Below are 60,948 nucleotides of genomic sequence, written 5' to 3'. Positions count from 1 at the left end.
TGCACGTGGACAGTCTAGTCTTTGTAATGAGGTGTGTGTGTGTGTGTGTGTGTGTGTGTGTACCAAGATTTATTAGCCTGCACATGTGGAATAAAAGTTGTGTGTCTCTTTGCAATTAAACTTTTTGTCCATACTTACATCTGCACATAGAGATTTGCAGATGCATGCACAGCTTTAGATGAGTAATTAGATTCATGTGCCCAATACAATATCTGTGTCTTGCTAATGACAGTCGTGTGCGTTACAAATGTGCGTGTGTGTGTGTGTTGCTTGCTACAAGGACCTGTAAACGTCTCCATCTTCACCTCAGGCATTCCTCAGTTTGATTTATTGATTTTTACTGTCCTGCAGCAACACAAATCTATGGCACACTCGGGTTATTCTGCCCTCAGTGCGACTGGCAGGCTCAGACTCATCAGGCCTTCTGGTTTGTATGTCTCTCTTCAGCTGTACAGCCAGTATATTACTAAATAGTACTGTGATAATGCTTATGGATTACACACACAATATTACAGTCACTGCCAATCCGCCTGAGGTGACAGACATTTACAGGTAGATTTAAGCATGCATGGACCAAACTCGCACACAAATTGTATTATGGACACACACATTTTGTTGGACACGTCTAAACTTGTGCTTATATGTTGAAGCCTTGCTTTAGACACACAAACCTGTGTGCACACAGAAATCTGAACCACCAAATCCTGACTAAATGTGGTTAAACAACTCTCCACATCATGCTCACAGTGGTACATTAGAACAATTTGAAACCAAAACAGCACTGAAGAACAAGATGTGTTGATGCTGGGCTGAGAGTTATTAAATACCAGAAGATGCAACATGTTGGCCGTCGTCGACTTCAAACTGCTGTTTAGGTGTGAAGTGAGTTGGTTTCACACTCGCTTGTGGTGCCTTGCACCGTGGTTCTCCTCCCACATCACAACACGCTTCTCTTTACTCTGGAAACCAGCCGACTGGCAGCACTGGTACACCTTCCTAAACTAATAGCTGAAGTCATTTCTTTTAACAAAAGGTTCTATTCTAAATCCAAGCCAGTTGTTTATGATGCTGTCCACTTCTTGTTAGTATTTTACCTTCATGTAGCAGAAATACTAAGATAATAGTATTTTTTAAGATCAAAGTCTTTATATTTGGTTCAGGGGGGTTTTGTTGAAAAAAAGTCTTTGGCTATTTGAGTTTAGGAGGGTGGTTGTGTTGATGGTGCAGTCCTCATGAGAGAAAGTGGCTGAAAGCTTTCATTGGTCTGTTCTGGTCCAGCTGAAGCTGTTTGAAGCTGAAAGGCAGAAAACTCAAAGACGCAGCAGAATTGTGGCTGAACGCATCAAATATAGACATTGATGAACCACCTCAGCAGCTGTCTTCCCCTCCGCGCCAAGTGTGCGGTGTTCTTTAGTGATGGTGACGGTGATTCAACCTTCTTCACCCGACTGAAGAGGGTCCGGATCCTCTGTGCACCAGCGGAGTATGGGAGGGGCATAGTGTGGGAGGAGCATGGTGTGGGAGGGGCATGGCATGGGAGGGGCATGGCGTGTGAGGGGCATGGCGTGTGAGGGGCATGGCGTGTGAGGGGCATGGTGTGGGAGGGGCATGGTGTGGGAGGGGCATGGTGTGGGAGGAGCATGGTGTGGGAGGAGCATGGTGTGGGAGGGGCATGGTGTGGGAGGAGCATGGTGTGGGAGGGGTATGGCGTGGGAGGGGTATGGCGTGGGAGGGGCATGGCGTGGGAGGGGCATGGCGTGGGAGGGGCATGGCGTGGGAGGGACATGGCTTGGGAGGGGCATGGCGTGGGAGGAGCATAGTGTGGGAGGAGCATGGTGTGGGAGGAGCATAGTGTGGGAGGAGCATAGTGTGGGAGGAGCATAGTGTGGGAACGACAGTTGGTAAATTGCTCACCCCCATAAAGTAGATAATGACTGCTCCTTACATAGTGGGCTTATATTGACCTGTGACGTTTTATGGAGACTGGCGAAGCTTGGAGTCAGCCAATCAGAAGAGGAGGAAGAAAACAGGAGAGGAAACCCTGCACCACCTCAGCCTCCCGCACAGCAGCTGACTTCCGACTCCATACACGGCAGACCGCTGTGACCTACACACCTCCATCAGTTCAACCTCAAGTCCAGCTTGATAGGCACCAACACGCAGACACACGCAGACACACGCAGACACACGCAGACACACGCAGACACACGCAGACAGACAGACAGACAGACAGACAGACAGACAGACAGACAGACAGACAGACAGACAGACAGACGGTGAAATATCAGCGATGTATTTTTATCTCCAGTTTGCCGTCAGAGGAGTCTCACAGCAGAGGCTGCTGGTAATACGCCGCCTGCTGCTGGTGCTGCTGGGGGGCCTGGTGAGGGGCCGCAGCCACCGGGTAGGACACCGGAGCCATGCCGGAGCCGTGATAGGCCGGCATATCCATGGCTACGCCCGTCTGGTGGGGGTAAGAAGTTCCCGTGCCATGGTTCATGTACTGAGCGTTCATGCCACTGCTGTGAAGGAAACACAGGGGGCATTTCGAGAGCCGGGTGGGAATGAAGCAGAGCCATTAACAGACTTTGTCTACAGTAATAAAGATCCGCTTAGTTTAGACATTTTTAAAATGCAGTCAGTGTCTCCTGACAGCCTCACCTCATGTAGGGAGTGTGAGCAGCTTGGCTGTTGGGTGGGGCCGACACGGCGGGGGGCAGGGAGTGCAGGGGTCCGGGCTGGTCACTGGGCAGAGTGTAGGGCTGCACGGGGGGGCACTGGGGCATCGCTGGGGGCAGGTACGGGACGCCAGGCTGTCCGTGGTAGCTCTGAACAGACCGGGGGAGGAGAGAGGAGGTTTTAATACAGAGCTGAGCGTCAGAAGGTCCAGAATATGACTGCTGTTATTAACTTTATGAAATGGTCACATTGCTCATGTGTTGGCCATCATGACATTATTGTTTGTGTCTAGAAATTGTTACCTCACAAAATTTATTAGATACGTCTCACTGAGCAAAACTCAAGTCAACTTATGTCTCAGCGGTCAATAGTAGTGTTGATTGCTCTTCAGAGGTGCTTGGACAACAGTTCTTAACTTCTTTAAAAATGTTAATACATCAGAGAAAGTGCGTTTGCTCAGTGGAGGTGACGCATACTGCATCTCTGAAAACCATCTGACTGTTAAGCACCTCATTTCTCTTTTGAATTGTTTTTGCTTCAGCAATGTGTGGCCATCAGAACGAGCATAACTCTGTTGAAGCTTGTATTTTCTCCCTGTGTGTGTGGAGGGTTTTTATTGTATTTTATTTATATAGTTTCTACTCACATACTATTCAAACTAGTGACTCAAACTATCCTGAGCAGATGGATGTGTGAGGATGGTAACTCCACAGTAGCTTTAATATATTTAACTCTTATGTACATTTGCCTCAATTATTTACTGAATTATGTATTTTTACATCACATCAAAAAAAGTGCAGAACGATTTCTTTAAGGCTCAAGGAAATAAACAGTTGAAAAACTAAACACTTTAAATTCTTAGTAAGGATTATAAGAAGCCCTAAAGAGTACATTGTTATGCAGCCCTTATTACGATTATTTGTCATTTGTATTTGTTATCTCTGAAAGATAAGAGCACAGTAACCTCTGGAAATGAGTGAGATAGAGATAGAGGTAGAGAGATAGACAGAAGAGAGCTAAACACATAGAAAGAGATAGAGCGATAGATAGACAGAACTCTGAATATATTCTCTATTCACGCAAGATTCCTGATGGAAAATGTAAAACAGTGTCTCCATTCCCATGAAATCTGCATGTTCTAACAGCATCCATGTTGTTGACGGTGCATTTACTGCCTGTCGTGTTTTATGGCGCTCAGCATAAAAACAGAAGGGCTATGGCGGCGGTGTGGGGCAGTGCGGTGGAGTGGACCTTCCTGTGAATCTCGGGGGAGAGACAGCAACACCAGTCATCACTGAGAAAACTGGAGCAACCTCCGAGGCTCCGGGACGACAAAAAACAAAGGCTGCTTGAAAAGCAGGATCAACTGTGGCGACGGTGACGACAAGAAGCCTAAACTACAACACTGATTACACAAGGTGCAAACACACCCCTTCCACTGGTTTCAAAGCTTCAGTCTGAAGAGTGAAGCCAGAGCCTGAATACACTCTTCAATTATGTACGACTTGGCTGGGCTCTTATTGACCAGGACAGAGACGAGGAGGCGGCAGCTGCACTCCCACAACACGCTGGGGTTTGAAGCCGCGGCACTGAAAACTTCTAGCAGGTCCAAATATAACACTTAGAGGAAAGTCTCCCCAAGAACTTGGAAGAAATGAAATGAGCATAAAACCATCACCAAATCTTTGATGCACATTGTGTGATAATGATAAATGTGCCTTAGAAGACACGAGGTAACAGCAAGAAGAAATCATCAATATCTACTTTTGCATCTTTGGACTGAAATGAAGGCGGGAATTTGTGGTTATCATATTATCTTTTTACTATTCTGCCTCAACTGAGGTCAAATTTGTCCATCATGTGAAACTCTAAGCTCCACAGTATTTGAATAAATAGAAGCAAAGAGGGATTGAAGGAACTAAACAAATTTTTCAAGTTTAAAGAGTGGATGACACCAAAATATTGTTGAAAAAAAGTAATACAAAATAAAAGAATTTTTATTATAAAACATTTTTGTCATACTGCCGTCATCCGCAGGTAAAAAAAAACTACAAAAAACTAGTGAAATTAAGTTGTGATTCTCGATCTCCACCCATCAAGCTTTCTCAACCTCCTCCATCTTGCTGTGACGTACGAGGAGTACCAGGCTCCAGCAGTACCAGGCTCCAGCAGTACCAGGCTCCAGCAGTACCAGGCTCCAGCAGTAACAGCCAGAAGGCCTCAGGTAAATAATAAAAAAAAAAAAAAAAGTCTCTCTCCCCCTCCCTCTCCCTCTCTCTCCCCTCTCCTCTCCCTCCCCTCCCCTCCAGTACTCCGGTTTACTCTGATAGTCCAAATTATTTGCCTCCCTGAGCTACACCCCCGGCCTCCATCATCTCCTCCTGAGCTACACCCCTGGCGTCCATCACCTACTCCTGAGCTACACCCCCAGCCTCCATCACCTCCCTAGACCGCTGCTCTGTGTGTCTGCTGAAGACGATCCATTTGGTGAAGAAATTTCTCGTCAGAGAAAAAATGAGGGACTAATAATAAATGAACTCTGCCGTCAATCTGTCCCTTAGTGACATAAGCTAGTAGATCCTTCACTACAGGTACTTCTCAAAAAATTTGCATATTGTGATAAAGTTCATTATTTTCCATAATGTAATGATAAAAATTAGACTTTCATATATGTTAGATTCATTACACACAACTGAAGTAGTTCAAGCCTTTTATTGATTTAATATAGAGGATTTTGGCAAAAAAGTAAAGAAAAACCAAAAATCCCCATCTCAAGAAATGAGCATATCATGAAAAGGTACTCTAAATGAGATATTAACCTAATCATCTGGAGCACCACACCCACCCTTGAATCAACGAATTAACTCTAAACACCTGCAAACGATTCCTGAGGCTTTTAAAACCTCCCAGCTGTTTCATTACTCAAAACCGCAATCATGGGTAAGACTGCCGACCTGACTGCTGTCCAGAAGGCCATCATTGACACCCTCAAGCAAGAGGGTAAGACACAAAAAGACATTTCTGAGCGAATAGGCTGTTCCCAGAGTGCTGTATCAAGGCACCTCAGTGGGAAGTCTGTGGGAAGAGAAAAGTGTGGCAGAAAACGCTGCACAACCAGTAGAGGTGACCGGACCCTGAGGAAGACTGGGGAGAAGGACCGATTCCAGACCTTGGGGGACCTGCGGAAGCAGTGGACTGAGTCTGGAGTGGAAACATCCAGAGCCACCGTGCACAGGCGTGTGCAGGAAATGGGCTACAGGAGCCGCATTCCCCAGGTCAAGCCACTTTTGAACAAGAAACAGCGGCAGAAGCGCCTGACCTGGGCTACAGAGAAGCAGCACTGGACTGTTGCTCAGTGGTCCAAAGTACTTTTTTCGGATGAAAGCAAATTTTGCATGTCATTCGGAAATAAAGGTTCCAGAGCCTGGAGGAAGACTGGGGAGAAGGACATGCCAAGATGCCTGAAGTCCAGTGTCAAGTACCCCCAGTCAGTGATGGTCTGGGGTGCCATGTCAGCTGCTGGTGTTGGTCCACTTGGTTTTATCAAGGGCAGGGTCAATGCAGCGAGCTATCAGGAGATTTTGGAGCACTTCATGCTTCCATCTGCTGAAAAGCTTGATGGAGATGAAGATTTCCTTTTTCAGCATGACCTGGCACCTGCTCACAGTGCCAAAACCACTGGCAAATGGTTTACTGACCATGGTATTACTGTGCTCCATTGGCCCGCCAACTCTCCTGACCTGAACCCCATTGAGAATATGTGGGATATTGTGAAGAGGAAGTTGAGAGACACCAGACCAACACTGTGGATGAGCTTAAGGCCGCTATCAAAGCATCCTGGGCCTCCAGAACACCTGAGCAGTGCCACCGGCTGATTGGCTCCATGCCACGCCGCATTGAAGCAGTCATTTCTGCAAAAGGATTCCCGACCAAGTATTGAATGCATAACTGAACATAATTATTTGAAGGTTGACTTTTGTTTGTATTAAAAACACTTTTCTTTTATTGGTCAGATGAAATATGCTAATTGCTTGAGATGGGGATTTTTGGTTTTTCTTTACTTTTTTGCCAAAATCCTCTATATTAAATCAATAAAAGGCTTGAACTACTTCAGTTGTGTGTAATGAATCTAAAATATATGAAAGTCTAATTTTCATCATTACATTATGGAAAATAATGAACTTTATCACAATATGCAAATTTTTTGAGAAGTACCTGTATATGTGGAGAGCCTCTTGTCTACACCATATCGTGGACGGTCTACTAGAGTACGGCTATTGTGTAGACATACACAATCTAGTAGAGTCTACTACTATATGTTTATGTATTAGATCATTCTGTGTTGAAAATCCAGTCAAAAAAAAAAAGCACCAACACAATGTGAAAACACAGCATTCCCTGCGGACCGAGAGAAAGAGTTCCTCCTGCTACGTCACTTCCTCATTCCTCTCCAGGCTCCGCCTCCCCGAGAGGGTTACCTTGTCAACAGGGCAAAATTCTAAAAAGTGTAAATTCCAGGGGGCGTCCCATGAAGGCCATTATGCCTTTCACTGTTATGTTTGACGGCGAAAATAATTAAATCAACATGGTATATGGTGTCATACGCGCTTTAAAGTACTGTACCACTGTGACTGAGACAAAATGTGTGCACTCTTTTCCAAATACTTTGTTAATGTTGCATCAAAAGTTCTGTAGATTCTGAATAGTGGAGTCAATTATTAATATTGCAGCTGAAGGTGTTTGAAGTCATTTCTCCAGCTATTTTCATTCCATCTTGTTTCGTGAACAATATACTGATGTTACAGAGGTTTGGAGTTAAGTTGTAGTTCCATCTAAAAAGTGAAGCTGCATTTACATATTATGACAATCTGACTTATTTCTTTCCCATGAGGGATCCGATTGTCTTGTTTACATGAACACTGAATAAAGAGATCAGATTGATGAGCAGGTTTAAGTAAATCAATATAGAATGATTTGTTAGAAAGAATCTGACCAGGAGGCAATAATTCCATATTTAAGTTATGGACCAGTTGTGCTTTGCAGAAGTGTTTCTGACCTGCATGCCCACAGCAGAGCCGGTTGCTGCGTACTGCGACTGCATCTTGGAGTAGGCCGAGTAGAACGGAGCCTCGTTCATCAGTTTGTTGTAAAGTTCCAGAGCCTCTGATATCTTAACGTTCAAATCTGACAACTCCGAGTGATTCCTGCAGCACAGACAGAGGAAATTACTGTACATACAAGGCAAATTATTATATTTACTTTACGGAAAATCTGATGTGAATTCTGATATTCATGTGGAATTGTACTGCTTCTATCTTGTACAATACCTGTCAATCTCTTGCAGCTTCTCATCAATCAGTGGATTCATCTGTTCACATGCACCTGTGGAACCAGAGAAGAAAAACATGAAGACGAAGAAGTGAAGAGAGTAGCACAGGCGGACTGGATTTACATCGGCATTAAGGTTTCTACCCTCCAGCTGGATCAGCTCGGGGGGGTCGGGAGACGGCTCAGCAGGATCTGCGTTCTGCAGCAGTGCCAATGTTCTGTCCATCTTCTCCTGCAGAGAGAGGACAGCAGATTTAAGGTGGGTAGCTGCCTCGGGAGGTGATTCGGGGTGGAAAAAGAAATGTGCACTAGAGAAAACTAACAAGTACCTCGTCAATAAAGACCGGCTCAGGCTCCACTCTGGTTTCCAGGCTATTATCTTCAGAAGTGGTCGTCTTCTCAACATGAGCCACTAAAATCACATTTTGCCCTGGTTAAATGAAGAAATCCAATACTCACTTCTGCTCACGACATTCAGAAACACCAACACAAAACACTGCGAGATTTAACAGTCAGAAACTGAGCTGCTGTAGCAACTTCACCAAAAACACCCAGAATAAGTCAACATGTGATAAAGTCTTATTGCTCCGGCAATATGATCAATTATTGATATAAAAATGCTGAAATCAACGACGGTGATGTCTTTATTCTTAAAAATCAAAGCGCTCCCTCTGTTGCCCCTAATTCCCACAAGCATTGACAGGGTTGTGTTTTTCCCATCATTTGTGCATCTGCAGTTTCCACCAGTGGCCTTTTAAAGTGCTGCAGTTTCTTGATTGTATTATTTTTGGTTATTTTTCTGTGAGGTTTGTTGCTTCTGACTTCTTCCCTGTTGCCATCGAGGTGAAATATGATCCATCATAAACGTCATCATCGTTTTCAAAATGACAGGATTTCCAAAAGCAACTTCCTGTCTGGCTCAATCTTGTTTGCTTAACTCACCGAAGCTGGACCAGATGTGACTTAAGAGGTCAGACACGTGTCCTTTGCCGAAATTTCCCTCGTTTTCGTCTTTCCATCATCACAAGGCTCACTAAACTTTCTCCACACACTCGGTGACCTCAAAACTCAAATCGAGCCTTGATCCCAACATATCGAGGCTCCGTTCCATCTCTGAGGGGTTAGAGAAAATACTCCCACGTCGTCGCTGCGCTGGATTCCTCCACTATTGACCGAGTGATGGTTCTGCTTCGGGACCTGCCGAAGCAGGAAAAATACACCGCGCTCAAAACTAAACTCCTCCGGCTGTTCCAGCTGTCCGATGTCGAACGAGCGAAGTGAACCCACAGAGCTGATGGATAACATGTTGGTGCTGCGAGGATCGGGTGACGCCGAGTTCCTTTTCATCCAGCTGTTCCTGTGTCAACTACCTGCTCGCATCACAGCCGTACAGTGCATGCTGTCCTGCTGGCGCAGCCTGAACACCGGCCAGAGGAGGAAGCGCAGCCTTCGTTCGGGGCGGTTACAGATCAGCGCAAGAATGACAGCCAGCTCAGCTTTTTCCACCGGCGTTTCGGGAACAGAGCCCAGCGCTGCACCCTGCCCTACTCCTCTGTGCAGGGAAACGCCAGACCAGCGGCGGGAACACTGGGAAGCTGCTGTTTATTTAAGACACTGTATCCGGGAGGCGGAGCATCATCCTTCACTAACGTTGCAAGCGGCGGGAAACCCATCCACACCTTTGGCACCAGGTTCCTGACTGTGGGTTTCTTTTTTATTTTATTTAAAATTTTAACTTTTTTCTTCTGCCCTTGTCCTGTTCTGCAGCTTGGGCCAACAATATGATGTGATCTAGAACCTTCTGGAGTCAGAACAGTTTTTGTTCTTGAACAGAAAGAGACCTGGAGTCTCCTCCTGTTGCCTCCTCCAATCCAATCCAATCCAATCCAATGTATTTATAAAGCACTATTAAAAACAACTCAGTTGACCAAAGTGCTGTACAACAATATAAAAATACAATTATAAATGCAACAATACAGTGGCAGCACAGAATACACTTTGAGCAGTAAAAGTCAACTTCAACACTGGTTAAAAGCCAAAGAGAACATGCGTGTTTTAAGATGTGATTTAAAAACATGAAGGGAGTCAGCCTGTCTAATGAACAGAGGAAGCTCATTCCACAGTTTGGGACCAACCACAGAAAACACTCGGTCTCCTCTGAGTTTGCGATGCGTCTGGGGGACCGAAAGCAACGCTTGATCAGCTGACCTGAGTGAACGTGCTGGGGAGTACGACACAAGCAGGTCGGACAGGTAACGAGGGGCAAGGTCATTAAGACATTTAAAAACAAATAACAGAATTTGAAAATCAATTCTAAATTGCACTGGGAGCCAGTGCAGAGAAGAGAGGACGGGTGAAATATGATCATATTTTTGTGAGCCAGTCAAGAGGCGCGCTGCAGCGTTCTGAACCAGCTGCAGGCGGGTCAGTAAGGACTGACTGATGCCGGTGTACAGGGCGTTGCAATAGTCCAGCCGGGTTGTGACAAAAGCATGAATCAGTATTTCAAAATGATGTTTTGAAAGTGAGGATTTTATCTTTGCGAGTTGCCTCAGGTGGAAAAAACTGGCCTTCACCACAGCACTGATCTGTTTGTCAAATTTAAAATGTTGATCCATCTTTACTCCCAGATTAGAAACAGTTGGTTTGACAAACTGTGTCAGCGATCCTAGGTTCACCGGGGCGGCAGTACCAGAAGCGCTCGGCCCCACTAGGAGGACTTCAGTCTTTCTGTCATTAAAATGTAAAAAGTTAGCAGACATCCAGGATTTGATTGCTTCAATACACTCCAAAAGTTGAGTGGCACTGAAAGCATTCTCACGCTTCAGGGGCACATAGATTTGGCTGTCATCAGCATACAAGTGAAATGACACCCCAAATCTACGGAGAACAGATCCTAGCGGGAGCAGGTACAGTGAAAACAGGAGAGGACCAAGGATGGACCCTTGCGGTACTCCATACGACAGGGGGGCTGTGGAGGAAACACAATCCCCAACTTTAACACAGAAACTCCTCCCTGTTAAATAGGATCTGAACCATTTTAAGGCACATCCCCGAATGCCAACCAGATTTTCAAGGCGATACAGGAGGATTTCATGGTCGACTGTATCGAACGCAGCAGTTAGGTCCAACAGCACCAGAGCCACAGTATGGCCAGCATCATTCAACATTAAAATGTCATTAAAAACCCTTAATAAAGCGGACTCAGTACTGTGGAGGTTCTTAAAACCAGACTGAAAAACCTCAGGGATCTCATGTTCATCCAAGAATGACTTCATCTGAATGAAAACAATTTTCTCCAAAATTTTGGAAAAAAATGGGAGCTTGGAAATGGGGCGGAAATTAGAAGGGTCGTTAGAATTTAGGCCCGGCTTTTTAGTTATTGGCTGAACAACAGCGTGTTTGAAACTTGCAGGCACTGCCCCATTCGCCAAGCAACCATTAACACAATGCAAAGCAAAGGGTGCTATTGTGGGAAACACATCTTTGAACAGGCGTGGGGAAATAGGATCAAACGGTGAACCAGCGGGCTTCATTTGACTGACCACCTTTTCCAAGTTAGCGAGTGTGACAGGTTCAAACTGACAGAATAAAGCTGAGCAAGAAACATGGTTAGACATGCCTACAGAGGGAGGGCTGAAAAGAGCCCTAGTGCTCACAACCTTATTTATAAAAAAGTTCAAGACGTTTTCACACACTTCAGGTGTTGCCTCTAGGCCATTGGATTGAGGAACATTAAGAGCAGCATTCACCATATTAAAAAGAACCCGAGGGTTGTTTCTGTTGGACGTAACCATATCAGCAAAGTACATAGCCTTGGCAGATTTGACACTTTTCTGATAGGTATGTAAGCTGTCTTTTAACAGTTGAATGGAAACCTGCAACTTATCCCTTTTCCATCTTCGCTCAGCTCTCCTACACTCACTTCGAGCAGCACGAGTCGACTCATTGAGCCACGGCTCAGATTTAGGTTTGGCACGCCTTGGTTTAAGCGGAGCCACAGTGTCAACAATTGATAGGCAAGTTGAGTCAAAAAGTATGGAAAACTCATCAATATCATAATCGAGAAAAGAACGATCGTTTGCCAACAGTGACTGGTGAAAAGCCATGGAGAACTGAGCAGCAGTGGAAGAGTTAATTACACGACAGCGGCGCACAGGAGCGCACAGGTTGACATCGCACAAAAGAGGCACATCAAAAATAATGGGCAGGTGGTCTGAAAACACTGCATCACACACCTCCAAATTACACACTGAAAGACCGTATGTTAAAACAAGGTCCAATGTGTGACCATGATCTTGTGTGGGTCCAGAAACAGACTGCACAAAGTTAAAACTTTCAATAAGATCCAAGAAGTCTTTCACCATAGGTTTCTCAGTGCAGCATACATGAATATTAAAGTCACCCACAATCAGTATGCGATCGAATTTGGGCATTATTTCAGCTAAGAAATTGGAAAAATCACTTATGAAGTCTTTGTTGTATTTGGGTGGCCTGTACACAACGGCGCACAACACGGGAAAATCAGAGGACAAAACGAATGCGTTTATCTCAAAGCTAGATGTAGAAACTTTCGAAGCGAACTGTGTACATTTAAAGCAAGTCTTAAAGACAGTCGCTACTCCACCTCCACGCCCCGTTGATCTCGGCGTAGACAGGTAGGTAAAGTCAACAGGCAGAAGTTCAGCGAAGGCATTAGTCTCACCAACACCGATCCACGTCTCCGTTACGCAGAAGAAATCCAGTCCGTGAGACACAATAAAATCCTTTAGAACGAAGGTCTTGTTCACCAGCGATCTGGCGTTTACCAGCGCTATCCTGGCTGGAGCCACAGAACAGCTAGCCTCCGCAGTAGCCCGGAAAAAGGTCCGATTTAGTGGTCGAAGATTGTGAAAATTCACTCCGCGCCGCTGGACATGGGCAAAAGGGGGGCGATAGAGCCGTGTCTTCACATCATCTAAACCAACCACAGGAACAAGGCATCTGGTCGGAAAAAAACGCGTCAATCCAAAACTGCTGCACGCAGGGGCAGTAAGCAACAAGCAAGCCTTTAGTTTGACCAGCCTTCCACTGCGCTTCCCCCGCCGTCTGCGTCGCGCTCTGCGCGAGGGTGGAGCCGGCACACGGCGCAGGTAAGCTGGTATTCCAGACAGGAGAGGAGGGCAGGGACTTTCATGTCTCTTCCATTCAATGTTCACCAAGTCTAGACTCGAGGATCGAAGATCCAGTAGCGTTTGGCAATCATAGACCAGCAAGGAGTCGACTTCCACTACAACAAATGACAGGAGTGCCACAAACAAAACCAAAGTGCGCAGCGACAGACGGCTGGCCAAACACACTGGCGCCATCTTGCACACACACTTACCAACCTCCGTCAGAAGTTGGTAAGACTGCCGTACACGACCGGGGGGGGGAACGCTCAAAGAGAGAGAGAAGAGAGAGAAGAGAAGTTGAGGGGGAGGGGATAACATACAATACCTTTGTTGTACTACATATATTATTTGCAGTTATCACACTGAGCCAAGTACTTTACAACTGTTATTAGATTAAACCAGCCTGAGCAGCTCTATCTAGACAGTAAGATGATTTCTTAGATTAACCAGCCTGAGCAGCTCTATCTAGACCAGGGGTCGGCAACCTTCAACACTCAAAGAGCCATTTGGACCTGTTTCCCACTGAACACAACATACTGGGAGTCGTACCACCCCCCACATCGTCGCTATAATATTATTAAATGGGCAGATATATGGGGGAGAGCGGGGTTTTAAGAACCATGAGTGAGTGGTGTGGCTTTCAATCTCATTCAGTTTTGTGATTCATGATTTTACAATCCAGCATTAAGTGAATAACTGCCGCTCTCTGTGAGCATGAAGCGCTGGCCACCACACGTCTGCTGATTGGTAGTGACGATCGACACTCTCAACAAGTCTGCAATATTAAAATATCTAATCTGTCGTAAACACTCCCGTTATTGTTCACATACGCCGCTTTGCACACACTGGTTGTTTTGTTGACTGGGTTCATTGAAATGTGGCGCTCCAGAGCACCGTGGTCATCCGACGAGGTTCAGACGCTCCTCTCAGTGACAGGAGAAGAGGAGATCCAGCAGGAGATGGACGCTGCAGTCCAGATTGAGAAGGTGTTCTGCTGTGCCACAGATAAAGGAAGCTTACGGCTTCAGACGACCACGGAGCTGCCGCAACTTCCACATTCTTCGCACCACTGTTGTTGCTTTTTTGACGTTACATCCCTGCGTTGTTCGCAACCTACATTTTACCGCACTCTCAGTAGTGGGACCGCGCAACACAGTTGGGTCTGGGTGCGCTTTGCCTTACCGTACCGCTCAGGGATGTACTGCAGTGGGACCGAGGCTCAAGGAGCCACAGCAGAGGGACCAAAGAGCCACATGCAGCTCCGGAGCCACGGGTTGCTGACGCCTGATCTAGACAGTAACATGATTTCCTAGATTAAACCAGCCTGAGCAGCTCTATCTAGACAGTAACATGATTTCCTAGATTAAACCAGCCTGAGCAGCTCTATCTAGACAGTAACATGATTTTCTAGATTAAACCAGCCTGAGCAGCTCCATCTAGACAGTAAGATGATTTCTTAGATAAACCAGTCTGAGCAGCTCTATCTAGACAGGAACATGAAGCAGGAACATGAATTAACAAAGAGGCAACAACAAAAAGAGGAACATGATTTTTAAAGTTTGAGCAAATGATGACAGAGAACAAGCAACTTCAGAAGCACCTTTCGTGAGGAGTGGAAGTCTGTGTGTGTGTGTGTGTGTGTGGTTTGTCCACTGGGTGTGGCCGGAACTGTTGTGGGGGGACCCGTAGCAACACCCTGGGGCCCGAGGCCATCGGGCCCGGACATTGCCACCCCGGCAGACGGCAGCCCCGCAGGCCCACCCACCGTCCTCCCCCAACCTGGCAAGGCAGAGATGGCCACAGCCGCCGCGCCCCGCCCCCAGACCAGGATAAGCAAAGGCCCGAACAGGCCCCGGTTGGAGGACAGTCAACTCTCCACCCCCAGAAGCCTCATAACCCACCCCCCACTTTCCCGCCCCCTGATTCTCCCCCCGATCTTGATAGATAAACCCACACCCCCACCAACCCCCCCACAGACACCCACCCCGACACAGACACAGACACTCATACCACCCACTGACTGTGGGTTTCAATGGCCGTCAGTTTGGATGGGATTTTGTCGTGGCTGATGAGAGCGGATTTTCTGTGCGGTGGAAGGTGTTTTTTTCCCAGGTCAATTTGGTGAGCGGTTACCACCAGGTACCGGTCCATGCGCAGGACGTGGCCAAGACTGCAGTGATCACACCATTTGGGCTTTTTGAGTTTCTGTGGATGCCATTTGGACTGAAAGGTGCAGCACAGACATTCCAGCGCTTGATGGACTCTGTGTTAAGGGGCTGCCTTTCCTGTTGGTATATCTGGGTGACATCCTAGTGGCCAGCGCCTCACCTGAGGAGCACCTGCTACACCTGCGGCAGCTCTTTGAGAAACTTAATGAGCATGGGCTGATCGTGAACCCAGCTAAGTGTTGCTTTGGACTGGCAGAAATTGGAGTTTCTGGGCCACCATGTATCCTCACGGGGAGTGGTGCCCTTACCGGGTAAAGTGGAAGCAATCGCTGCTTTTCTGTTCCCACAAACCATCAAGACACAGCAGGAATTCCTGGGCATGGTGAACTTTTACAACTGCTTCATTGCACGAGCAGTTCATCTGATGCGCCCCCTGTATGAGGTGCTGAGGGGCGGAAAGGCCAAGCAGGACGTGGACTGGTCCCCAGAAAGGATCCTGGCTTCGGGAAGGCCAAGGTTGCCCTCTCCAATACCGCCATGCTTGTGCACCCATTTCCAACAGCTGCGGCAGCGCTCACCACCGATGCCTCAGTCTACATGGTGGGGCGGTATGTGCCATTTCAGAGTTCAACACAGACTTTCGGCACGTGTCCGGACAAAACAATGCTGTGGCTGACTGCCTCTCCCGGGCACATGTGAACTCTGTGCACCTTGAAGTAAACTATGCTGCCATGGCCAGTGACCAGCAAACTGACTGTGACACCCAGGCTTTCAGGACAGCCGCCACAGGTTTACAGCTGCAGGATGTGGTCTTCCATGGGGGCAAAGTTTGTCTGGCCGGGCCTCAGGAAGGACGTCAGGAGCTGGGGCCTCCTGTGTGGCGTGTCAGCAATCCAAGGTACACCGTCACACCTGGAGCCATTCCTTATTCCTGAGAGGAGGTCCAATCACTTGTATCTGGACGTGGTGGGTCCACTTCCTCCCTCCCAAGGCTTCACTCAACTCCTCACTATGGTGGACAGGACCACTAGTTGGCCAGAGGTGGTTCCTCTGGCATTGACGACATCAACTGAGGAGACATGACACCTTCATATCCATGAAGGTGTCATGTCCCGGTCCGCCACTCCTTTGGACGTCACGTCAGGCAGATGCTGCCAGTTCACTTCGGAGCTGTGGACAGATGTGGCTAAAGGCCTGGGAGTGCAGCTACATAGGACGACAGCTTTCAACCCTCAAGCTAATGGACTGTGAGCCTTTCCATCACACAATGAAAGCCGCTCTCCAAGCCACCCTCACGGACTGCAATTGAGTCGACCGAAAGCCGTGGGTCATGTTGGGCCTGCATTCGGCCCAGGAGGAAGATCTCCAGTCATCGTCTGCAAAGCTGGTGTCTGGTCAGCCGCTGAGGGTCCCCGGAGAGTTCCTGCCAGAACCATCAGAACCCTGGTTGGTAACAGCCAGGCGGACAGTCTTCAAGGAGCCAGCCCACATGTTCGACCCGGTTGCAGCTCATCACTGCCTGCCCTGGTACTATGTACCAAACAGTGTTGCCAGTTACCTTGAAAATGTAATCTGATTACCGATTACTAGTTACTCCTCTAAAAAAGTACTTTAGTTACTTTACTGATTACTTGTTTTTAAAAGTAAGTAACTTTTTAGTTACTTTCAACGACTGCCAACACCGCCCCACCGTCTCAAAATAAAAAGGACAACTGGTGTTGCCACAACCTCTGTGTTGATCACTGCCTGGCCTCCAGCTCATACATATTTTAACCTTTGATCTTCATTCTTTGTTGTATTTATATCTGATTCACGGTTTTATTATCAGATTTTTACTATTACTGCTATTTATTTACCCAGGGATGTAGTTGTAGTCTGTTGTTGCACTATTTAACTATTCATATATTTGCACCATCTGCTCTATACAACCTTTTTATTACCCTCCTCGGGAAGAAATTAAGTCTTTCGTTGATTGATTGATTGAAAAAGAAAAAAATTACAAAAAGAGTTGAACATCTCTGCAGCTGTGTTATTGTTGCAATGATATGGTTTAGTGTTGACATTTCTTGGTTCCGATTCCTTTGTGTCACTTGAATACGTTGTTAGCGCGAGTCGGTCTGTGATTGGCTGAGAGTGGAGAAGGGGGCGGGTCAGGTCAGACTGCATGCACTGTGTGTGCGCGTTTGGAGAATGAAAAAGCGGCCGGTTTAGTTTAATAATAAAGTGGCTTCGCAGACAAGATACTCGTCCTGCTGGACTCTACAATAGTAACGCACAGTGACTTGGAGAAGTAACTTTAATCTGATTACTGGTTTAGAAATAGTAACGCGTTCGATTACTCGTTACTGAAAAAAGTGGTCATATGGAGTAACGCGTTACCGGCATCACTGGTACCAAAGAACCTGATGGCAGCTGAGTATGTATTAATTCGACATGACGCTCACTGTTCCCCACTTCAGCCACCATATGATGGCCCGTTTCACGTCCTGGAGGCGGGGCAGAAGAACTTAGTGGTGGACATGGGGGGTAGGCATGTCTAGGTTTCAGTGGACCATCTGAAACCTGCCCACATCATGCCGGAGCAGCCAGTGCAGGTAGAGCAACGTTAGAAAAGTTAAAACGCCGCTTCACAGACGTGTTGCTGCTGTGAGGGGGCGTGGCCTGCTGTGAGAGGGCGTGGCCTGCGAGTTCGGCAGTTTCTCCTTGGAGTATGAACAGTCCTGCCGAAAAAGCAGCTGTCTGACGTCACTGCCGGATTTTCTTCTTGTATCTTATGGGTTCAAAAAGAGAGTATGCAATTTTAACCACAACTAGTCACGCAGGTTCTTGAGGGGGTAAGCCGCTTTCGGCGTTCTGCCGCTTGGCAGCGGTAGAACGCCCGGGCCCCGCTACCCCCCAATTTTAAACCGCACCGTAGACACATCCACTTCTTCAAAATACACCCCTACATGCATCCAACGCTCCACAGGGAGGGGGGGGGGGGCGCAGCGGCTGGGGCCATCTCTACCCTGCTGGGTTGGGGGGGGCGGTGGGTTGGCCGGCTCCCGGGTGTGCGGCTCCGCCGCCGGGATTGAGGGGTCTCCTGGCCCGCTCAGCCCGGGGGCCCTGCTCCGGCCAGTCTCTGATTGGCGGCTTGGGTTGGGGCCTGGTGCCCTTTATCTTTCTCTTGTGGACTCTTCTTGCCTGGGGGGGATTCTGGCGTGGCTCTCTGGCGTGGTTGTTGGGGCCTCCCCGGGTCTGGAGGGCCATCCCTCAGGAGAACGTCCTTCAGGAGGCCGTCCCTCAGGAGAACATTAACTGCCTCATCAGAAACATGCCCAGGGGTTGTAGGGAGGCCACACACACTACTGAGCCTCATCTCGACTTGTCTGGAGGAATTTTACTTGACGCTGGATCAGCCTGCAATGTGATTTTCCACTTTTATTTTGATAGGATTCCAAATCCAGACCTCCATGGAATAATCACTTTGATTTACATTGATTATTCTTATGTTATTTTGTTCTCAACACACTCTACTATATATTGAATAAAGACTTTCAAGTGCAATATTTCATTAATTGAGATCTAGGATGTGTTATTTTAGTGGTCCCTTTATTTTTGTGGGCTGGACTGGGAAAATATTGCTATAATAACCTTTGAATTTACACTTGAAAGTTTTTCCTTTGTTGTGGCCACAGTGTACGTGATGAAACTGTCTCGAATTTTGCAAGATCACACAATTACCGCTTGAAATTACTAAAATCTCAACAAAAAGTAATTTTTAATGAAACATTGTGATGCAAAATACAGTGAAAAAAAATAAATCCTATATAACCAGCTTGCTCTGTAGTTTCTGGTGCCAGATTGGAGCCGTTAGCGGCCGGTTTTGGTCCACAGGCCTTATGTGGAACTGAAGTGAATCTTCACAGCACAAACATGCTGCGGGAGGCTGTCCGCTCATTAAGGTGTGTTAGCAGTCCTCTCCGTGTACAACGAGTTCGTTCACCTGAGTTCTTCTATATACATATTTTAGACGGCTTTCAGCAAACTGGCCACTTTTTTGGCCGTCTTTGAAGAAGATTGATGGCTTGCTGGACGGCTCGCTGCCTAAAACTGTGAAAAGAAATTGAGCTGCTGCTACTTAAAACTGGCTGTAGCAGCCAATATACTGCCCTCGTGTTCAGTCTCGTTCATCGAGTGTACACCCCCCACCCCAAGATGATCTCTCTAAAACTGGAAGTTCATGATCTGCCTTTCACAGGCAGTGAAACAGAGGGTACACCTTGTAATAGCGCAAAGACAAAACAACGGTGTGCAGCTGAATGGACTGAAAGGTTAATTAATCATACCTATCTCTAGCTCTGCATTCAGATTGGATGTGACAAAGTTGGAGGGAAAAAGTCCGACTCCTCTGTGGTTCTCTCCTTTCCACCAGTTCGGGTCGCTGTAAACACAAGCAGACACAAAAATGAACATCGAGGCAAAATATGCTTGAGTGAAAAAAGAAAAGCAGGGTCTGCAAATGAAATGAGTTGTGCAGTCTTCTGGAGAAATGAGACATCTTCAAATTTGTACCGAGCTGGACGTGCCAAGCAGACTTTGTCCAACTACTTAATAAATATGCATCATGTGAATCATCAGGGTGGTTGCATAAAGTAATGTTAGACACAGAAAATTATTACTTAAAGCTTCTTATGGCTGTTTTAAACTATTTTACAAGTTATAAAAGCTTACATTCTTACTGTACCAAAAAACTGTCATTTCTAGGACAAAAACAAAGCTCCATTAATAACTTGTTTGATCAGTTATTTCAACACTTCACATAAAAGGTTTACGCAGTAGTTTTATGTGCAGACACACAAGTCCTCCTTGAATCCAAGGAGGTTTTCAGACGACAGAGAGCAGAGTCATTTGAAGACCAGAAACATCACCTGTCATCCAAAACTAGAATCAGCTCTCCGGTCTTGAAGGTCAGCTCGTTGTCTTCCGCCGCCTCAAAGTCGTACAGTGCTCGCACCTTCCGGGCCTCCTGCCCTCCGCCGCCGTTCGTATGGTTTGAGGGGTCAGACACAACGGTCAGAGGTCGCGTCTCCGCCTGCTGCTTCTGCTCCTGCAAGGACAGCTGGATAGCTGGCATTGATAGAAGAGAGAACAGAAGAGATGTGGACAGAAGGAGAGGAGGGTCAGATTTGCAGCACTGCATATGATTCAGTTTTAATATCATTTTTATTTTATTTCAGCTCCTTATTGCACATTTTCCAACTGTAAAATCTAAATAAATCTAGTGTGACAATGGTTAAAAGAGTATGTTAAAACTAAAATGCTGAAGAGGACAAATGTGACGTGCAGGCTGAGCTGAATGATGTGATCTGACTTTACCTTTGGCCAGGTCGTCATCATCCGATGCTTTGCTCGCAGCAGGTGTGCTGACCTTTGTGCTGGACCCCTGCAGGCAATATAGAAAGATAAGATCACGTGTGTGTGTGTGTGTGTGTGTGTGTGTGTGTGTGTGTGTGTGTGTGTGTGTGTGTGTGTATAGGGCAGAGAGGGGGTGATAAACTGATTGTCAGACACTGCGATGCCCCCTGCAGTTCATGCTGGGTACCACATGTTCACTCGGCCTCCCTGGAGGCGTCTCATTAACAACTCTGACGTGGCAGCGAGGTCAAACTGGAAAAGAAGGTCAACTGGATGCTGTGGATAATTTACATATGAACATATGTGTAATTCTATGTAGCACCCATGTATAGAATTACTCCCAAGGAGGGCTGTCTATCAAAGTCAACTGTGAAGAAATCACACACCTCAAATGTATTATCTCGTTTTGTATTTTCAATATCAGTTTATTTTTTTTTAATATAAAGGAATAATTCCAGGTGTATACTTTAGAAACTTTCTGTAGGTGGAACAGATTGTATAACATCCTGTAAGTTTGACATCTATCAGCAGATTTTCAGCTATGGGAGAAGTTTTTTTGGACATTTCACAGTTTATTTTGCATTATTCTAATTGGCTTATTGTTGAGATTAAGATTATTATGGCACTGTTTTACTGGTCCAGTCCACCCAAGATGAAACTGGACTGTATGTGGCCCCTGAACTAAAATGTGTTTGAGTCGTCCAAGATGCAAATTGTAAATTCCCATCTCAGATTGAATTTCATCCTGATATTCCTGATCTAATCCAGAAAAGCCATTTGTAATACAGCTTTTGACGCAATACAGGCTGGGAAACATGCAGCAAACACTCAATACAGCCCGTTTGTGTACATTTTAACAGACCGAAATGCAGAAAATGCAAACAAGGAGTAAAAATGACAGTTTAGAATTGGAAGGAGTTTTGCTGGAAAATCCTGATAAAATATTTTATTTCACCCTCCCACTATGATTGTAACTCCACAGCCAGCTGGAGAAACTGTAAAAATACAAATCCTTCTCGTGATTACTGGAACTGTCATGAACATTTTCTGGAGAGGAATACACAACACAGGACTCGCCTGCCTCTGGAATGTCAAATGTTTTCTTTTTGGATCAAAATGAAACAGAAATGTGTTAAAGAGTTTGTTGGTGAGAAAGAAAAAAGCCCCTTAAGACATGTTTCAAGGCCGTCTCACAACACCAGACGCCGGACTGACACTGCAGAGATAAGCAACAGAACTTTGGTATGTGTCTGAACAGGTAAAATAGTAATAAATACTAACTGTTCTCAGCATTGGCAAACTGAAGCTGCTTTCTGAATCATATGTAACATAACTCTCCTGGAATGTGTCACGGCTCCGACTGGACTTCGCCCTCGTGTGGTGGTAAAACTGCTGACCGACAATGTTATCATGTTTGGAATATTATCGTCTTGGTAAAAGCAGATGTGCAAGTAAATGTTAATGTGATTGCTCAGCTATGTATAAAGTAGGAAAAGTAGTAGTAGTATAAAGTAGTCAGTGACCGTTTGATAACTTCGACAGAAGTCCAGTTTATCAAAGATACATAGCAACTAGAGTGTGACTAAAAAGGGTTTTTTAAAGGGCCCATTCCGATATTATGGAATACAAGACTCCAGTAAGTGATTTATCCACCAATTAAATATCTTAGTGCTGGAGTGACGCACCGACGTAAATATGTTGATTAGTAATGATGTGCGTTGATGCGTCACGTCAAAGATGTTGACGGCCAGTCAATGTGGCAGCAGCAATAAAGTGTTTACCCCAGTGGTAAGTTAACTAGTTTGTGAAGTAAACAGCTCGCTCCAGTAAATCGGTGTCAATCGGCCAACGTTTGGATGATTATCGATTATTCTCTAATGGCTATAACCGGCCACATATATCATTTCACAACTATGAACTTGGCTTCATTGTGACTGGAGAACAGGTTGTGATAAGAGCTGATGAACCGTCTGCAGTAAAGAGCGGGTGATCCGCGGTGCAGCAGGTATGACATTTCATCTCCATCAGCTGACGAGAAAACAGCAGCAGGCGGCGCAATGCAGGAGGATTTACATTCACTCGTCTTGAGGACTTCTTAACTCAGCATTTATTCACATTTGAATTCAGCGGCAAACTGTCAAGCTGGTTTTCATTTTTGCTTTGTGTTAACTGAGGCCCCGTTTACGCGACAACATGTCAAGTCCAAATATGTCGTTTTTGCATTTTTGTTTCAGACAAATTTCGCGTTTACATAGTAGCATTCTGAAAACGTTGTCCGTTTACACGGCAACGGTAGAAACACGGCAAAAGGCATCAAAATGTTTCTGTTCTATAATGAAGGTGTGAGTTAAACGTGCTGATGAACCAGACACCAATAGCTAATATCTGCACCATTCCAGCTTATTAACCCTCCTTAACTGGGACGTCTTCAGCACTCAGCTGAAGACACATTTACTCGCTCACACATTTCCCCAAAACTCAACTTGCTCCAACTAAAAGTGGCTGGTATGGAAGCACCTGTGAAATCCATAGATACACCAAACGAGACCGTTTTAATTGGTTTTTTGAGTCTGAAATATTAAAATCAACTTAAAAGAAGGAACTCAGAAGAGTTATAGGCACTATTACATATTACCATCTGAATTATAATCCTCACATTGTCGCTAGATCCGAGTCTTTCTGCTCCAATTATCTTTCAGTGTGAAATTGTGCAAACTTTAGTAATAAATATATATATATATATATATATACACACATCTTTCTAATTGGCATGGTAAATCATATTATCAGAGCTTCAGCAATGATGGTTTTATCGAAGCTGCATAATTATACCAGAGACAACAAACTCTCAATTGAATTCAAATGAACCAACTCTGAGAAACTTTGGAAAGACTTTTCTATTTCAGGGCATCTTGAGAGTTTATTGGCTTGTGAAACAGAGCTCAGACTGCAGCCGTGTCCACCGCAGAGACAGACGAGCAGATATACCCAGTCATGTCAGATATGTGAGGAGGAAATTCCACAAGACACTCCACCCAACCCAACACTTCAGAGCGACTGAGCCTCCAGCTCCACAAAGAGTACAGGAACATACAGAGCGACTTCTGCTGCAACACCAGTCAGAAAGTGGCGCTTCCAGCATGGCTGTGACGTCTACACACCTGTGAGGACGTGGAGGGGAAGCTGATTCCTTCTTCTTTCAGGGACTTGATGGTGGCTCCAATCAGGCTGAGCTGTGGGTCCTTCTGGAAGCTCTCTGCCCACTCCACCATCATAGCCTTCAGCGTATCACACACTTTAGGATGGGCCTTCACCAGACAAGTAAAAACAAGCTTAGTTTTATCAAAGAGAAAACATACGAGATGATCTGTTTAAGATTTAAAGCTGTTTTGTGATTATCATCTGTGAAATGTACTACTCAAACAGAATCAACTGTAAAATACGTTTAATGTGCCATCATCGAAAAAGTTACTTCAAGCAACAAATCTGAATCACATTATCTGCTGGTGTTTGTCATAAATCACATTGTTATCGCAACACTAAACAACATCTGCATATCGTATGCTCACTTAATATCAATGCAAAGAGCAAAACCAGATGGATTGGGGGGGGGTTGGGCGACTGAATGAAGTTTACTTACCCTGCCCAGCACAGCTCGCACTTCATTGGCAAACTCCCTGGAGCAGATTTCCAAGTGGAATATTTTGCCACAGTTTGACACACAAGCACCGAGTAGCTGCAAGAGATCAAGGTCAGAATGAAGGCATCCAAGTCTGAGGTTCCATCGTCACTACATATTAACAATCTGTGCTCTCTCTCCTCTCTGCAACTGATGTACAGTCCCCCCCCATGTTGATTGTTCGTGTTTTAACTAACAGTATAAATCAAACCTAGTATTAAGTACGACGACAAAGACAAAATGAGTGAATGTAGACATCTAAAAATAGCAGGAGCCATGGGACAGTATTTGGTTATGATGACTCAGACTGAAGTCTAAGACTCTTCATTAGCCCCATAAAGTTGTTTGTCCCTCCCAGGAAACAGCCACTTACTTTTCACCTGGCTGTACCTCTGATTGGCTCTGAGCGAGAACAAGTGATGTTTAAAGTGACCAATCAGAAAGGAGGGCATTATGAGGCCGTCTATGCAATGTCTGCCCCCAAAGTGCCAAAACTCAACATCGCCGTGTGCAGAGAGATGACAGGATTCACAGCGAGCGCAGAAAGTGGTCTAACTGCACCATTACAGTTTTTATGCGTTTGGGTTTTTGGCACTAAAATGACGCCACAGTCCTCCTTCACTACATCTTCTCCATCTCATCAACACATTCTGAATCTTGAGAATCGCTTCTAAAGTGGACTATTGTCAATTACATTTCAGTTTTGGGTTCATTTCTTCTCTTTTCCTTTGCAAGTTATTCTAATTCACTCTATTCAAAGTAGCACGCTCACATTGAGAGCTTGCATGGAAACATGAGGCACTTTGTGGTTGACTCTCCTCATAATGGATCTCAAACAGTCCTTTGGCCTGGAACACAAGGAAACAACACAATTTGTGGCTACTTCAGTATTGAAATATCAACAAACACAGTATTGCAAAAAATGTAAACAGTCACAATTTTAAATTTTATTGAATGTTATTGTGGCTTAAATGTGTGTGTAATGAAATTATTCAGATGAGAATATTCCAGCTTACCCATTAGTTGTTGTTCCAATCTTATCACAGATGTCCATAATGAGCCCCCAGTCATCTGTTGTGTTGGTTTCATTGGTTGCTTTCTCTGGAAAGATGTGAAAACAGTACATATGATCAAGTGGAAGCACATATTCGCTGGCTGATTGCTTTGTGACCTCAGCCAGCAAGCCAGGCACAGCAAACTGAATGGTTAGCACTGGATCACCTCGTTACCTGGTTAAAAGGGAATGGATGCCAGTTTATGTTGGTGTAAATTTACAGACTGTTGTGTCAACATGTTAAGCAACCCAGGTGAAATGTTTGACAAGCAATCAGTTCAGTACCTGTGAATTTAGTGTGCCAAAATAAACCACTGCACACATTCTGTCCCTCAAAACTCTATCAGTAAACTCCTCTCCTTTTAGGAGGAAATCTTGTGGGGTAAGCATTTCCAACTCCGTGTGTCAAAACACTCAAGACTCCTCACTCAGAGAAGTGTAACAAGAGACGATTGTCAGGTCATATGAGCACAATAGTGGAGTCCCACATGAGGTTGTTGACACTGGAAGTGTGCTGAACATAGTGGACATACCTAAGCAACAAACATGACACACACAAAATATCAACAACACAATTAACCAGACATTGTTCTCATTCAAATTCCCTCCTATATTTAAAATGGGTAACAACTATGAAGAAAAGAAACTGATGTATAATGAAGTATTCAGCCAAATAAGACAAATACAACTGTTTCCATAATGGCTCCAACATTTATTGAAGTAATCAATATTCAAAATCAAGCAACATGAAGTTAACTAGTTATACACATAAGTTTAGCTCCAATTTGATAATTAACTTATATGAAATAATACAATCCCAGGGTTTCATTGACATGTTTCCAATATTAAGCTTTTATGTGATTGATTATCCATTATTCTAATAAAGTCTTGAAGTAGAAAGTAAGTGAATGAACAATGGCCTAACCCACATTCCTAAAGCCTGAAATGCAGCCTAAAGTTGTTTTAACCCGGCAAAACAACCAATTATTATTCTTGTATTATAAAAGGAAGACTAAAGGCAGGGCTCGACATTAAGGAATGTCCGAATGTCCGGGGCTAGTAAAAGCTTTGCTCGGGCAAGTCAATCACCTGTCCATCTTGCCCCAACGGGCTCATGGTTTTTAGGCATGGGGCCGATCCGATCCAGTATCAGGATCGGGTTCCGATACAAACGTAATTCACGGATCGGAAATTTCCAATCAAACCTGCAGAGATTTCTGCCCCATGATCCTGGTCTGCGTCATGATCCTGGTCTGATCCATGATCCTGGTCTGCTTCATGGTGCTGAAATGATCCCCAGTGTTTCCCTGCTGCTGCTCTGCTCGCTGGCTGCAAACTGTGGACTGGATTTCCTGAAGGGAGGCGGGTCTCAATGAGACCAGGAGGAATGAGTCAGGAAATCCAGTCCACAGTTTGCATCCAGCTAGCAGGATAGGGAAGTAGCACTGTGCTATCCAACTTTTCATGGCAACATGTTGCTGTTTGGACGCATTTTAGTCTCACAACACCACAAAGCAACACAGCAACGTGGATGTTAGCAAAGCAACACAGCAACGTGGATGGAAGCAAAGCAACATGGCAACGTGGATGTTAACAAAGCAACACAGCAACATGGATGGTAGCAAAGCAACACAGCAACGTAGATGGTAGCACAGCAACGTAGATGGTAGCAAAGCAACGCAGCAACGTGGATGTTAGCAAAGCAACACGGCAACGTGGATGTTAGCAAAGCAACACATCAAAATGGATGTTAGCAAAGCAACACGGCAACGTGGATGTTAGCAAAGCAACACGGCAATGTGGATGATAGCAAAGCAACACGGCAACGTGGATGTTAGCAAAGCAACTCGGCAACGTGGATGCTAGCAAAGCAACGCAGCAACGTGGATGTTAACAAAGCAACACAGCAACGTGGATGTTAGCAAAGCAACACATCAAAATGGATGTTAGCAAAGCAACACGGCAACGTGGATGTTAGCAAAGCAACACGGCAACGTGGATGTTTGCAAAGCAACATGGCAACGTGGATGGTAGCAAAGCAACACGGCAACGTGGATGTTAGCAAAGCAACGCGGCAACGTGGATGTTAGCAAAGCAACGCAGCAACGTGGATGTTAACAAAGCAACGCAGCAACGTGGATGTTAACAAAGCAACACAGCAACGTGGATGTTAGCAAAGCCGTAGTCCAGCAGGGCGGCGCTCTGCAGCCAGACGTCAGCGTTTTCAAACTCCAGCTCTGGGAGGAGAACAGCACTGACATCAAAACAATGAGCAGCAGCTCCTCCAGGCTGTCAGCAGGCGATTCACACCTCCGTGAAGCTGCGTCCTACTCCACGCTAAACTCCCTGAAAATAGTCCCAATCATTTGTGTTGTGTTCGAGCTGGAAGCACTGCTGTTGCTGCTGCCTTGCTCAAGAATTTCCCCAGGCATTAATAAAGTCATTCTGAGCTTTTAAAGATAGAACTACCTTCAAAGATGCAGAAAAAATTATTCATGCCTTTGTGACTTCAAGATGAGATGATTGTAACTCCCTAATGTCAGGATGTCCAAACTCCTCTGTTAGGATCTTCCAGCTAGAGCAGAACGCTGCTGCAGGTTTACTAACCAGAACTGGAAGAAGAGAGCACATCTCCCCAGTCTTAGCATCCTTACACTGGCTTCACATCAAATCTAGAATAGAATTCAAGATCCTTCTGATCACATCTAAAACTCTTCATCAGAAGGCTCCGTCCTATATCGAGAAACTTCTAGAAGTGTATCACCCTCCACGAGCCCTTGGCTCTGAGGATGCAGGACTGTTGGTAATCCCTAAAGTCCTTCAAAGTAAAACAGGAGGCAGGAGTTTCAGCCATATGGCTCCTTTACTCTGGAATCAACTACCAGCCTCGGTCCGAAAGGCCGACACCATTAGTTTATTTAAGAGTAGATTAAAAACCTTCTCTTTGATAAAGCTTATCCTTAGGAATAAAATAGGAATAAAATAGGACCACTAAGTTGAGCTGCTCTAGGCCTAGACTGCTGAGGGGATTTTTTTCTCTCCCGTTAAAGGGAGGAACTCTACATTTGGAGCTTCTGTTTCTTGTCTTTCTTTCTTTCTCTCTGTGTAACAACATTACTGGAGCCACCAGATACTGACAGGAGGGGAGCAGGATCCAGGGGATCAGACCCAAGACTCACAGAGTGGAGTTACCACGGTCCTACTACCCCACCCCCCCACAGCACCGGGACCCCCCCACAGCACCGGGACCCCCCCACAGCACCGGGACCCCACCGCAGCAGCACGGCCCTTAAACTCCAGACTGAGATTGGTTCATCATCAGACCAACGCTCATCATAGACCTTTCTTAGTATTTGTACTTCTCTGGCCTGTCTGCCACTCTCTCTCTCCCTCTTCTTTTCCTCTCTCTCCCTGTCCTATCCCATGTACTTCTCCCCCCAACCGGTCAAGGCGGATGGCCGTCCTTCCAGAGTCTAGGGTCCGCCCCACGGTTTCTTCCTGAAGAGGGAGTTCTTGAACTTCTCTCCATGCGAGGGAGTTTTTCCTGGCCACTGTTGCTTGTTACACCTGCTTGCTTTGGAAGGGCTTAGTTGGGTCCTGTTGTACTCTATCATTGTAAGAGCGCTTTGAGATGTTTGTTGATGTGATTTAGCGCTTTACAAATAAAATTGAATTGAATTGAATTGAACTAGTTTATTATGAGATGATGACGTCACGCAGACCCCCACATTGTCCAAATGGAACAAAAATACTTAGTACTGCTTCTTTTTCTGTCCTGATATTAACCTCAAGTTGTTTTTTGAGAGAATACATGCATACATTAGTACATTTCATACTTTACTGTAGAGAGGAGTTTATTACAGCCTGATATAAAATCAACAATAATGATAATAATATTAAAGCAAACAGCTCTGCTATCAGAATAGTATCAGCAGATATACAAATTCAGGTATCGGGATCGGATTGAAGTGACAAAACGTGGATGGGTGCTTCCCTACTGCAATATAGATGAACAAGTTCCTGAAGCTGTCCCTCCATCAGACTCCTGGAATAAGAACATTTGATTGTACTTCAATACTTATTTTAAAATATTTTAGTGACAAACTGGATCCACATTTTGTCAGTTTGTGTTCTACAGTACTGCACTCTGTCATGCATCAGTTTTGTGTCTTTTTATTGGTGTACTCTAGTCACTGAATAATATCAGTTAATGTATGATACTACAATTTATTTTTGTCTAAAACTAGTCATTAATTCTCTAGTATTCACAAGAATTTAATTCTTCCCTTTAAATCATTAATGCAGTACTTGTATATAATAAAGACAGTGTTTTCAACTATTCTAAGGTAATTGAAATGACTGTTAATGTGTAAATAAATTAAATATGTAAATGAACTCTGATAGGCAAAGGCCCTGTTTACACGACAACGTTTCACGTGACAACACCTAACCCGCAAAAATAAAAGTGGGGGTGTTTCCACTGCAGCAGCAGACACAGAGACGATGTAGTTAGTCTGCCGGGCCACAGGAGGGCGCTGTTGCTTGATTTTGTAATGAAACGACACTGACGTGTGCAGAGAACAAAACACTATAAAGGTGAAGAAACTGGAGAGAACCTGACATCCTAGTGGACTGATGAGGAACCGGATGATATCAGGGAGAGTCTCAACTATTAAACTACTGATCTGGACCATAAAACTAGAATATGGACCGCGGGTCGTACCACTACGGGTCGTACCACTAAGGGTCGTACCACTACAGGTCGTACCGCTACGGGTCGTACCGCTACGGGGCCACCATGTTTGTTTACAACTGGATGAGCAGGAGGGAGGGAGAGAGATGTGCATGCGCAGCAACAGGCTCTGTAGCCTCCATCAGTCTCTGCAGGAGGGAGGGAGAGATGAGCAGTAACAGGCTCTGTAGCCTCCATCAGTCTCTGTAGGAGGGAGGGAGAGATGAGCAGTAACAGGCTCTGTAGCCTCCATCAGTCTCTGTAGGAGGGAGGGAGAGATGAGCAGTAACAGGCTCTGTAGCCTCCATCAGTCTCTGTAGGAGGGAGGGGGAGATGAGCAGTAACAGGCTCTGTAGCCTCCATCAGTCTCTGTAGGAGGGAGGCAGTAACAGGCTTTGTAGCCTCCATCAGTCTCTGTAGGAGGGAGGGGGAGATGAGCAGTAACAGGCTCTGTAGCCTCCATCAGTCTCTGTAGGAGGGAGGGGGAGATGAGCAGTAACAGGCTCTGTAGCCTCCATCAGTCTCTGTAGGAGGGAGGGGGAGATGAGCAGTAACAGGCTCTGTAGCCTCCATCAGTCTCTGTAGGAGGGAGGGAGAGATGAGCAGTAACAGGCTCTGTAGCCTCCATCAGTCTCTGCAGGAGGGAGGGAGAGATGAGCAGTAACAGGCTCTGTAGCCTCCATCAGTCTCTGTAGGAGGGAGGGGGAGATGAGCAGTAACAGGCTCTGTAGCCTCCATCAGTCTCTGTAGGAGGGAGGGGGAGATGAGCAGTAACAGGCTCTGTAGCCTCCATCAGTCTCTGTAGGAGGGAGGCAGTAACAGGCTTTGTAGCCTCCATCAGTCTCTGTAGGAGGGAGGGGGAGATGAGCAGTAACAGGCTCTGTAGCCTCCATCAGTCTCTGTAGGAGGGAGGGAGAGATGAGCAGTAACAGGCTCTGTAGCCTCCATCAGTCTCTGTAGGAGGGATTTGCACGATGAAAGAATCTTTCCACCTTGGGAGCCGGATTAAAAACTTTGTGGATACAGTGGATCAGAACACTGGTACCGTGTAAACGGACCCCCCAAAGTGAAGAACGTTTTGCGGATAAACTCTAATTCGTTGTCGTGGAAACGGGGCCCAAATGTCTAAATGTTTCAGTACTATGTCAGAATCTGCATGGATACTCTCATGGAAAGAAATTAAATTGTAAAAATTATTTGTGAAATCTTATTTTGTTTGTCTCTTCATTTTTAATTGGAGTCAAATATACCTCAAGTTTATTCAAAAAACAATTACAAAACATAGTACAATGTATTTATTGGTCGAATTCATACTTTACCCAACTTATAAATTTCCATTAAACTTAATGTCAAGCCCTGAAAGGAGCCAGGATCGTCAACATTTAGGCCAGAATCACACTAATACGTAATGAAGCCACCAGAAAATCTTTTTTTTCTAAATTTGTAGAGATTAGTGACCCAAACATTAGATGCATTATTCTTTCACGGATAAATAGTCACTAAACAAACAGGAATTCAAACCAACGGGCCAAAATACAACTCAGATGTACTTGGAGAATAAGAATTATCCAGACCCCTGAGGTCCTCAGAAGAAACAAGTTGAAGGAGCTTTTAGTTCGTACACTGCTCACCTGTCGAACAATCTTCCTGTTGAGAAACTTCTTTTAAATCAGATTATTTGCTCAGGCATTCCATTAAACAATATATTTTACCTATTGATTTGTTACTTATATTGTAATAAATCTTGTACTTTATTTATTCCTTTCCTAATAACTTTATTTTAATGTATTTCCCTACAAAACACTGTAAATTGCCTTGCGTCTGAATGATGCTATATAAATAAATTTAAATTGCCAATACTTTGGTTAATAGAATAATGTTGGATTTTTTTTTAACATTTTCTCTAACGAACTGAGCATTAATGTTTTTTAAACTTTGGATTTTAAATTAGCCGTCTTTACAACAATCCCAAAGCATGTTGCGAAAGCACTTAATGACGACGATGATGATGAATCAACAGTTGGACGCAGGATATAATAATAAACGTCCAAATTCTCTCCGTCACATGACAAGAAGAAACGAGTGATATAGTCAATATGAAGAGGAACAGTTCACTCTTCTCTTGACTGACTGATCGATTCATCTCATTTTTTTAAGACATTAACCTTATTGATCGCTCTACTCACTCAGAATACGAGACAACAATAGGACAAAGTGAATAATTCAGGAGGATCAACTGGAAAATGGAAATCTTGGAACAATGGAGTCAATCTGAGTCATTTCAGATCAGCTGATCTCGTTTTCAAACCAGTTTCACACCAAACTTATTTATCAAGCAGTCGCCTGTTTATGGCACTCAACTGTTCATCCAGCTGACTAAAAGATGCTGACAGTGTCGGATTCTCAGCCAAGAGTTAAGGAAGTGCGTGGAACTTGAGTTTGTCGGGATGAAATAGAACATCGTAACGAAGTAAATAAATCAGGCTAAGCTAACGTTAGCTTCACATTGCTGCTGGTTTTATCCTCTGAAGAAAAATCTAAAGAAACGGGACTTTACTCACCGACATCTTGGTCAAACGGATTCTGGGTGAACAAAGGCATGTTAACAGTTAAAAAACTGTCAGATTTCGATGAAAAGTGAAGTACGTGTGTTCTACAGACTAAAGCTAAACAAATATCACTTCCGTGTCCATCAAACCGGAAACGGAGCTGTCCGCTGTGATGCCTGAGCAAAATAACAACTGAAGGCTTTTGTGTGCACTCTGATTGTAAAGCTGCCATCTAGTGGACAAAATGTGTCTCGACGTGGCTCATCCCGCCGTGCAGACCCTACTTCTAAATACACTCTGCATTAATGTGAATGTTTAATGTTATCTTTTAATCCATTAGATTGTTACATTTCACCACGAGAAGGTTTTTGTTCCGCTTGTTTTCATCGAAAGTGTTTAATTTATTGAAGGTTACGTTTTTAAAGCAAACATCCACAACAATGTGTGCACAGTTATTGTCCCCCCCCCCACAGTTATTGTCCCCCCCCCCCACAGTTATTGCCCCCCCCCCCACAGTTATTGTTCCCCCCTCCCCCAGTTATTGTCCCCCCCCCCCCCCCCCCCCCCCACAGTTATTAGGAATCATTTAAGCGAATGAAATATCCCAGAACAGAATCCCAGATACAAAAATATTCTGTTTATCCCGAATTCTTTAAATAATAATAATAATCAAAATCATAATAATAATAATAATAATAATAATAATAATAATAATGATAATAATAATGATGATGATAATGATAATAAATAATAATTAAAAAATAATAATAAAGACACACACACACACACACACTTATTAATAACAGTGTATGTAAGGGCACATTAGGACGTGACAGGTATAAATAGGACGTGAGTGTGACTGAGGACACAGGACTTAAGGAGCTGGAGATGAGCCATTTTGAATGACAACATATTGGAGGTTTATCAGTGATACAAAGAGAGAGAAAAAGTGATCTGGGAACATGGTTTGTGGGAGAGGTAGTGGGGTGACGGCCGACAACCTGTACAGGTCCGGTATACGGTGCTTTTGCTCTGTTTCTTCCTGGATGGAGTGCCAGGGATTAGTTTGGTAGTTGGTTGTTGTGTGGTGCTGAGAGTTTGCGCTGGGCATGGCTGATGAGACAGAGGAGAGCGGAGGAAGTGGACATGGTAGGAAAAAAGTGGAAAGAGGTGTTGGGCTTAAGATTCCATTGAACTCCTCCAAGCAGTTTCTCCTCCAGAGGAGAAACACCAGGAACTATGAACAGGCAATAAAACAGCAGGGAGCAGGGCAAAGACCCCAGGAAGTCTCCAACCCCCCAGGTTGGCAACTAATGATCATGGTCGAACCCGACCCAGACACCACAGGGGTCCAAAACTCAACTTGGTGAGACTCCTTTCCGACCAACTGTCACCCCAGCCACCGAGAGGGACACACGTCTCTGCTGCCTCGGGACGGTAAAGAGAGCACCAAGTGGACCCAAGGTACCGAACCAACGTCAGCCCGCTGGACGAGCAGGACACAGTTTGGACTACTTCTTCTCTTTTCCTTTTTTCTGGGATTCTGGAGACCCGAGCCAGCGTCTCCTCTCCTCCTTCAGATGCCTCGCTGTCCACTCCTGCAGCTGGAGCCAGGCCTCTGAATTTAGGATGCTGAATTCAGACCCGGTAACAACTAGTTACCACAGCCTCACAGAACCAACAGCACCACGGACGGTGCTGTCCAACACAGCAACCGGACAGTAAGAGCTTTTTCTGGGCAGAAATTCTTGGATTAGCATGAAGCTAACATGCAATGTGTTTTAATGTGCCGCTGATGAAGCCGTCGCGGCCCATATGTTTGTGTACGCGCATTCACGCGCACCAACCAAGTCCGGGACTCGGGTTTTCCACCTCAGAACCAGAGGTCCAAGTGAGCTCCAGTCCCACTGGGAGCTCTGTGTGGAGGAACCAGGGTTCAGAACCGAACCTTGCCAGAATCCTCTGTCTTTCTCTCATCTCCCCCTCTTTCACTAACCTGAGTCTGCACTTCCCCTGCGCGCGTGTTATCTGATCAAGATAAGCTCACACACACACAGCCACAGTTAGCAACCAACTGCTATCTGGTGCTGCAAGACCACCTCTGCCTCGATCACCAGAGTTCTAACTGCTTGTCCCGACATCCACTTAGAACTCAGCCAACGGAACCGCCTGTTCGTTTACAGTAGGTGAGACCGCTTTGCTCCGAGACCGCCCTCCGGAAAAGAAATCAAGGTCAGATGATATTTAGTTTGTGGCTGAGGCAGCAGGAAGATTTCTAGGAGTAAAGAATGACTCCCCGCTGACACTTCATGCTTATATGAGGGTAAGGCAGGAGGTGGCAGTCCAGAAGTCCAGCAGCCAGTCCGACAGAGGACGAGGAAGATGAAGACATGAATGATGGTTCTGTTTTTAGGACTAGGTGAAACAATCCTGTTTAAACAACAATCCTGAGATATCAGTGGTGACAATCAGTTGGGATGGTTTTTACACTGTTCCGGTAGACTAATTGAGTGTGGGGGGGGGGGGGGGGGGTTGTCAGCATCATTGGGGTCATCAGGTGGGCACCTTCTTTCACTGGTGTTTTGATGGTAGGCCCACGACACCTCCAGAGGGCTCATCGGCAACACCCGGCGTCCCGAGTGTGCCCCCCTCTGCTTTCAAACTTATGTGCTGCGGGTGTTGGTGGCGGTCCAGGATGTGTCTCGCCTCTTCATCCACAGCCATCGACTTGCTTCTTCTGCTGCACCTGAGAGGGCTTTGATGGTTTGGCGAAGGGTTTGGCCATGGATTCCCAAATCCTTAAGCAGTCTGATGGTTGACTTGCCAATGAAGCCTGTGCAGCCGACTTCCACTGGACGAACCTTGGCCTTCCATCCGCGTTGTTCAGCATCGGCTGCCAGCTCCATGTATTTAAGGCTCTTGCGTTCAAATGCCTCCTCCACAGCAGCCTCCCAGGGAACAGGAAGCTCTATGATGTACACGGTGTGACTTCATTGAAAATATTGAGGACGTTTAAAATTTTCATAATGGTCTGCATCCTCCAGTGCCACACAAGAAGTCTAATAGCTAACGGACAGGAACTTGAGAAATTAGTTGGAGATTTTCAAGATAAACCAGATTTTTTTATGTGTACAGGAGACATGGTTAAAACCACATCTGTCTTCAGAGCTCACATGATGATCTCATGGAGTGGAGGGTCTGTTCAGACAGAATAAACCCCTGGAAGATGCCGTCAGCATCACTTTCCCTGAAGCAGCAGCTCAAACTGAGGATGTTTCCTTTCAGTGAGCAGCAGGTAAGAAAACATCTCATCTATCAAGTTTGAGAGTTTTTACCTGACATAAGCTGGATTTGTCTACTTGTCTTCCTCTGTATTAAAGCAGATGTTGGAGATGCTGAAGGAGATGGAGGAAGTCACAGGAATCCAGAAGGAGGACCAGAGACTCGTCCGTTACGTTTTGATGTTTTGCTCCCAGAAGTAAGATGATCAATGGAATGGAGGACATCATAGAAGTTGAGTGCTCAATATTGTGAGTCTTTGTAAACCTCTCTACCTGCACCTTGTCAAGGTCTTTCAGATCCTCATCAACATCCTGATGGCCGAAGGTCCTACAAGGCCTGAGGCAGAGGTCATCATAGCCAGAGGGAGAAAGTCCTAACATGCTCTCACAGGGGAACCAACCGGACATGACAGTGGAGCTGAAGGTGGATTGAAGCCTCCTGTCCTGATCAGTCTTCACAGAGTGGATCTCTCTCTTATCTATCTGTCCGTCCTCTCCTCTGTCCTCTGTCCTCTCCCCCCACCCGGCCAGCAGGAAGCCTCCACCTCTGAGTCTGCTTTCTGCAGGTCTCTTCCTGTTAGAGGGACTTCTTCCTTTCCACAGTCGCTCACGCTTGCTCATGTGGATTAGTTGGGTTTTCTCTGTTAAAGTACCCTGTGCTTGTATATATAATAAAGAACTATGACATGATTTATGATGGTTTGATTCTTTTAAAGTTGTCATAAGTATTTGTTGAAGGTTTGTCATGGACATTTACTCCTTCCTGCTGAAGAAACTACAGTTATTCTCCATTCTGGTCCTTTGTTTTGCTTCATGCAGCCACACATTGTCACTGGATGAATGAAGGAGGCAGATCAGTTTAGTAGCTGACCTCTGACCTCTGACCTCTGACCCTGAGCTTCACTGAGGTTACAGCTGACCTCTGACCTCTGACCCTGAGCTTCACTGTGGTTCCAGCTGACCTCTGACCCTGAGCTTCACTGTGGTTACAGCTGACCTCTGACCCTGAGCTTCACTGTGGTTACAGCTGACCTCTGACCTCTGACCCTGAGCTTCACTGTGGTTCCAGCTGACCTCTGACCCTGAGCTTCACTGTGGTTACAGCTGACCTCTGACCTCTGACCCTGAGCTTCACTGTGGTTCCAGCTGACCTCTGACCCTGAGCTTCACTGTGGTTACAGCTGACCTCTGACCTCTGACCCTGAGCTTCACTGTGGTTCCAGCTGACCTCTGACCCTGAGCTTCACTGTGGTTCCAGTTGACCTCTGACCCTGAGCTTCACTGTGGTTACAGCTGCAGCTGCTTAGACAACCTTGTCAATCATGTATGAAGTATAAAACAGAATAAACTTCTGTTACATGGCTCACCAACATTTTGGGCTATAACATGACGCAGGTGCAGTGAAGTGAAATGTAAATGTAAAGCAGAATTTAGAATAGAGCAGAGTGGAGTTAGATGTAACACTTTTCTTATTTTGACCTGAAGGTAAGGAAATATGACAAATAGACATCCTGAAATAATTCTACCTCATTTCTTTGTCAATAATTCCTTTCCATTAAAACATTATTGCCTCAAAAAGCAATGTTTTAATTTCTTTTCAGAAATGTTTGTAGTGATTCCATCTGAGCCTGGAGATCAGTCAGAGGCTGTTTTTATCATGATACTTCAATTTTAAATCCTCCTCACATAAAGGTTTCATCATTTACAGTAATAAATGATTTAAAGTAATTCAGCATTTTGTTTAGAATAAGAAGAATCATACAGGTATCTAAAGACATTCAAGATCTCCTTTACTATACTTTTTGGTTCTAAGTATTCTTCCCCGTTCATCATGAGAGTGAATCTTTTCTTTCTAGGCTGAATGTGGAATATGATGGTTGCCCGGCTAGCTCAGTTGGTAGAGCGTGAGACTCTAGGTAGAGGGTTCGTGTCCCACACCGGGCGCCACCTTCCCGTGGGCTCACCACCTGCAGGAAGGTTCTTAATTGGTGCGATGTGATCTGGGTGATGGTGCTCAGACTGACACCCCCATGAAGCAGAAGAAAATGAATTAATGAATATGATGGTTTGTTCTCCTTCCTCAATCCACTTGGCTCTGGACCTTATAAATATTCTCTGAGCTTTAGTCAGATACAATCTACCTGGATGTACCTTCCACTGTACTTGTGCTTCCCAGAACAGGACATTTTAGCCAACTTTAACTTTAGCCACTGACGTCATTTTGCCTTTTATATATGGCGGCGACCACATACAAGTATGGCAGGGACCGTAAACAAGCATGTCGGCAACCACAAACAAGTATGACGGCGCCCTTACGCCGCCATTATTTGATACCGCACTGGCGGGGTTTCAATTTTGAGAATAGTATGGCGCTGACCGTGCGCCATTATGGCAGCGACCGCTAACAACTATGTCAGCGACCGCTAACAACTATGTCAGCGTCCGCAAACAAGTATGTCAGCGCCCGTAAGCCACCATCTTGATACCGCACTGGCGGGGTTTCAATTCTGGAGATGCAAGGTCGCACTGCGGATCATGTACTCTTGCCTCCCACCGACAGTGGCGCTGTGATTGTGCTTTGGAACAAAATGGCGACGACCTGCAGGAAGCGGCCATATTTCATGTACTACCGCCTCCCACCGAGAGTGGCGCTGTGGTGGTGATTCAGAATAAAATGGCGGCACAATGTGGCGGCGATCATAAGGAAGCAGCCATATTGTCAGACATTTTGGATTCCCCACTGGCTCTCTCTCTCTCTCTCTCTCTCTCTCTCTCTCTCTCTCTCTCTCTCTCTCTCTCTCTCTCTCTCTCTCTCTCTCTCTCTCAGAAGAAGAAGAAGAAGCCGCCGTTAGGATATATCAAACAGGCGGGGTCCTTCCAACAGGGGACGTGCCTCTCTGAGAGTCTTGCACAATTTGCGGATTAGATGAAGATTATAAAGTTAACGCAATATATAATCTAACCATTTTAAGCAGACGTCACGGCTGATGGACCAAAACAGTTGATTAGTAGCTCAATGTAATCATTCATGATTACAAATATATGCTGGATCTTACAGAAACATATTGTAGTAGAGAACGAAAGGTATTGTCCAATATAAAAATTTGCATTTCGATTGGAAGCGTCTGAAAGCGAAGGCGGAAGTGGGGAGGAGGGAGTGCTCTCGCTCTGCGTTCTCCGCTTCCGGTTCGTTTCCTGGCTGGGTGAACCTGACAGACGCTGTTATCCGGGGTCCAGAGACCGTCGAGGGTTGCAGTCATGTCGGCAGCTGCTCCGGGGACGAGCAAGGGGGCCCACAGCGATGCGGCCGCCAAGAAAAAGAAGGGTCCCGGCGCGCTGGCGACGGCCTACCTGGTCATTTACAACGTTGTTATGACAGCGGGGTACGTAGCGCGCTGCCCTCGTGCTCGTAACGCGCGTGTTGTGTTTCTTAGCAGCTGAGTAATGGCAGCAAGATATATATATATATATCGCTTATAAAGCTTCTGAATATGTGCAGTTATGGTCGGAAATGAAGGCAGCGTCCCGTGGAGGGAAATAACTTGAGATTGAAGGCTGACCCACATTAACGGGAGACGACCACCTGGCGTGTTTGCTGATTGTTACTGACGCTCAATGCAAAGCAGACAACAGATGGTCTATTGTGTTTCTATGCACTCTGGTGTTTTTTCTTTATTGTATAATACGTTTATATATCTAATAGTAAATCTCAGTTGTGTAGTAATTTTTTCTCCAAATCCCTCTATGTGTTATTGTTTTCAAGAGATATTTGGATGTCCTGGATAAATACAGCATTTATGTGGATCAAACGATCCTCAAGAGACACATGTAGGAGTTGGGGGATGCTTTTCCCCACTTTCTGTCATTTTATTTAAACACAATTTAGAATAGAATTTTTTGTAATTTTATGTAGACGCTTGTTAATTTGTTTTAAATGTATTATTATGTATAGCCCACACTGGTTGATGCTGGACATCTGAATTTCCCCAATTGGGGATGAAAAAAGTATCTATGAATTAAAACTTAGAGCAAGATTGACACAGTCAACTGTAACAGTTGCAGATTGTGTATAAAAACTCACACATAGTAAATACAAATACTATTCACATTAACTGACCAAGAAAAGTAAATAATTTCAAATATGTTCAACTTAAACACAACAAAATCTTATGTGATTAGATATCAATAAGCTCATTACTTTAATGGTTGAAATTTCGTAATAAATTTTACAAACATGCTCTGGTGGAATGTGGATAAATGAAGACGTTTGTCTAAACCTCATAGACGCTTTGTCTTTGAGGTTCACACAAAATAAATTAAGTGATAAGTCAGATTTTTACACCAAGTTGGAAAAAACAAGTTTATTTTTTCATCTGCACTCACATGATATTGGGAATATAATAACAGATGTTCTAACTTTAAAGAACAACAAGATGTGGAGTTTTGTCTAATATTTCTCTGAACTTTAATACATTAAACAGCGGGACTAATCACAGCCACACACATACTATTTTATAACCCCTTGCATGTTGTCTTTTTTATCTCTGACGTTGCGATAAGAACCCTCCCTGTGCTTCTTTTATGGCTCTGATTTTCAGACTGTTGCACAATTGAATGGTAGGCGTTGTTTGCTCACTGTTCCAACCAGTTGGGCCACATCTGCCTCGCTGGGCTGCATAGTGCTCGCTTTGTGTGGTACAAGCACATTTCTGCAGATGCAGGCGGAGCTGCCACACCAGCTTCTCCCCCTCCTGTTGTGTTCTTCACTGCCCCGCACCGAGACTGAGGCCTGAACCTGAACAGGGAGGAAAAAGCTCCAGCAGCTGACCTTTGACCTCCCTGTGACGGAGCCATTCATTCACACCTTTTTGGTTGTTGCTTGAATCAGACTACAATCACTAGTGGCAGTTAAACAGCTTCAATACTCTGTTACTTTACTTAAGCATTGATTTTTTTGGAACTGTTTCCACTTTTCCTCACTACGTTTGAAGAGAGATGCCTTTAGTTTTTCCTCCTTATGTTCTTCAAACTGGATTTTTATTTGTTTTTGCCTCTTTGAGGACGATTCAGAGCTACAATGAAAGGATAAAAGCAGCAGTCACAGGATCAGGGGCCGACAATCGCTAAACACATTGTTTCACACATTAAAGAAATGAGCTTTTAGTAACTTATGAAACCCACATTTTATATAGCACTGTGCTAAATTCTATCCACCAGAGGGAGGGAGGGAGGGAGGGAGGGAGACTGACTGACTGACTGACTGACTGACTGACTGACTGACTGACAGCATAATAATAAAGAATTTAAAACAAACAAACCACATAGCAAAAGCTGTGATTGCAGCAAACATACAAGTTATGTAACATGTGGCTCAGTGATTCTGCCGACATGAGTTAAAAATAGACATTGGAAGTTGGACTTTTTTTAATTTGGTTTGTGCCCAAAGGTCTAAAGCAGTGGTGTGAGACACATTTTAGTTCAGTAGCCACATTAAGACCAGTAAAATAGTTCTGTGATCGCCTGTAAATTTAAACTGGAAAGTTTTTCTTTGTTCTGGCGCAGAGTGTATGATGAAAATGTTGATATCCTCACAAAACTAAACCTGCAGACAGACTGATCTTTCTGAAGTTTACTCAGAAATGATGTAATTCGACTGAACAAATATGGCACATTAGAGTGAATTGATCCCAGATTTCTCATTTGAGAAGTTTGTCTGATGTGATTTTTAAAGCGGCTGTGCAGTAAATGTGACAGTTCTCTCTTCTACAGGTGGCTCGTGATTGCTGTGGGTTTGGTCCGGGCCTACCTGGCCAGAGGAAGCTACCACGGACTGTACTACTCCATAGAAAAGCCCCTGAAGTTTTTTCAGACTGGAGCCATCCTGGAGGTGAAGGGTTAGGACAGGGTGTCAAACACATTTCAGTCCAATCTTATCTGGTCCCATCGCTGATCGAGCCTGAATACAGTATCAGAAATGTCAACAGTATCAAATGTATGTGTGCAGTTTCCAGCAGTACTCCAGTGTTATTGATCAAAGTGTTGGAATAGCGTTATCCTCTATAAAATACCAACCCGATAACCTAACATGCCTCAGCAGACCGAGTCGAAGGCACGGAGCCAAAATTAATTTAGAGCTTTATAAAGATGGAAAATATGTAAATTTTTTCTTTTTTGCAGAGAAAAACAAAGTTATCTGGTTTTCATTTGATCCGAAAGGTTGAATATATGTACAAAGCAGAGTGCTGATACCATCTAGCTGCATCTCAATGAAGGAGCGTTGAGATTTCTTTTACTAAATTCTGCATTCATTCCACACAGAGTTTTGTATTTCAGCTATTTACTGTCTGAACTTTCAATAATTAACAGGAAATGAAGACATTGCCACATATAGAATTGAAACCTAGAGGTGTTTTAGGGCTCTAGTCCAGACGCTCTCCTGGCCTCTGCTGCCAGGCAGGAGTTATGGAGCCAGAGAACGTCAGGGTTTCTTTTCATTGGTTCAGTTTCTATGGAGGGGCGTCTCTGCTCTGGCGAAGGTTGTGTTTTGGAGATGAGCTTTATTGGTATTACAAAAAAAGAAGTAGTAACTGTTCATAAGACCGTGTTGCATGAGTTAAAATAAACTGTCCTGAATTCTTCTAGTTGAGTAATTAACTCTTCTCTCTTCCTCCCACAGATATTGCACTGTGCTGTGGGTGAGTGTGTGTTCAGACTCAACCCTCTCCTCACCTGAACACTGCATCAGTTATCATCTGTCCTCATAAAGAGTTGAGAAAATGATGAACCTTTCATGAACTGAAAGTTAAGATGTGATGTGATTGTTCCAGAGAGCAGTGTAAGGATCACAGTGTGATTGTGGTTCTATGGGAGGAGAGCGGCTCTGCCTCTCTGCAGCTCTGCCTCTCGGCAGCTCTACCTCTCTGCAGCTCTACCTCTCTGCGTCTCTGCAGCTCTACCTCTCTGCCTCTCTACCTCTCTGCAGCACTACCTCTCTGCAGCTCTGCCTCTCTGTAGCTCTACCTCTCTGCAGCACTACCTCTCTGCAGCTCTGCCTCTCTGTAGCTCTACCTCTCTGCAGCACTACCTCTCTGCAGCTCTGCCTCTCTGTAGCTCTACCTCTCTGCAGCACTACCTCTCTGCAGCTCTCTCTCTGTTATCTGAGATATGAAGCTGGACCTCGCTGACCTTTCCCTGCAGACGCTGGCCACTTAAAACACACAGAGAATCACATGCATGCCTCCGTGACGTCTGACTCGTACAATGTGACATTCCCCGTGTCTGTCTTGTGTGTCAGGAATCGTCCCGTCCTCGGTGGTCCTGACTGGGTTCCAGGTCATGTCCCGGGTCTTCCTCACCTGGGCCGTCACGCACAGCGTCAGGGAGGTATGACCTCTGGTTTTTCACTACAAACACATCAGTTGGAAATGAACAGTCTCTGTAACGCGGTGGTTTTCAATCGGTGGTCCAATAGAATGCACCGGGGGACCACCGGGGATGTTGCGAGTATTTCAAAGTATATTGATCAAATTGGAGTATGTCACACTCAACTAAGGGCAAACTTGGGATTCGGTAATTGTGATATTCAGGTTTTCTTTCAAACTGAAGTGTGAGAGCATTTATATTTATTTTTCAACAGTCTGTAGGGACGCACCAATACCGATAAGCTGTACTACTGATGCAGTGTACTGGAGCTGACGTAGCGTCGGCAAAGGCTGCGCCCAGTTGGTTCGCAGCGACACAGAATCCACACGGATTGTTTGCGTATGGATTATAAATTAGGCTTAGCGGCATTTCAGAAATACTGGTATCGGTACTCAGTATTGGCAAGTAGCAAAAAGTTTTTACTCGTACTTGTTCTTTCAAAGTGCAGTATCTGTTAGTCCCGACCTCTGTGTGTTAATTAATGTGTGTTAAACTTTCAATTGTTGAGGCTGTACATAAGGTAGGGAACTATTGCATAAGTGTGTGAAAGTAAATGACCAGTCGATGTATGTTTGCCCTGTTTATAGATCGAAGCTGTAAATGTGTAAGTAACATCAGGCAGTGTGGAATGAATCTGCTCCACTTCAATGTTCTAAATGATTTGTCTGTTCTGCTTGATGTTTCCTTTGTGTGTTTGCTGTACGAAGCTCTACTGACATCTTTCTCAAGCTCATCTCTTTGTCAACGTCAAATGACAGTTGGAGATCCGTTTTAACTAGTGCTGTCAAAAATAATGTGTAATTTAACGAATTGATTTAAAACATTCAACTTGTTAAAAACGCGTGCGTGTGTGTGTTATAGTATATAATTGTAACTTGGTTCATTCAATAAGTTTACAACAGTTTGTTTCTAGAAATATTAAAATGGTCAAAGTGGTGGACCTGCACTCGTTGATAGAGGAAAGATGTTTGTTTGAGTATAAATTTGAAGAGAAGCGGCATCGTTCAAATCTAAAAGGATGTTATAAAAATTGTCTTTAAATATATTTATAGTCGCTGTGTGTTGAGTCTACATTAGTTCCCTGGTTTTCCATGAATAAATATGCATTACAAGCTTCAGTCTTAAGTAGAAATAAAGGCGCTTTCGCACAACAAATTCCAGAAAATTGTGCAATTAATTGGTAAATTTTTTAAATTGATTGACAGCACTAGTTTTAACATATTTGCATTGGTTTGTACCTAATATCTGAGGATAGTGAGCATCGGCGTGCAGTGTGTAATTCAAACACCCAGCATGGTTCTGTGATGGAGAGTTTGGACGTGCCTCCAGCATGCTGTGTGTTCCTGCCCGCAGGTTCAGAGCGAGGACAGCGTGCTGCTGTTCGTCACCGCCTGGACCGTCACTGAGATCATCCGCTACTCCTTCTACACCTTCAGCCTGCTCAATCACCTGCCATACCTCATCAAATGGGCCAGGTAGGAACACACACACATCTCTGGCCACTTTATTATCAACAGGAACTTAACCTGCCTTCCACAATAAGATGTTAAACAGTTAAAATCACTGTTTTTGATGATGAGACAAAAATGACTTTAACATACAATATAATGATTTTATTCTCTAACAGTAAAGGCCTCCTCAAACTAGTGACTGCGGTCACTGAAACAGTTTCTTCTTTTTCATGGCGTTGAATTCAAACAGTTTGTTCTCCAAAAGACAGTACGGCTGTCGGCAGTCTAACCCTGCAGCAGCTGACCCAGGAAAACAGTCCAACCTCAGGAATACTGTCAGCTGCTGCTGGGACATAACCATCCTCCTCAAAAGTTTCTCAGGAAAGAGTTTTCTACTCTGCATTTGATCATTTATATTTTCAATTCTGCTGTGTGGTGTTTGGAGAAATTGTTTTGCTCTGTCAATCAAATCCAGTAGTATTGGAGGTTTTACTGTGGGACGGTTGTCATACAGTGACATCTCGTGGTCACAGTCGGTATATTTTGATATGTTAGTTCACGATCCTCATTAGGCGGTATTCTTTTCAAAGTACAAGCTCGGTTTGGAGAAGATTGTTTTGATAATACGTTGTTTTGACTTTTATTTTGAAGTTGTGTCCAGGAATGTTGTTGGTAAATAAGGTCGAGTATGAAGCGCCTACTCAGTAAGATCTCTGGTCGGAGCGTGCGCGCACCCTGCCTCCGCCGTTTTTTTCACACCTCTCGGAAACCGGAGACAACTTTCGATTGTCCAAAACATCCCATAACCCACACACACACACACACACACACACGAGCTGTCAATACTTTGCGCGCACCCTCCGTCACCGATGGCTCTCCTATCCCCGGTCATTCGCCACGTTCCCACATCTACTAAATCCATAGTGAATGAAAGTCATAAAGAAGAGCAGCTGGCCGACGCCCCCCCACAGAGAGACTGACGACTCTCCTCGGTGCAAATGAACACACAGTGACGCTCCGCGGCCAGCATGCTAACCGATGTTAGCATTGCTACTTAGCATTGCAAGCTCGCGTGCTAACCATTAAGCATGATAGCACGTGTTAGCATCGCTATTTAGCATTGCTAGCATGCTAGACAGTTAGCATACTAACATGTTATGTTTATTCCTTTGTGTTACCTGGACGCAACGTTAGAGCGAGTTGTCCTGTGATTGGCTGAGAGTTGGGAACGGGGCGGGTCAGGTGTGTGCGTGTCTATTTGAAGGAGAGTGAAGGAGCAGCCCAGTTCTGTTCAGTATTAAACCGGCTTTACAGACAAGAAACTCATCTTCCTTTCAAACGTTCTGTGGGACGCTACAAAAGCAACGCTGCAACAGCAACGCTGCAACAGCAACGCTACAAAAGCAACGCTGCAACAGCAACGCTACAAAAGCAACGCTGCAACAGCAACGCTGCAAAAGCAACGCTGCAAAAGCAACGCTACAAAAGCAACGCTGCAACAGCAACGCTGCAACAGCAACGCTACAAAAGCAACGCTGCAACAGCAACGCTGCAACAGCGATGCTGCAAAAGCAACGCTGCAACAGCAACGCTGCAACAGCAACGCTACAAAAGCAACGCTACAAAAGCAACGCTGCAACAGCAACGCTGCAACAGCAACGCTACAAAAGCAACGCTGCAACAGCAACGCTGCAACAGCGATGCTGCAAAAGCAACGCTACAAAAGCAACGCTGCAACAGCAACGCTGCAACAGCGATGCTGCAAAAGCAACGCTGCAAAAGCAACGCTACAAAAGCAACGCTGCAACAGCAACGCTGCAACAGCAACGCTACAAAAGCAACGCTGCAACAGCAACGCTGCAACAGCAACGCTACAAAAGCAACGCTGCAACAGCAACGCTGCAAAAGCAACGCTGCAACAGCAACGCTACAAAAGCAACGCTGCAACAGCAACGCTACAAAAGCAACGCTGCAACAGCAACGCTACAAAAGCAACGCTGCAACAGCAACGCTGCAAAAGCAACGCTGCAACAGCAACGCTACAAAAGCAACGCTGCAACAGCAACGGCTGCAACAGCAACGGCTGCAATAGTAACTCACAGTGACTTGGAGAAGTAACTTTAACGCCATTACTTTTTTGGAAATAGGAACACGTTAGATTACTTGTTACTGAAAAAAGTGTTCATATGAGAGTAACGCATTACTAATTGGCGCGTTACCGGCATCACTAGCAGGAAGTACAGTAGTTTCCAGTTGTTACTATTGAGTAGTCAACACTATAATTCCTGGGTTTATTTTCAACAAAAACGAGGCTCATTAAAGAGAAATGTTGCTGCTTGCAACAAAAAAAAAAGAATAAATACAGTTCACAATGGAGGAGTTTTTATATATTTAAAGATGCAGTTCCTATGAATGTCTACATGAATCTCTCAATCTTTTCCAAGTGTTTTTCTCCTGCACCGTGTGTTGAAGTGGCGGTGAAGAGGGTTTTGTGCCGCAGGTACACCTTCTTCATTGTGCTCTACCCCATGGGCGTGACGGGGGAGCTGCTGACCATCTACGCAGCGCTGCCGGTCGTGCAGAACACGGGCCTGTACTCCGTCACGCTCCCCAACAAGTACAACTTCTCCTTCGACTACTACACCTTCCTCATCCTCGTCATGATCTCCTACATTCCCCGTAAGTCCCACCCCATGTGACAAGATGGGGAAAAAACACTTCCTTTATTTTAGATCTGACAAGGATAAGGAGCTGTTTTGTCTGCTGACACGTCTTCACATTTAGTTTTTATTGAAATTGACTTAACAAACACTTGTTACTGTTGGAGCTTCAAGTTCAGGAGGAACATCTCTGAATTACTTCATGAAAAATATTCAATTATTTCGTCTTTATATTGTTAAGATACTATTTACTAAATATGAATTGCAACCTGACTGAACTGTAAACATAAAGAAGTCATTAAACAAGAGTCTAACGCTGATTGATTCCTATATTGAAGCAGAAGCTGAAAAAGACTGATTTTGAACAGTTAATTTCTTTTAATTTCAAATATAAATCAAAGATTTTCTTCCATACTGTTTTCCAGTTACACTTTTACTCAGCTGCAACGGATATTGTAGAAAATGGTTTCAGTGGGATCGTTGTTTCAGAGTAATGCCCTATTTGCATGACAACATTTTCAAATGAAACGCAAAACTTTTTGTTTTGGTAGTTGGCTTACACGACAACAATGATCTGAGCCAAGAAAACTGCACATGCTCAGTAGAGCCAATCAGAACAAAGTTTCCTCCATGGTGTCATGACTCCTAGTCCAGATTGTCCTGGACTTGGTACTTTTATTTTGACAGTCACCGTAATAAGAATCCAGTGTAAATGATTATAGCATATTGTTCTCTGCTGCGTGCGGGGGGGGGGGGGGGGAGTCATTACAAAACCAAACAGCACCCACTAGTGGCCTAACATGAAAACGACATCGTTTTCACAGTTTCGCTCTTTTGTGTGTGAACGTCAAACTTTTCTGAAAGAATTTGATTTCACTTGATGTCGTGTGAGTGAGGCTTCACCATGATGAAAGAGTGTTTTACTGCTTCCTTTGTGTGTTTGTCCAGTGTTTCCCCAGCTTTACTTCCACATGATCCGGCAGAGGAAGAAGGTGCTGGGTCACATAGAGGACTACAGCAAAGTGGAGTGAGCTCAGGAGCTTTCAGAAAAGTGGGAGAAAGGAAACCAAATCATCTGAGAAATGAGGAACCAATTCATGTCTGCTTAGACACACACACACACACACACACACACACACACACACACACACACACACACACACACACACACACACACACACACACACACACACACACACACACACACACACACACACACAAAACCCGGCAGAGATCCAGCTCTTGTGTAGGTTGTACAGAAACTCATCGTCTCTCTTCTTTGTAAGTTATGAACAAAGCAGAGGTACTTAGATTTTTCCTGAGCAGAGCTGGAACTTAGCGCACAGATACACTTCATCATGAGGAAGAGATTAGAATAGACGACTCCAGTCCCCTGAACTTGTCTGTAGAAAGAGTAATGTAAAGTCTCACACTTAAAGTAGGAGTCCAACTTATTATTTTGTTTCCTTCCATGTATTTTAGTGCAAGGTTTTGTTGACATTCCTAATTTAATCGAATAAACCTTTTTGTTTTCATTCCACGCTCGCATGCCTGCTCTGTTTGCTTCTCTTTTGATTTACTGATTTCTTCCAGTTCAGTGGTTTGTGTTTTAACATTTTTGCAAGTTTTTGTTCATTTTCATGCATTCAATTTACGTTACTTTCTTTAAAATTGAGGGTAGATGAAAAGCTCTGCTAGAAACGGAGAAACACAATGCGTGTGAAATGTATTCATGTCACACCTCAAATGAAACAGGAGAATTTTGGTTATGAAAACATAGAAGTCAGGTTCACATCCTCCAAACAGTAAATATTAGACCAAATTAGGGACGGAGCCGATCCGATCCAGGATCGGGTTCCGATATCAACGTAATTCACGGATCAGAAATTTCCGATCCAAACTGCAGAGATTTCTGATCCATGATCCTGGTCTGATCCATGATCCTGGTCTGATCCATGATCCTGGTCTGCTTCATGGTGCTGAAATGATCCCCAGTGTTTCCCTGCTGCTGCTCTGCTCGCTGGCTGCAAACTGTGGACTGGATTTCCTGAAGGGAGGCGGGTCTCAATGAGACCAGGAGGAATGAGGCAGGAAATCCAGTCCACAGTTTGCAGCCAGCGAGCAGGCTAGGGAAGTAGCACTGTGCTATCCAACTTTTCATGGCAACATGTTGCTGATTGGAGGGATTTTACCCTCAAAACACCACAAAGCAACACAGCAACGTGGATGTTAGCAATGCAATGGAGCAACGTGGATGTTAGCAAAGCAACGGAGCAACATGGATGTTAGCAAAGCCGTAGTACAGCGAGGCAGTCGCTTTGTCAACAGACGTCACCGTTTTCAAACTCCAGCTCTGGGAGGAGAACGGCACTGACCTCGGCATCAAACAATGAGCAGCAGCTCCTCCAGGCTGTCAGCAGGTGATTCACACGCAAAACTACCTGAAAATAGTCCCAATCATTTATGCTGCGTTAGTGAGGGAAATATTTCTGTTTGTGCTGCCTTGCTGAAGAATTTCCCCAGGGATTAATGAAGTCATTCTGAGGTTCTAAAGATAGAACTAGTTTATTATGAGATGATGACGTCACACAGACCCCCACATTGTCCACATGGAACAAGAATACTTAGTACTGCTTCTTTTTCTGACCTGATATTAACCTCAAGTTGTCTTTTGGGAGAATACATGCATACATTAGTACATTTCATACTTTACTGTAGAGAGAAGTTTATTACAGCCTCATATAAAATCAACTATAATGATAATATCGGTATCGGCAGATATCCAAATTTGGGGATCGGAAGTGAATAACTGTGGATCGGTGCTTCCCGACACCAAATGGATCAATTCATTCCCTCAACCTACCGACACATTTCAAACATTTGCTACTTTACATCACATCAAAATTACAACAAATGAAAGCAGAGACTTGACAGATTATGACATTTTTTCTTTTGGGATTTATTTGTGTTTATTATAGATTAAGCATAAGTTATGGAACAGATAGCACAACATGTTGTAGCAACAGTGTTTTCAGATTAAATAAGCTTTGATTTGTAACACTACCGCCTTGTAGCCCAAATGTGTGTTGGATGTTTTAATTTGATCTATTCTTGATTTGAAAATACTGAATGAAACCACTTTTTTTGCGGTGTAACAATCAGTGGTCATGGTTTATTTGTCAAGGTACGCTCCTCTGAAGTGAATCTGTCCATGTGAAGAAAGTGGATTTTCACTCATTTTGGATAAATCTGTATTTATTACTTTTTGGATTTAAATGCTTGATTACGACACAGTTTACATGTTTTAAAGTGAAAGGGAAACTTCCATTGAGTTTGGCTTTTTAAAGAAAAAAAGGTTTTGCTCGTTGGAAACTAAAAAAACACTGTCCATCTCCATGGAAGGATAACAATGGAGGATCTAGAATGTTAATGCTACTCAATTTGTTTGAATTCAAGGAAAATTTCACTGATCATCTATGGAGAAATCACTACTCCTTAAACTACACGTACTAGGAGCAGGGGTCTTTCTGGAGAATCCACAGTGAGATTCAAACCTACTACTCTCCTTTCCCAACACCATTTCTCTAACCATAACCACTATTGCCCCAAGACAGCACTTTTCCAATAGTGCACATTTACCACAACATCATCTGCATACGTGGAGACACATTGATTACATGCACGGAGCCAATAAGACAATGAATGACTGTTTATATCGTTCTGTTCTCTGCATGCATGATTGCGTGGTTGAATTACTAAAATAAAAACAAAGTAAAACGGCACCATCTTGTGGCCTGGCATGCAGCGTTTCAATAGAATCACTTTCAAAACGTGTATGAATGAAAATCCCAAAACAGTAGTGTTTCCAGTCACATGAACTGGGCCTTATTCTCTGATCTCATTCAGATGAAACTTTAGTGTAGCACTCCTCTTCAACAAAGGAACAAGTTTAACACAAACCTGAATTGAAGTGTTTTGAACTCTTTTCAGTGAGGCGTGAGCACCCATCTCCCTGAGCTGCGACGAATGCTAACACAATTCGTTAAAAATGTCTCAAAGCATTCACTTAAATCTCTGAACACTATGCCTCAAGCCATTTTTTAGTTTAGTTTTAGAAATGATATGATAAGAAATGAGATAAGAGCCTTCAGTGTAACAAACCAACACAGGTTTTTTTGTTTTTTGTTATATATATATATATATATATATATATATATGATCTCCACTTTGACATCTGATAGCAAAATGATTTACAGGAATTTGTGAATGTCCTGCTGTAGTGCTGTTACCACTATCTGATGGCGGTTGTGCAACATGCTTGTAAACTCTAGGAAAATGTCATTAATAATTTAATTTAATTTAATTTAATGCTTAAAGCCTCAAAAACAAAGTTCCTGCTGTAGTGCATATGCAGAAATCCCAGTAATGGGTCGACTCTTTGTTTACATTAAAGTCAATACATCTTCTATGTTATGTGACTAATTGTCCATTAGTGTGTCTTTTAAGCCAAGTAAAGAACGTAAGTCACAATTCACACAAACATATTGCGTTGCTGGAGTGGAGCAATGGTTTATTACGATCATAAATATTTTCTTGAAATGGCAAAGTGAGTGACTGTTCCTCTCCTTTTCCTCTCCGTCTTTTTACCCCCTCTTCATTGATTGTTGACAATGATATTCGGAAACATGGGATACTTGGAAATGCCTTCCAGGAGCAGAAAACTGCATGAATAAAGAGCTCTGGATGCCTGGAATGACGAGCTGAAGTGAAAAAGCCGAATTACATAAAAAAGAAAAGAGAAATAACAGACGCATGGTATGTGTTACTCCAGAACTGCAATAAAAGGTTTTATACTAATGTTTTGCATGGGGCCAGCAGACTTTGTACAGGTATTAACAATGACTATATATATTTGCAATAAACCTATAATACAAGTAGCCATACCACTATTCTTTGTATAAAGATTTAATCTATATTTGGAAAAACTGTTCAGGGAGGATCAATTGATGACCTTTGTTCCATAGCAGTGAGTTATTTACTAGTGTGCTTCAAACCTCTAAAGCAATAAAAGATGTTCCACATTACACCAAATCAAATTCTTCTGAAGCCACAAAACATGTTTGAATTTTAAAATGAGGATAGCAATACACAAACTATATACACAATATATGTGTATATACACAAAATATATTCAAGGTGGCATTCATGGAATTTAAGTATAATTAAGACCATTTTTTAATTATTTTTAAGACTTTGAAGTTATTTTTTAGTAGGTGTAGGAGCCAAATGTGATATATTGGATTGTGTACAAATGTTTGACCTGTGTGGGTGTGTCACTGACGTCATGCGCATATAGATTGGGGCAATGAAGGAGGAGACAGGTGTTGACCCCGGAAGGGCACACAGGTTTTTGACTGCTCTGGCGGAGTTTATCGGAATATGCTTGTGTTTTGTGCTCTGGTGAATTGAACTTGGAGGTAAAATATAACTTGCACTGAAATAAAGAGATTGTTTTGTATCTTACCGGATCGTTGGACTCAATTGATGGACACAAAGCAAAAAGGTAAACAATAGCCGCCTAGCGCGTCAGACCCCCCTACCGAGGCAACAGCTCACCAGCCCAGTATTAGGCTGGCTGGTATACTGTCAAAAACCTGCCCGATTGAAGAGCCAGAAGCAAGACCTACCTTGGGGAGACGTCGTGGAACGATCGTGGGAGCTGATGTGTGGACGAGCAGCCCAGGATGACAGATCGCACCGTAGTTAGCCGTGTGGTTGCTAACGACGGGTCTAGTGCCGGGAGCTGTTGGATCACGGCGCTGCGTAGACGATCGCTTGGATTTATGAATAAAAGGCGCCCAACGAGAGGTATGTGTAGCGCTACACCATCGATGGCCAAAGTGTGTGCACACAAAAACCCAATGCATTGGTGATTATATCCCGCGCGGTAAAATCAAAACGGAGCATTACGTCGTCGCGTTGAGTCACGTGACTCGTTGACCTACTTTCGGTGCGCTCACCTGAACTGAACTTTTCGCCACGTCGCGTACAAGGGAGGGAGCGTGCGCGTTGACGACGGACACGGACATTGAAAATGAACAAAATACTAGAAAATCTAAACTAAATAATGCCAGTAACATTAGAAGGGAATTGAATGAGTTTATGTCAAATGGTGATAAAACAAAGGTGATGGATGCTCTTGATGAACTGAAAATGATGTGTGATGATTCTAAAAGGGTTCATGATTCTTTGAAGGGTCTATTGTCTGTTGAAGATGGTGAAAAACATGAAATATGGTTTAGAGCAAAAATGATCCCAAACAATGAGTGTTTTTCATGTGTCAATGAATGGCTTTCTCAAACTGAAAAAGAAACACAAATGAATTCAAACACACAGCGAAATCAAAATGGTGAAAATGAACTCTCTGCAGAAGACAGTGTGTCAAATGTAAGCAGTAGAAGCAGCCAGAAAAGCAACAGGTCTAGTGCTTCATCTGCTAAACTAAAGGCAGCAGCAGAACGAGCTGCAGTTTTGGCTCGTGTCAAGGTACTAAAAGAGCGACATGCTATTGAACAAGAGGAAGCAAAACTAAGAAGAAGAAGAAGAGAAATGCTTGACTTGGAAGCAGAGCTGGCTGCATCAGAAGCAATAATGGAAATTTACGATGCAAATGAAGAGTGCCAGTCACAAGCAAACTCAAAAACAAAGAGTACCTGCAATAAAATTGGAGCAAAGGATGGACAAGCTTTAAACCCCACTGCCCAAGAGTTCATACTTCCTCATTGCAATGACAAACAAACAGCACAACAAGAGGAGGAACTTGTTACAAAAATGTTACAGTTGGAAAATAGACCTGTGGATGTGAGACCAAAGCAATGGAATGCAGCAAGTAAAAGACAACAACATCGAGTGGAAACAATTGGAACACAAGTGAACAGCACCCTCTGGTGGAACAAGATGGAAACAAATGTAAAACAAAATAACGCTTGGAACACAATGGTAAAAGGATGGAAACAAAAGAACAAGCTGCAGAAGATGAAATGAAGTCTCAGTCACTGACGAGCCAACGGATGCCTGAAGAAATTTTGACGATCATGAGAACACAAACTGAAATCACAGCAGCTCTCATGAACCATCAGCGGTCAATGACACTCCCACCAAGAGACATTCCCATCTTCGATGGTGATCCTCTGCACTACAGGACTTTCATAAAGGCATTTGAGCAAGGAGTGGAAAGCAAAGCAACTGCAGGGGACAATTTGTATTACTTGGAGCAATTCACCCGAGGCCAACCTCGTGAACTGGTGCGAAGTTGTCAACATATGACTGCAGATCGTGGCTATGCTGTTGCAAAAGCTCTAATGCAGGATCATTTTGGAAATCCTTACAAAATTGCAACTGCATACATCAGCAAGGCTCTGTCATGGCAAACAATTAGAGCAGATGATCCCAAAGCACTTCAGAGCTTCGCTCTATTCCTACGAGGTTGCTGTAACATCATGGATGAGCTGGAGTATGTACAGGAGCTGGAGTATGTACAGGAGCTGGACATGCCAGTTAACATACGGGCAATCTTGGCGAAGCTGCCATATAAGCTGAGAGAGCGCTGGCGCAGCAAGGCTCATGACATAATGGAGTCTACTGGGTATAGAGCTGGATTCAATGACATGGTGGAGTTTTTGGAGCGTCATGTAAGGATCCTTTCGGACCCTTTCTTTGGAGATCTGCAAGACTACAGTTCTAACACAACATCATTAAGTCGCCCTAAGTTACAGTCCAGTAACAAAACAAGAGGAAATGTGGTGGCTAGCACAGTTACTGCTATAAGTGCACACAACGAAGTTAAGCAGTCACTCTCACCAAAGGAGAAAACAAATGATAACTGTGTTTGCTGTGCATTGGAACACTCACTGGACAATTGCAAGCAATTCCAGAAAAAAAGACACATGGACAAAGTGTTTTTATTGAAGAAGAGAGGAGTGTGTTTTGGTTGCCTACGTCGAGGTCATATCAGCCGTGACTGCGAAGCAAGATTGAAATGCAACATTTGTAAACAAAGCCATCCAACTGTGTTGCATATAAATGGAAAGAAGACTTCTCCAGAACGTGTATTAGAAACACCAGAACCCATTTCTTTCTCTCACACCACTTGTGGACATACAGGGGCCGGCGAAGGTTGCACAGATCAAAGCTGCCAAGGGTGATGCTGTTATTCAAACATATGCATTTTTGGATCCGGGCAGCACAGGAACATTTTGCTCTGAACAGCTGATGCATCGCCAAAGCCTCCCTGGAAAAAGAACCCAAGTCCTGCTGCGAACAATGGGTCAAACAAAGATGAGCTCAGCATATTCCTTGTTCAGTCTTGAAGTGGCCGGTTTGGAGAGCTCGCAGTTCTATTCTTTCCCTGAAGTTTACACTCAAAAGGAAATGTCAGTCACTACAGACGATATGGTAAGAGCTCAAGATCTGTTGAAATGGCCTTATCTGTCAAAGGTTCACATGCCATCTATTCATGCCAATGTTGACCTGTTGATTGGTACCAATGCACCCAGGCTGCTGGAGCCGTGGGAAGTCATCAATAGCCAAGGAAATGGCCCATATGCAGTCAGAACCGTGCTTGGCTGGGTGGTTAACGGGCCGCTGGATGGTAATAGTGAGCTAGAAGCTCCAAATATCACAGTGAATCGAATTTCAATAAGCAACTTGGAAGAATTGCTGATGAATCAGTACAACCATGATTTCTGTGAGAAAGTTGACAAACCGGAAATGTCTATGGAAGACAAAAAGTTTCTCAAAATCATGGAAACCTCTACAAAATTACAAGGTGGAAAGTATACGGTAAACCTACCATTTAGGAACAGAGATGTTCACTTGCCGAATAATTTTGCTGTGGCCCAACAGAGGTTACAAGGTCTGAAGAAAAGATTTCAATTGAACCAGAACTTCCATCAGGAGTATGTTAAATATATGAACAACATAACTGCTTGCAGTTATGCTGAACAAGGGCCTGAAGTTCAAAGAGACTTTGACAATGGAAGAATTTGGTATATTCCCCATCATGGAGTGCGGCATCCAAGAAAGGGAACACTACGGGTTGTGTTCGACTGTGGTGCCACATTCAAAGGTGTGTCCCTCAACAAAGAGTTACTGCAAGGTCCCAATCTCACAAGCACATTGCTGGGTGTCCTGATGAGGTTCAGACAACAGCCAATAGCCTTCATAGGAGACATTCGGGCTATGTTCCATCAAGTGTGTGTGCCGGAAGAGGATCGGGACTTCCTACGCTTTTTGTGGTGGCCTGATGGAGACATGACACAAGAACCAGTGCCTTATAAGATGATGGTGCATCTATTTGGAGCTGTCTCGTCACCAAGCTGTGCAGCCTACGCTCTAAAAAGAACTGCCCAAGACAATCAGCCAGAGTTTCCAGCCAGTGTTGTAGAAACAATCCAACAGAACTTCTATGTTGATGACTGCTTGAAGAGCTCAGCCACAGATAAGGAAGCTATCCAACTGATAAATGGGCTCATTACTCTGTGTGGAAAGGGAGGCTTTGCCTTGGAAAAATGGATAAGCAACAGTCGTGTTGTGTTGCAAGCCATCCCTGAAGAGATGAGAGCCAAAGATTTGAAACCGTTGGATTTGGATATTGATAAGCTTCCTGTGGAAAGAGCGCTTGGTCTTCAGTGGTGTGTGGAGACCGATGTTTTCAAATTTGGATTGGAAATGAAACATCGGGCTCTGACCAGGCGTGGAATGCTGTCAGTCAACAGTTCTGTGTACGACCCGCTGGGATTCTTGGCGCCTGTTACACTTCAGGGCAAAATAATGCAGCAGGAGCTGTGCAAAAGAGGCTGTAATTGGGATGACCCCTTGCCACAGGATATTTTACAGCAATGGAAAAGGTGGTTGGAAGAACTGAACCAGTTGGCTGCATTCGGTGTGGATCGGTGTATTAAGCCATGGGAGAGGATGATTCGTTTGGTGAGAAGGGTCTTGAGCTCAGTACTGCACCAGCAGACTCTGGATGATGATGGGCTGGCCACAGTGTTATGTGAAGCTGAAGCTATTTTAAATGACAGACCGATCACCAAACTGTCAGATGATCCCAATGATTTGGAGCCGCTCACGCCCAATCATCTGCTCCTGCCATCAATTCCTCCTGGAGTCTTCTCGCTACAGGACCAGTATGGAAGAAGAAGGTGGAAGCAGGTGCAGTACATTTCTGACCTATTCTGGAAGAGATGGGTCCGTGAATACTTCCCATTGCTGCAACAAAGACAGAAATGGAATGAAAGGAAAAAGAACCTTGCTGTTGGTGATATTGTGGCCATTATGGATCCATCTGCTCCACGGGGATCCTGGCCTTTGGGAAGAGTTTGGATGTTCATCCAGACACTCATGGTTTGGTGAGATCTGTGAAATTGAAAACCAAGTCCAATATAATTGAAAGGCCAATTTCCAAGCTGTGTCTGGTATATGAGAACTAAAATATGAAAGGTGGTCAATACAATATTTGCCTCCTTTAGGTTTTGAGAATTGCCATGTTTTTTTTGTTTTTTTTTGTACCATGTCAATTAGGGGCCGGTGTGTAGGAGCCAAATGTGATATATTGGATTGTGTACAAATGTTTGACCTGTGTGGGTGTGTCACTGACGTCATGCGCATATAGACTGGGGCAATGAAGGAGGAGACAGGTGTTGACCCCGGAAGGGCACACAGGTTTTTGACTGCTCTGGCGGAGTTTATCGGAATATGCTTGTGTTTTGTGCTCTGGTGAATTGAACTTGGAGGTAAAATATAGCTTGCACTGAAATAAAGAGATTGTTTTGTATCTTACCGGATCGTTGGACTCAATTGATGGACACAAAGCAAAAAGGTAAACAATAGCCGCCTAGCGCGTCAGACCCACCTACCGAGGCAACAGCTCACCAGCCCAGTATTAGGCTGGCTGGTATAGTAGGTGTTACTTTTGTGGCTTATTTTTAATCACCATTTCAGTGATTTGGGATGTTTTGAGTGGGTTTTAGCTGGTATTGTCTTTTTTCTTTTGCAGCTGTTTTTGGTCATTTTCTCTATTGTACCTTCTTCAGGTCAGCTCAGAGAGGCCCTTGTATGTATGTATGTATGTATGGTTAGATATTATTTTTTAGCTCTTTCCTCTAGATTCTGCATGTTCCCAACTGGCTCAAGGACAACAGATCTGAGATAGATATGAATTAATTCAATTCAATTCAATTCAACTTTATTTGTAAAGCGCTAATTCACATCAACAAACATCTCAGAGCCTCTTACAATGATAGAGAACAACAGAACCCAACTAAACCTTCCAGAACCTCTTACAATGATAGAGAACAACAGAACCCAACTAAACCTTCCAGAACCTCTTACAATGATAGAGAACAACAGAACCCAACTAAACCTTCCAGAGCCTCTTACAATGATAGAGAACAACAGAACCCAACTAAACCTTCCAGAGCAGCAGATGGAACAAGCAACAGTGGAAACCAGGAAAAACTCCCTCGCAGGAAGAACAGTTCATAAGAAGTCCCTCTTCAGGAAGAAAGGGGGCGGAGCCTAGACTCTGGAAGGGCGGCCATCCGCCTTGACCGGTTGGGGGCAGAAGTACATGGGATAGGACAGGGAGAGAGAGGAATAGAAGAGGGAGAGAGAGGAATAGAAGAGGGAGAGAGAGAGTGGCAGACAGGCCAGAGAAGTACAAATACTAAGAAAAGTCTATGATGAGCGTTGGTCTGATGATGAACCAATCTCAGTCTGGAGTTTAAGGGCCGTGCCGTTGCGGTGGGGTCCCGGTGCTGTGGTGGGGTCGGGTAGTAGGACCGTGGTAACTCCACTCTGGGAGTCTTGGGTCTGATCCCCTGGATCCTGCTCCCCTCCTGTCAGTATCTGGTGGCTCCAGTAATGTTGTTACACAGAGAGAAAGAAAGAAAGACAAGAAACAGAAGCTCCAAATGTAGAGTTCCTCCCTTTAACAGGAGAGAGGAAATCCCCTCAGCAGTCGAGGCCTAGAGCAGCTCAACTTAGTGCTCCTATTTTATTCCTAATGAGAAGCTCTATCAAAGAGAAAGGTTTTTAGTCTCCTCTTAAATAAACTAATGGTGTGGGCCCTTCGGACCGAGGCTGCTAGTTGATTCCAGAGTAAAGGAGCCATATGGCTGAAACTCCTGCCTCCTCTTTTACTTTGAAGGACTTTAGGGATTACCAACAGTCCTGCATCCTCAGAGCCAAGGGCTCGTGGAGGGTGAGACCCTTCTAGAAGTTTCTCCATATAGGACGGAGCCTGGTGATGAAGAGTTTTAGATGTGATCAGAAGGATGTTGAATTCTATTCTAGATTTGATGTGAAGCCAGTGTAAGGATGCTAAGACTGGGGAGATGTGCTCTCTTCTTCCAGTTCTGGTTAGTAAACCTGCAGCAGCGTTCTGCTCTAGCTGGAAGATCCTAACAGAGGAGTTTGGACATCCTGACATTAGGGAGTTACAATCATCTCATCTTGAAGTCACAAAGGCAGGAAGCATTTGTTCTGCATCTTTGAAGGACAAGAAGTTTCTCATTTTTGCAATATTCCTTAGATGGAAGAAGGCTGTCCTGGAGACATGTTTAACATGGGACATAAAGGACAGATCCTGATCAAAAATAACACCCAGGTTCCTAATATCACTGTTAGAGGTTAAGGTAATATTATCTAAGGTAATCAGACTATCTGAAAAGTAATCCCTGAGCTTTTTAGGACCTAGGATTAGAACCTCAGTCTTGGATGTGTTGAGCATTAAGAAGTTGATAGACATCCAGGACTTAACGTCCCTGAGGCAGGACTCTAGTTTAACAAGTTGGTCGGCCTGATTGGCTTTAATTGATAAATAGAGCTGAGTATCATCTGCATAACAATGAAAGTTAATGTTGTGTTTCCTAATTATATTTCCGAGTGGTAACATCTAGAGATTAAACAATATGGGTCCGAGGACGGAGCCTTGTGGTACTCCACACAGGACAAATTGAAACCGGTCAGATAAATATGATTTAAACCAGTTTAAGGCTAAGTTTCTAATGCCGACGGCATCTTCTAATCTCCTTAAAAGTATATTATGATCGACAGTTAACACAATTATTTATTAAACAAAAACATTCTCACCACATGGTCAGCTGCACAGGTCACCAGTGTGCCCCCCCAACTTAAGGATGGGAAAGAGAGAGATTCTACACAAACACAGAGGCCATTTTCCATACTTGTGCTCTCGTGTACTCGTGAAACGTCATCAGTGGGAGACCAAGTACTGTTCCAATTCTTAGGTCGTTTCTCACCCGAGTACACACTCGGTACGTCCAAATTGTCCCTCCTATCTCCTTCTCTATCACTCCTCCTTCACCCCGG

The 60,948-nt window shown here is 44.3% G+C and overlaps 2 protein-coding genes across 2 annotated transcripts; one reads left to right on the top strand and one right to left on the bottom strand.

The window, feature by feature from the left end:
- Positions 1 to 301: 301 nt before the first annotated feature.
- stam2 (signal transducing adaptor molecule (SH3 domain and ITAM motif) 2) lies at positions 302 to 32,882 on the bottom strand. Its single transcript, XM_080477935.1, has 14 exons — positions 32,752 to 32,882; positions 25,421 to 25,505; positions 25,177 to 25,252; positions 24,366 to 24,461; positions 23,887 to 24,033; positions 20,687 to 20,753; positions 20,239 to 20,437; positions 19,657 to 19,751; positions 8,337 to 8,419; positions 8,152 to 8,239; positions 8,007 to 8,061; positions 7,736 to 7,883; positions 2,662 to 2,828; positions 302 to 2,522 (listed from the first exon to the last, which is right to left on the bottom strand). Exons 1-14 carry the CDS (start codon positions 32,789 to 32,791, stop codon positions 2,327 to 2,329), a joined length of 1,542 nt encoding a protein of 513 aa, XP_080334061.1. The 5' UTR covers positions 32,792 to 32,882; the 3' UTR covers positions 302 to 2,326.
- A 5,919-nt stretch (positions 32,883 to 38,801) lies between these two features.
- hacd2 (3-hydroxyacyl-CoA dehydratase 2) lies at positions 38,802 to 49,091 on the top strand. The gene is made up of 7 exons (XM_080478736.1): positions 38,802 to 39,403; positions 41,790 to 41,907; positions 42,697 to 42,715; positions 43,315 to 43,403; positions 44,796 to 44,917; positions 47,394 to 47,572; positions 48,502 to 49,091. Exons 1-7 carry the CDS (start codon positions 39,279 to 39,281, stop codon positions 48,582 to 48,584), a joined length of 735 nt encoding a protein of 244 aa, XP_080334862.1. The 5' UTR covers positions 38,802 to 39,278; the 3' UTR covers positions 48,585 to 49,091.
- The last annotated feature ends 11,857 nt before the right edge of the window (positions 49,092 to 60,948 follow it).

This window comes from Lipophrys pholis (genome assembly GCF_963383615.2).
Source record: "Lipophrys pholis genome assembly, chromosome: 13".
Taxonomy (NCBI): Eukaryota; Metazoa; Chordata; class Actinopteri; order Blenniiformes; family Blenniidae; genus Lipophrys; species Lipophrys pholis.
This window is presented reverse-complemented; position numbering and strand designations above follow the sequence as displayed.

Coding starts and splice junctions, on each gene's coding strand:
- hacd2 (XM_080478736.1), top strand. CDS start 39,279: ATGTCGGCAGCTGCTCCGGGGACGAGCAAGGGGGCCCACAGCGATGCG. Junction 44,918..47,393: donor TACCTCATCAAATGGGCCAG/GTAGGAACACAC, acceptor TTTGTGCCGCAG/GTACACCTTCTTCATTGTGC. Junction 47,573..48,501: donor CATGATCTCCTACATTCCCC/GTAAGTCCCACC, acceptor GTGTTTGTCCAG/TGTTTCCCCAGCTTTACTTC.
- stam2 (XM_080477935.1), bottom strand. CDS start 32,791: ATGCCTTTGTTCACCCAGAATCCGTTTGACCAAGATGTCG. Junction 20,754..23,886: donor TCCCCTCCACGTCCTCACAG/GTGTGTAGACGT, acceptor TATTGCCTGCAG/GGGTCCAGCACAAAGGTCAG. Junction 8,240..8,336: donor AGCCGGTCTTTATTGACGAG/GTACTTGTTAGT, acceptor CTCTCTCTGCAG/GAGAAGATGGACAGAACATT.